Source organism: Malania oleifera, chromosome 8 (genome assembly GCF_029873635.1).
Source record: "Malania oleifera isolate guangnan ecotype guangnan chromosome 8, ASM2987363v1, whole genome shotgun sequence".
Classification (NCBI taxonomy): domain Eukaryota; kingdom Viridiplantae; phylum Streptophyta; class Magnoliopsida; order Santalales; family Ximeniaceae; genus Malania; species Malania oleifera.
Genome location: NC_080424.1, coordinates 70,811,579 through 70,883,667, shown reverse-complemented (window position 1 = coordinate 70,883,667; position 72,089 = coordinate 70,811,579).

The following is a 72,089-nucleotide window of genomic DNA, read 5'->3' as shown; positions in this document are numbered from 1 at the left end:
GATGCTAAAACATCGGTCACTTGTCCTTTTGCTAATTCTTTGTTCTTCAAAATTTGGTTTCAAAACTTAGCTTTGATTTTGGAAAAATGTATGAGAGACTTTATGAAAATATTTTCCATGACTCAAAAAACCGATCTCTAAGTAAATGATATTTTTTAAGAGCTTTAAGCATCAATATTGAAATTGTGAAGTAATTACATGAGACTTTTTATAAAATAAAACTTTCTAAGCACTAAGTCTTCATGCTTTAGCTTGCATTCCATATCCATCTTAAACTTTTTCTTCAATATGCTTTAACTTCATCATTACTCATGGCTTTAAACACAAGCTTCATTCATTCTCTTCAAACGCTTGAACTTGATCTCATAAGTATCTTTTGAAGCCCTGAAATGTACTTAAACAACCATGTTAAGTACCCTTGATTTGTTATCATCAAAACGAAATTAAACTTTGTTAGGCCAACAATATTAAAAATAGGAACCTTGTGATTTGATTTGCATTATATTAGTTTCTTTTTAAAATTGCTATTGCTTTCAAAATTGTTCTTGTAGACACCCAAAATAGTCTAGGCCTTATATAACTGAAAAAAAAAAAAAATTTATTTCTTTCATGAAAAAATACAAAAAAAAAAGGAAATAAAAAAACAAAAAAAAATATATAGGGAAATAAATTGTAAATAAAATAAAATAACATAAAATCAGAAGCATAAAAGGAAAAAATAAAAAGAGGTGGGTCAGCATCTTCAAGCTCCAAAATTCAAACCAACAAATCAAAAAATAAATATGTGAGAAATGTGGGAAATTTAGTTAAATAGTAGTTGATATATTTAGTGTTGATTGACTAATCAACATTAAGGTGATTGGTTCCTTAAGCCTATAAATAGAGGCTTTCTAAGGGTGAGAAGACACACAAAGACATATAATCGAGTCTCACACACAATCATAGAGAAACAAGGTATAAAGAGCAATTTGTGAGGAAAAATAGAGAATTCTGATTGCAATTTAGAGTGAATCCAAAGTTTGAGGAAATTGTTGGAAAATTGAAGAGCTACAGAATTTAGAAGTTTTGAAGTTTCAAAAGTTAGAATTTGAGATTTGAGGATTGCAGATAGAATCAAAGAGGAGCTGAAGAGCTGACATCGGACTTGAAGATTGAAGGAGTTGAAGACTATTCGAGGTTGGTTTCATTTACGTGTTTTGTGATTAATTTCATAAAACTAGTGATTTGAATTAATTGTGATATGAAATTAATATGGCATTTTGACCCGTTGACCCTGGCCTAGTGGATTGGATCTGACTCGTTAGCTCGACCCGTTGGATTGGGTCCGAGCCATTGACCCATAACCCAGGACCCATCATGCGGATTCAATCTGAAAGCCCATGACATAGGTCCAATTTAGAGTTGGGTCCACTGTTTAATTCCATTCAATCATACCCAAAGCCCAATTAGGATTGAGAGAGTTTAGCCCATCAGATCTAAGTCCATAGGTTCACTGCCACGTCAGCAATCTCTATCATTTGTCCCGAATCACTTAAGAGATACCATGTGGCAGGGTGAAATTAGCATGACATCACCCTATTGCAGAATTTAGAAAAAAAAGAAAAAAAGAAAAAAAGAAAGAAAGTCGGGTGATGCCGCGTGGTAGGGTGACATCACCCTGGTACAGCAAATTTTTTTAAAACTAAATAAACGGTGAATAAAAAGGCACCACATGTCACCACTGTGGGTGGACATGTGGCCCACTGAATTGAACTAGTTGACCCGATTTGCATTGGCTGAATCGAATTGCTTTCCTAAACCATTTTTTATATATTTATTATTTATTTTATTTATTTAAAATTTTAATTAGTTTTAAATTTTTAGAAATTTGAGGAAATAATTTTAAAAATCATAAAAAAATATGAAAAATTAGGGAAAATGTCAAATTAAAAAAATTGGAAAATAAAAATACCAAAAAAGTGAGGAAAAATAGTTAAAAATCCCATGAAATTTTGAAAAAAAAATGTTGAAAATTTTCAAAAAATTCTACAAAATTTTGTAAAAATCTGGGAATGTTTTAAAAGATTATATTGCTTAAAATTTGATGATTTTAATTGATTTTTGTATATGTGCATCCCAATGATTTTGTGATATAATATTGTTGGCTTGGATATGCGTCTAGAGGGGGGGTGAATAGACGTCTTTCACAGATATAGAACTTTTTCTACAATCAAAAAATAACTTGGCAAGATGCAAGAATATTATATCACAATTTATAATCAAGGCAAATAATAATAATCACACAATATGTAAGAGCAAGGGTAAGAGAAGCTTAACACGACGATATTAACGTGGTTTAGCACCAAGCCTACGTCCATGCCTTGAGACCCACTCAAGGATTCCCCAAATCCACTATGTAACCCTCCTTCGCCGGTAGAGAAGCCTTTACAATCCAACTGCTCACAAAGAGCTACAACAAGGTGCGAACCTAGAGTCACCTTACAAAAGTTCACAAAGAACCCTTCAATCCAATAAACTTGAAATAATAAGATACAATAACAAGAAGTCCCTTCAGAGCAGATACACAATCACCTCACATTATTCTCTCTTTGCAAATGATGTGTGAACAAGATTAAAGAGCAAGAGAGCTTAAGAGCACAAAATGAAACCCTAGAATGAATGCTCAAATAAATGTTCTCAATAGCCAAATTTCTTAACTACTTTGAAATAAATGCGTAAGACCCATTTTAAAGACCAAAGGAATGAGCTATGCGCTAGAGAGCCATTGGGCATTAATGGACATAAGACAATTTGAAAACTAGCTGTTGACCCTATAGGTCATACCCTGTTTTGATTATGACAAATACTCTAGTATTTAATGTTTGCCAAGTTTGTGTGTAGGACCATATTAGGAAGATCATATTGATGACACACAGTGGCTTGAAGTAAAAGAAGACCTATGAGATTCATTGTTGTAATTTTATAAGTTTAATATTGGTTCTGTAATAGTAATATAGGAATGGTCTACAATAATTAATGCATGACATGCATGTAGGATCTATAAGCTCAACAAGACCGAATGACCTTAGGAAACACCCTTCGATCGATTGACGCTGAATTTTTCCGATAGGATAGAAAGACCTTAGGTCCCTAAACAAATGCACAAATAGTCCCCATATCACTTACATAATTAGGGGAATTAATTGGTTTAAAATTGAACATAATAGGCATAAAATGAGAGAGGTCGGGTGACCAAACCCTCAGTGTTCAAAACACCTTGGGCACCCGAACCGCTGGGAAGTCAACAGTTTGACCTAACTTCGGGCGACCCAACAGAAAGTGAACCTACCGTCCACGGGTGACCGAACCCTTAGAAAGTGACTTTTCACCAACTCGGGCTACCGAACTTTTCAATTCAAAACAGGCCTCGGGCAACCGAATCCCTCAGTTTGGTTAACCGAATGTATTTTCGGGCACTCGAACCGTGCACATAATGTTTCTAACTTTTGTTCAGCCAACCAAGTTTGAATTGGGGCACCCAAACCATTTAAAATTTCTTTTTAAACTGAGTCTATTTGGGCGACCAAACCATTGTTTGGGCACTAGAATCTTTCAGGTTAAAATTGATTTTTAATGAAATTCAAAGGGGCAAACTGGGTTAATTTTTCTAAACTTGTTTTAAAATTTTCTAATTATCCCCATTGAGTCCCCAACGGCCAAAAATTTCCCCTTGCCTATATATACATGTTCATTTACTTAGATTAGCAAGGATTAATAAAAATAATTAAGGTGAAATTCTCTCAAAATCAAAAAATCCTGTTTTAGCCTATATTACTCCCAAACACTCCAGAACTTCATTTTCCATGATCTTTTAAGTGTTGTGAGTATATTTAAAGTGCTTGTGCTTAATCCTCATTTGCTCATACTCTTATTTGTTGTGCTTATTATTTGATTTTATTGTTGATAGTAAAGCTTAAAGTTCTCCCACTGATTTTATTTGATAAATCTTGTGTGGGAAGACTTTGAGGCCTGTGGTTCTTGCATAGATATTGCAAGGTACCTTAGCCTGTATTTTTGTGTGCAAAATATTTTACAAAGATTGATTTCAAACAACTCTAGTGCTTGATACAATTTGAGAAAATATTTTTTGAGTTCGTTTGAATATTATTGATAGCATCTTTGAAACACTAATATGATATTAAGATCTGATATACTTTGCTTTCAAATATTAGCTTGTTAGAACACTCTGCGCTTATCTGAGATTATACATCTTATTGAGTGTTGATTGCACACGTAGAGCACCGAGCTTATAGTTCATACATACTTGAGGTGCATTGATTATATAGTGCATAGTGGTACATATCTACTTATGCAAGAAGTGTTTGTTTGTACGTAAAATTTTACATTTTTTGTATTCTAGGTTTGGGCCTGAAGAGGGAGACTAGCCTTGTTGATTAGTCCCAGATTAGCTTAGACCCGGTTAGGAAAACTAGGTGCACCATCATTGCAATGTGTAGGTTGAGGTCAACCCTGCTAATTGACCTGGTTGTAAAGGTTGAAGTCAGCCTTGTGCTAATTGACCTGGTTGTAACCGGTGTCGCTCCACCCATTAAGTAAGCTTTAGTGTAATCCTCGGGCTTGTGAGCTAAAGGCAGGGATGTAAGCAGTATTAACCAAATCCCGATAACATATTGTACGTGTACTTTTGATTTTCGCAGTTTATATTCCGCCCTTTCATTTTCATCACATGTCTGTATCTTATTTAATTCATTATATGTTGTACATGTGTTAATTGGGTTTATGATTAAATAGAAAGACCCTAGGTTTGTATAATACTACTACTAGATTGGTTGACCTAGGCGATAATTTTTAAATACCCAATTCACCCCCCTCTTAGGAATACACCAAAGCCAACATTAGCCATTTATACACATTAAATGCAGTCTGCAGCCCGACATTCGTTGACGTGGTCACAACTTCATCAACGAGTCCCATGTGTACCTTCATCGACGATGCCATGTGTTCATTGACAAACCATTGATTTTGAATTCAGATGGGTCTCGGTATATTTTTTTTTATGATTTCCTTGTGTACGTTGACGAGACTAGCACATATATTCGTTGACAAAACCATGTGTTCGTCAACGAGACAACATTTGAGATTTAAGGTGCTCTCAATATTTTCTCATTGACGATTCCCCTGTATACGTTGACGAGTCTCTTGTATGTATTCATCGACGGGTCCTTGTACTCGTCGATGAGCTACCCTATTTGTATTTTTCAAAAGAGACCTAAATGAGATTCTAACAAGTCCAAGGGTGATCTCTGATTGAGTTAAGGTTCTGACTTGTTCATAAATAATTTTACCATTTTACAAAATGTCTTGTTTTGATGAAATATGTTTTGAAAACATTTAGACATCTTGTGTAGTCTAAGGTGACTCAGTATGCATGTGTGGTCTCAGTGTGCTCTAGCCTATCATGAACTAAATGCGTATGCAGTTTGCCCATCACTTACTGATTACTTTTGAACAATACCATACACAAAGGAACTACAATATCAACCTTCCTTACACACACACACACACACACACACACACAACCCAAAGCTTGTGCACGCAATGTAAGATCCATAAATGCTTTGGCTGAGTGGTTGAGTTCTGGATGTGTCATATGTTGGACTTTGTTGAAGATCATTTTCTCTTTGCCGATTTGATGTATGTTTAACCCTTATGCTTGCTTTGGAACTGTCCTATGTATCTGAACTAGACTCAATGAAAAAGCATTAGCATACTTAAGAACCACTAATGGGTTGTTGTCATCAAAACAAGATGGAAAGAGAACCTTTAGCCACTAAGGGTAACATTCTCCCCATTTTTTATGATGGCAACCTATTGGTGTTCTTTTCGACAATATAATTTCTTAAACAAAGATGCTCCCCCTTAAACTATGCATACATGTGTTAAGATGTGTTACCATCCTCCCCCTTAATATGTGTACTTTATGAACTTTTTATTTTTGGAAAATTTATTGAAATTCCGGTAGCATGCCGTCTGTAAATAGAACTTTTTTCCATATATTTGATCCTACATTAATGCAAAATCTCATCCAACAAAAGCAGTTTAGTATTTCCCATTATCACAAACAGTTCAGTATTTCTATTCATGACAATAGTCCATTCCATGTCAAGCAGTTCGACATTCAATCATAATTAATCCATATTGTCAGTACAAAAGTCAAGTAGCTAATAAGGGTAGGGTAATGTATATCAAAACACCAAAAAGTGATGCAAAGTGAACTAACAAAAAGGAACCATTACTACATCAACCTATGTCATCGTTCCTAACATTCATTCTATATATCATTGTAACATCATCTCCCCCTTTGCCATTATCAAAAAGTAGGGGGTGCGAGCCTAAATCTATTTCGGTGAACGATCTAATTTGGCGAGGAGAGTGGGGTGTTAAGTGTTGATGGAATCAAAGCGGAGACGGTTTTGGGCATGGTTGCGTTGATCGGATGGGATCAACCTGTGGTGCCTCTAGTGTCGCATCCTCATCCATAGCAGCTTCGATCTCATCGACTGGTGCCCTTACCGGTGCTCTGGAATTTACCCAAGTATTTGTTTTCTCGTGTTTTTCAAAATGCATGTGATGGAGAGTGGTCTCAGAGTAGACATCATCCCTAGTGGGGACCACAGAAGGTATGCTAGCACCAGCTATATCAAAATGCTCAAGAATTCTAGTAAGAAGTTTTTCGTATGGCAAGCATCCTCCTTGCCTTTTTACGCAATCCTCCATATTTTGTATAATGATAGACGACAAATAGATTCCACTTCCATTCCAAAAGCAGAACATAGAGAATATGTCACCCACGGTTACCCAGTCACGCCCGCCTGTTGTCGGTAAGAGGTTGTAAGTGATCATGTGGTGAATTATGCGAAACTCTGCCGTGAGATCCTTGCTTTTGGGTTTGGCCACTTCGGGAATCTAAGGATTTCCCGTTACCAGCTTCAAGGCCTCATGGGGAGTGAACCAAGCATACTAAGTGGGCCATATGGCTTTGGGAAGGCTTTGGACGGGATAAAAGTTACATGACAAGATATTTGAAAATAATTTATCAGTTAAACAGATAAGCTTTCCTCTTACAATGGAATATGCGGCGCAGCCCCGGGCTGATGGGACAAAATTGGCATAGAATTCATGAACTAGGTCAGGATAAACCGGCTCACTCAGGGAGAACAAAGCGTCCCACGCAACAACTTTAAGTTTTTGGAGCAAGGCAGGGAAGCTTGTCTCAAAAAAGTCGAGCGAAACTATCTTACTATGAATGATGGGTCTCTTTGATATGTTAGTGTGGTACTGGTAGGAAGCTTCATGTAATACCCCAACCCCGAAGGGTCTGGGATATTTACTTTTTACCATTGATTTACAACAGAAGTAAATAAACTCAATTATTATTAAATCAGAGCGCTAATTATCCATATTACAATCATTTATTTCAAAAGAAGAAAAATTACATAAACATAAATATGTGGCATCATACTACTATTTCTAATCAAGTTTTATTTTTCTATTCTATTCTCACCCGCATGCTTGCTATGCCTGATTTCCGATATGTCCTTCATAGTTATCTGAAATGTAAAAATTTGATTGGGGTGAGACAACGCTTAGTAAGTAAATAAGATTATTATTAGTGTGTGGCCAAAATGAGCTTTTTAAAAATTTCGTAAAACAATATTTAATACCATAACTTCAAAACTGCTTTTAAAATAAATGTAAATTTAAAAATTTTTGCATAAAACTTTTACCATCAACTATAATAGTAAAATTTAATAATCATATACTGTGACTATTAAATTAAACTTTTAACTTTAAAACTATAAAAATATTTAATGATATACATAGATATACTTTTCCTTATACGTTTTCTTTAGATTGTCATTTAAGCACAAGAATGACTTTTTTCATGTAAACTTATACTTTTCCTTCAAATTATCAATAACTTTGTACATGTAATTAAATATGTATAAACTTATATTGTAAAAACTATCCTTAGGCCTATTAGCCGTAAGTCATGTTTACCCCCATGATTGGGTTGTGCGATCCGAAGACTAGACTTAGCTGGCTGACCAACTAAACTAAATCAACATACGTAAATATTAAGTGAAATTTTCCTTATTAAGTCCTGATCCGGAACTAGGTGTGCACTTAGGAGAAATCCACTAACATAAATAACTACTCTATAAACAATGTGAGTGCACTTTGATCCATTTAAACTTTAAGTTGCGGTACCGAACATCTGTAACTTTGAACTTTCGTTGCCATAAGGAGTTTTAAAACCATCTTATTATAATTTATGCAATTTAAAATAATATCATGAAAATCCCATTTTTACTCATATTTTCATGAAACATGCAACGTAGAAATAAACTCATGTCACACAATTTTTGTGTTAAAAATATTTATTTATTTATTTTTGAATAGAAAGAAATGTTAAAAATTATGCGTAAAAATAAACTTAGGGGAATTTTATGAAACTAACTAACATAATCCAAATATACTTTACAGAAAAGAAAAATTCGGTTATAAATTTTAAATAAAAATCTAGTATAATCAAATTTACTTACAAAAAAACTCGAGTGTGAATTTTAATAAAAGTCTAACATAATCAAATTTACTTACCTCTTCTTTTACCTTGTGCTACGAAGACAATGACTATCTCTAAGAAATGAGATCGGAAAGAGTGAATGAGTGAGAACTTACTCAAAAATTCTCTCTCCACCACTAATTCTTTCGCTCACTAATCCTTCTCTTAATTTGAAAATTTTTGTGAAAAACGAAGGTTGAGAGTTTCTTATTTATAGGAAAATTTTAAGGAAAAAATGAAATTTGTAAAAGTGTGGGGAGATGGGTGAAATTATAATTTTTTAAAAATTAAAGAATGAGCATGGGATGGGCTAGGTATGAGTTGAGTATGAGATGAGGATGAGGATTATGTGGGGGAAATGGGAGTGCTTGCCGATACTCCCATTTAATTAATTTTTAATTAATTTTTAATTAATTTACTTAATTAATTAGAGAAAAAAAATTTAATTTTTTTAAATCATTGTTATTACTTTTAAGCTATATTTTAGTTTTTTTTTAAATAATTAAATTTGAATTTCGAAAACTCATGTGGGCCCACGTGGTCTTGTGGACCCCGTACAACTTTGACACCCAAGTGGGTCCTACGTAACTCCAATAGTTCTCATATGATTTTATGAGCCCTATACAACTTCGAGACTCATGTGAACCTCCACAAGACTTCGGGACTCATGTGGGCCCTACACAGTTTCATGGGCCCCGCATAGAATACCTATATTATTATTATTTTATCATATATTTCTACTAATTATGTCAGTCAAAACATTATTTTATGTACTTATTTACATATACAAACAGTGTCTACCCTGTTTTATCCTATGAAATTTCATTTTGATCAGGCCGACCTCTAGGGAGCAACTGAACCGCAATAGTGTCTGAACACTGGCTTAGACAAAGTCTTTCTTAGGCATCAAACATAAAATCAAGGATCCTAATAGAGAAACACTTTCGTTTTGATACTAACTAAATGACCATTATTATTATTCTACTTTAGTTTTTTTGGGTTATTACACTTCAGATGATATGAATCAGCGGTCTGCTTCGGCTGCAACCTTTCATGACTGCTCAATGGAAAGGTTGGAGGATCCTTCATCTTGCTTTGGTTGAGAAGAGATAAGATCTCTCTTTTTTTACCAGGGGCCATTTGAATGACATGTAGATATGATTTAAAGGGGAGAGAGGTGTGTGAGAAGGAGAGAGGAGGATTAAAAATAGGACAAAGCTTTGGAAGGCTAGGCGCGAAGGAAAGTAGTCGTGAGTGGAGGGGAGCAAAGGAGGGTTGTGTAGGCATAGAGGAAGAAGAAAATGGAGAAGGAGAGATTTGAGGGAGAATAAGGAAGGAGAGTGGAGAGCAGATGACGAAATAGGGACCAAAGTCGCGAGAGCTAGGGTTAGGGCTTGAAGGATGAACAGTTTGGAATTGATTTTCAAAGTGCCCTACCAACACTCGTCGATGAGTGTTGATTGGACGTTGATGAGTACATATTGATATATCATCTACGAGTGGAATTTGGTCATTGACGAGGTACTGTTCATATGTCGTTGGCGAGAGCCGCTGGCTCGTCGACAAGTTTAGAGAAAACTGCAGTTTTTAGAGTTTAGTACAGCCATGACTTTGAGTGAAATTTTCACTCATACTTTCAAAATAAAGAATAAAAGTATTTTCTTTTATACTTTAATTGACAAGGTCCTTGTTGGGGAGAGTTTCCTTTGAACAGGGGTTTTGTGAGGACCTTTGCAACTTGTCAATCTAAGGTCATGCCAAAAAAATATTAAGATAAGTCTATTGGAGTGCACATTCCTAATTCATGTCGAATTTTACTGAACCTATCTTCGTTTAGGGGTTTTGTTAAAATATCGGCCAGTTGATTTTCGATATTTACGTATACTAATTCAACGTCCCCTTTTTGAACATAATCTCGGATAAAATGGTGTCGTATCTTAATATATTTGGTCCTGAAGTGCAGGCACAAGTTTTTCGAGATATTGATGGTACTGGTATTATCACAATGGATTGGTCTACCTTTTATCAAAATTTTAAAGTCCTCTAGTTGTTGCTTCATATATAAGGCTTGTGCACAACAACTACAGGCTGTGATGTATTCAACCTCAGTGGTTGAAAGAGCAACCAAAGTTTGCTTCTTGCAAAACCATGAGACAAGTGAATGTCCTAGAAATTGACGTGTTCCACTAGTGCTCTTTCTATCGGTTCTACACCCTTTATAGTCAGCATCTGAGTAGCAGGTGAGATCAAAAGGAACATTCTTAGAGTAAAAGAGTCCTAAGTCATGAGTTCCTGCTAGGTATCTACATATTTGCTTAACAACATTGAGATGTGACTCTTTGTGACATGATTGGATTCTAACACACTAGCAAACACTAAACATAATATCTGGACTGCTAGAAGTGAGGTATAATAGACTAACAATCATCCCTCGGTAAAGATTTTGGTCAACATTCTTCCCTTTTTCATCATTGTCAAGTTTTGTTGTTATGCTCATAGGGGCTGCTTTAGATTTTCCCATTTCAAGACCAAATTTCTTAAGCATGTCCTTGACGTATTTTGCTCGATTAATAAAAATTCCATGTTTCATTTTTTTTATTTGCAATCGTAGGAAGAAGGTTAATTCACCCATCATACTCATCTCAAAAGTTTCCTGCATAGTTTGGGCAAATTCTTTACACATATTCTCATTTATAGCTCCAAAAATGAGGTCATCTACTTAAATTTATATAACCAACATATCATTTTCCTTATGTTTCAAGAATAAGGTAGTGTCAAATTTTCCTCTTGTGAAGCCATCTTCTAAGAGAAGTTTACTCAAACGTTCATACCAAGCTCTTGGTGCTTGTTTGAGTCCATATAGGGCTTTTGAGAGTTTGTGTAATGCCCCAAACTGGGTCAGCCAGGAAGCACTACGTCTCTCCTCCTCCACCTATACCAGACAACAGGGAAGTGGGCCTTATTAGACTAATGACTAGCCCCACAGACCAACACGTGTCCTTTTCAGTGTGTTTTGTCCTCACTCATACACTTCCTGAAAAAACTTCGCAGAAGGTCACCCATCTCAAGATTACTCCCAACCAAGCACCCTTAACCATGGAGTTCTTATGGGAAGGCTCCCGAAAAGAAAGGTGCACCTTGTTGATATGGGTAGTGACATCAAATATTTTCTAAGCCTTTCTTCCATAGGGTATCACATTCTCCCTCGCTTACAGGATGCAGCGTCCTCATTGTGAACCTACATTTCCAAACCTAGGCGATGTGAATCTCATCACACTTCTAGCTGGGTAATGGCTCTAATACAATTTTGTAACGACCCAAAAATTTCAGAATTTTGTTTATACATAATTTACTCTGATACCCCTATAATACCTACTACAACATCTCAGGATCTAGATGGCACAAAGGTATTCCTGTACATAAATTGACACACCTATGCAGCCGAAAACATAAAATCATACATCCATATTTACGATACCAGAATTCAGTGTTTCCAAACCATATATACATGTTTATACATCATCCCAGTTTCATTTACTCCAAATATACATTCCCCTAAACACACTTACCCTTTAAAATAGGGCAGTACAAAAGATCTCTCTATCTACGAGCCTGATTTGCTCATCTAGCTGGATCACCTGAAAAATGTTAAACCACTGGGATGAGACAATGCTCAGTAAGAGGAAATATGCTATTACTAGTGTGTGGCGACTGAGTTTCATAAATTATATTGACAATATCTGTAACTATAAAAACTAGTAAATCAAAATATAGTATAACTTGCATTTATCATAGTTTAAAGTATAACTGTAATTTCTAAGTTTTCTACTTTTTCATACTTCTAGTATCGTACTATATTTGTGGATATTCTGTAAATATATATACGTATACGTAACTGAGACGTTTACCCTGGAAAACTGCACGTCATTATTTAACCCCTTATCATAGGGTTGTGTGGCCCTTAGGCGGGACTTAATCTTGGTTGGCCTACCAAGTAATTCAACTTTACTCTACCAATCCTCTGTCTGGCCAAATTGCAACCTCTCCTAGGCTCGGAACTGGTAACTACCTCGTCAAATGGGCCTCTTGAACCCAGAATACTGAGGAGACTGCAATCTCCCCAGAGACACGGTTGACGGAATCCATATACTATTTGAGATATGTGGTCGCACTCTGATATGAAAATAGCAACGGTATCGTGCTCCACTAACTGAACATAACTTAATTCATCACGGTCTGATACTGTATATCTATTTCTATAAATATCCTACTGTTTTCATCATGATTCCAAAATAGCCATAACACTAAAAATTTGACCTTAAAATACTATAATATCTGACTAAAATAATTGTGATATCTGACTGTAATAACTGACTGTCATATGTGACTGAATAATCTGTAATTTCTAAGTGTTATGGTTTTGGAAAGTATGGCATCCTGTAAATACTGTAAAATACTTGTCTGTACAATATTTGTAAAATATATCTGTCTGGTAAATATCTATCTATAAAATATATCTATTTATATATATACACTGTAAATCGTGATATTCTGAAAAATAATATAAATTCTGTATCAAGTAAATATCTACTCATACCACACAATTAACACAACTCATGTTCTGAAATCTGTAAAATTTTAAAATTATACATTGTACCATAATAAAAAAATACTATAATTTACTAATAATATTTCTAAATTTCCTAGTGTTGAAGAGGGGCTGTGAATTGGGTATTTTAAAATTCTTTGAAACTATTTACCACTTAATCCCTATTTGAATATTTAACAAATCAATTGCAGGAATTTAAGACTGAATGAAATTTATTTTATCAATGAGTTCTTTTTACCCAATTAAGTGTGTGTAGAGTTATTCAACATACACATGCAATGCAAGTAATGAAATGTAGTGCAAAAAGTAAATAGATAAGGGAAGAGAGAATGCAAACTCGATTTTACGAGGTTCAGCCAACCCGACCTACGTCCTCGCCTTGAGCAACGCACTCAAGGATTCTACTATAATCCCTACTCCTTAAATTGGGATGAAACTTCACTTACAATCCGCTACTTACAAGAGGTACAACTTCCTCCTACTCCGCTGCTTACAAAAGATACAGCTATCTCCTCAAACTCGGTTCATAACCCAAACCGTAATTACAATCAAATCTATAAAACACTCCAAGTTGCTTCAAACAAACCTAGTGAGTAGAATTGAAATTCCTAATACATAATCATATGATGAAACTTGAAGATCAGAATGTATGAAAACGATACAATCGTTATATGCAAGAGTATGATTCACTAACTCTCCCCTTTTATCAAATGTCTCAAAAATATTTATATAAATCAATGTTTTAGAGAACTTAGGTTAAATCTTTGAATACATAAAAAGCTTTGAAGATTGCAAAGATTTGAAACACACTTTGTCAAAACAATATTTGTAACGACCCGAATAAAAATGGCCTTTAAATAATAAAAGAAAAGGGAAATGGAAGTTGGGAAAGAAGGGAAGCTGCCAAGCTTCATCGACGAATGCAAGGTTTCGTTGACGAAGGCTTAAGAGAATTCATCGACGAACATAAGGCTTCGTCGACGAGAACATAACGAGAGGGGTTTTGAGGCAGCCTGAATTTCGTCAACGAATACAGGGTCTCGTCGATAAAATTTGTGAAGGACTCGTCGACGAAGAACGGGCTCGTCGACGAAATCCCCTGTTCTATATATACAAAAATTCGGATTTTAAAGCTTCTTTAAGAAGCTAACACACACACACACACACACACACACACTCTCTCTCTCTCTCTCTCTCTCTCTCTCTCTCTCTCTCTCTTTTCGTTTTTGGGCTATTTTTACGCCGGATCAATAATCCAAAGTCACCACGATGCTCCTGGTGGAGTTCTCTCCGAATCTATTGGAGCGGATCGTTGGTGAAAGCAAGGAGGAAACCATCCCAAATCTAAGGTAAGGCTTTATACTCAATTTTTGGATTTGTGACAGTTGAGAGAAGTGTTGTACGCGTTAAAATATTAAAGTTTAATACTAGAAGTTTCTGTTTCCGGGGGTGTTGATTGGGAACGTTAGGAATCATCCCTGAGTTGAGGTAAGACTTTTAAGCCTAATTTGACTTAGTGATCGTTATAGAAAATGTTGTACGTACGAAAATACTGAACTTTAGTTCTGGTGAATTTCATTTTCAAGGTGTTGAGTTAGGAACCCTGCGAGGGCGGGGAAGACTTTCTTAGGGGCTGTTCAGGAACCAGGTAAGGGGATAAACTAAGTTAATTTCTATTTTTGAGAAAATGCTTATATATATATATATTTATCATTTGATTTATGGAAAACGTATAAGTTTATATAAATATGTTGTATATTTGCAAAATACTGTGAAAATGATCGTATGTTGAATATGTGGAAAATCTGTTGTGTGGCATGAGTAAAATGTTGGGAAATACTATTTTCTGGGAATGTGGATGATATGGATTTTTATGATGAAAAACTGGCGTACGGGCCGAGATTTTTATATGATTTGCTAGCGTATGGGCTGTACTATGGTTTGCCGACATACGGGCCGTGCTATGTGATGTGATTTGCCAGCGTACGGGCTGTGCTATGGTTTGCCGGCGTACAAGCCATGCTATGTGATGTGATTTGCCAGCATACGGGCTGTGCTATGTTTTCCAGCGTACAGGCCGTGCTATACGATGTGATTTGCCAGCGTACGGGCTGTGCTAAAATGTGTAATTTCGGCGTACGGGCCGATGATTTTCATGATACACGTATATATGCAAAATGATATGTATGATGTGAAAATGAATGATATGAGATATCTATTTATCGCAGTTTTAGTATATGCTATATGATATCAAAACCTGGTTGGCTTGGTCTAGGCTAGCACTTGCATGGTACCGTTGCTATGTGTCCATGGTCTTCATGATCATGATATCTGTGTTAACGCCGCTGTACGGAGTGGTGTGAGATTGGATGATCGATGTTGTTATTTTCAAGAAGTGTGTTGTTATCGCCCTTGGTGTACGGACCAGTCTGGGTAGACCCATCGGACCTGCAGACTAGACTATTGACTTGACAGTGGTCGGCCAACCATTGTCAGGTCCCGCTTTCGGGCCACACAACCCAGTCATGTGGGGGTAATACATGACAACAGCCAGCTAACCTATTATGATTGTTTTTATATTATTATTATTATGATATGAGATAAGATATGCTTATGAAATGTAGTATGTTCTGCCATGTTTTGATATACATATGTTTTCCCAGATTTTATAAACAGTATTGAATATGTTATGTATGGTATATGTAGAACATAGAATACTCATGTTGCCACACACTAGTATTAGTTTATTTCCCTTACGGAGAGGTGTCTCAGCCCTAAATCTTATACATTTTTCAGGAGTCCCTGATAGGAGAGTAGGAAAAGCCCCGTTGATCTAGAGCAGTGTTTGACCTCTTTGGAAGGGTCAGTTTTTGGTAGGGACAGTTAGGTTTTTATGAGAATGGTCCCTAGATTTTATTTTTGGGATGTATATACTGAGAGATAGTGATTGTAGTACTCTGGTATATTATAATGCATGTTATAATGAGATATATATGATTATATGTTTTCTGCTGCGTAGGCTTCTACTGTATGTTTAGTTTTATCCCTGGTACCCACGGGTCCAGGTGGATGGTGACCTGTTGAGCTGGAATGTGAGATGTGTGATGTTATTATAAAAAAAAAATATGTGGAAAAATGAGCAGGTTGTGACAGCTTGGTATCAGGGCCTAGGTTGCTAGGTTCTGTAGACTTTAGAGTGTAGCAGAAACAATACCAAAGTTTAGGAAGTGATTTGAGGTTTTGTTCTACATTCTAGAGGCAGGACTTCCATGGTAGTTTCTGTATTTTTCCTAGGGTGACGATTTCAGGAAAATCATAGTAAGCTATTGTCGGGTTGTATTCCTAGAATGTAGGACTGGGGATTAGAAATAAGTTGGAAATGTTGAGATAAGTGGTGAGGATAGGTAGGTAAATTATGAGAGTAGGATTTCTAAGTTGTGTTTATTGTTTCCAAGATGGATTCATGAGGAAATAGTGCCCATGCCAGTGGCAGTGATGGGACAGGGCCATCAGGTGCAGCTGGGACTGACTCTGACGTGGTATTACATAGCGTGGCTCAGCAGGTTATGGCTGAGATTGCTAGGAGCTCGGGGGAGCAGAGTGGTCCATCTGTAGGCCATGGGTGCACCTTAGAGAAGTTCACGACGATGAATCCTTTAGCATTCTTAGGCGCAGTTGATCCTGTAGCCGCTGAGAACTGGATGCAAGAGACTAAGAAAATCTTGACTGTGCTGCAGTGTACTGAGAAACAAAGGGTCCTCTTTGCCACCTATTGACTGATAGGAGAGGTTGCGAGGTGGTGGACTGCGGTGAGATCTGCATCTACCAGCTACCAGTAGGGTCATAGACCGAGTCAGTGGAGGAGAAGAAACCATGGCAGAGGACGAAGACAGGAGACAGGAGGACGCGAGGTGCAGGAAGGGCAGGGCCCTCTAGTCTGTCAGACTTGTGGTAGGAGGCACTGGGGAGAGTGTCGAGCTGGTGGTGTAGTGTGCTATCATTGCGTAGATCGGGGCATATGGTGCGAGATTGTCCTACCCTACCAGATACAGTTCTGTTGTGCTGTCGCTGCAGTAAACCAGGACATATGGTACGAGACTGCCCTTCCCCACCAGATGCAGTTCCAGCTCCTAGACCATATTGGGGAGGTTATTAGGTGCCACGTGGGAGCCAGAAGAGGAATACGGCACCATCTAGGGTGTTTACTCTGACACCAGGTGAGGTTGAGACGTCAGGTGACATGGTGACAAGTATGGTTATTATGTTTTCTTTTAAAATTATTCCATTGTTTGATTCAGGAGCTACACACTCGTTTGTGTCTTCGGGGTGTGTTAAACTATGTGGGGCTGAAATACAATCATTAGATGTTGAATTGTTGGTATCTACGCTGACTGGATTAGTAGTGATGTGTAGTAGGGTACTCCGTGACGGCCCAGTAGAGATTCAAGGGAAAATATTGTCTGCTGATTTGATAGTGTTAGACATGCACGAGTTTGACGTTATATTTGGCATGGATTGGCTAGCGGCCAATTATTCCAGCATAGATTGCCGAGCATGAGAGGTGATATTCAAATCTCCAGGGAAGGCAGAATTCAAGTTAGTAGGGTCGCGAGTGCAATCCTCGCCTCCTCTAGTTTTAGCTATTTAGGTCAGGAGACTACTACTGACTAGGTGTCAGGGGTTTGTGGCTATTGTGAAAGAGATGTCAGAAAGTGAATTGAAACTTGCTAGCATGCTAGTAGTAAGGGAGTTTACAGATGTTTTTCCAAATGAGTTACCAGGCTTGCCACCCGATCGGGAGATAGATTTCCCTATCGATTTACTTCTTGGTACAGCGCCGATTTCTTAAGTACCATACCAGATGGCGCCAGCAGAGTTGGCGGAATTGAAGAATCAGTTGCAAGATCTACTAGATAAAGGCTTCATACGACCCAGTGTATCTCCGTGGGGAGCTCCAAAATTATTTGTGAAGAAGAAAGACGGTACTATGAGGATGTGTACAGACTACATGGAAATTAATAAAGTAACGATCAAGAACAAGTATCCTCTACCCCGTATCGATGATTTGTTTGACCAGCTCTAGGGTACACAAGTGTATTCGAAGATTGACCTTAGGTCTGGCTACCATCAGGTAAAGGTGAAAGCAGAAGACGTCTTGTAGACGGCCTTCAGGATCCGATACGGGCATTACTAGTTTCTCGTTATGCCGTTTGGATTGACGAATGCTCTTGCGGTATTTATGGACTTGATGAACAGAGTCTTCCATTGATACCTAGACTAGTTTATTTTTGTTTTTATTGATGATGTACTGGTCTATTCGAGGAGCTATGAGGAGTATGAGACGCACTTGAGGCAAGTTTTGCAAATACTTTGTGAAAAGAAGTTGTACGCAAAGTTCAGTAAATGTGAATTTTGGCTTGAGAAGGTTGTGTTCATGGGGCATGTTATATCTGGAGACGGTATTTTTGTGGATCTTAGCAAAATTGAGGTGGTAGTGAATTGGGTTAGACCGAGAAATGTTCAGGAGATTAGGAGTTTCTTGGGACTAGCTGGATATTACCGTCGTTTCATTGAGGGATTCTCAACTTTGTCAGGACCCTTGACATGACTGACGATGAAGAATGTTAGATTTGAGTGGGATGATAGCTGTAAGTAAAGTTTTCAGGAGCTGAAGCAGAGATTAGTCACAGCACCAGTGTTAGTCATCCCATCTGGGGGTGAGGGATATGTTATTTACAGTGATGCGTCCTTGAAGGGACTTGGCTGTGTATTGATGCAACATGGCAGGGTAGAGGCATATGCATCCAGACAGTTGAAAGAATATAAGAAGAACTACACTACACATGATCTTGAATTGGCTAGAGTGGTACACGCGTTGAAAATTTGGAGGCATTACCTGTACGGTGAGTAGTGTGAGATCTTCTCCGACCACAAGAGCTTAAAGTATTTCTTCACGCAAAAGGGACTGAATATGAGGCAGAGAAGGTGGTTGGAGCTGATTAAGGATTTTGATTGTACCATCAGTTATCACCTGGGGAAAGCAAACGTGGTAGCTGATGCGTTGAGCAGGAAATCTAGGGAGCCAGTGTTGGCGGCTATGGGGATCCAGCATCCGATCATGATGGATCTAGAGAAACTCGACATAGAGTTGGTAGAGAGTGATCTCCCAGTATGTATTGCTAGCCTAGTGGTACAACCTACTTTGCAAGAAAGAATTAAAGCTGCCCAGAAGGAAGATCCAGAGCTAGAAGAGGTGATAGACAGAGTATAGAGTGGGCAGGGGGAGGAGTTCAGTATTGCAGATAACGGAGTTTTGCGGTTCCGTTCCAGATTATGCGTTCCTGCCGATACTGAGATCAGGAAGACCATTCTAGAGGAAGCTCACAGATCTTTGTATATAGTTCATCCTGGTAGTACGAAGATGTATAGAGATCTACAAGAGTCGTACTGGTGGAGTGGTATGAAAAGGGAGATTGCCGAGTATGTAGCCCAGTGTTTGACGTGCCAGCAGGTAAAGGCTGAGCGCAGAGGCTGGCAGGGTAGTTGCAGCTGTTATTTATCCCAGAGTGGAAGTGGGATCACATATTGATGGACTTCGTGTTAGGACTGCCGATGGCGTTGCATGGCCAGAATGCCATCTGGGTGATTGTTGATCGTTTGACGAAGAAAGCCCACTTTATTCCTATCAAGATTAGCTACTCCCTCAGCCGTTTAACGGAGATTTACATTCAGGAGATAGTTCGTTCTCATGGAGTGCCAGTATCGATTGTGTCAGATTGAGACTCGCGATTTACATCACGATTTTGGAGGAGTTTGCAGGAGGCTATGGGGTCTCAGTTATTGTTTAGTATGACATTCCATCCTCAGTCAGATAGGTAGACTGAGAGGACGATACAAATACCAGAAAAATATGCTCCGCGCATGCGTATTGGACTTTGGGGGTAGTTGGACTCAGTTCATACCACTGGTAGAGTTTGTGTATAATAACAGTTATTAGTCTAGCATTGGCATGGCACCGTTTGAGGCTCTATACGGTAGGAGATGTCGATCTCCTTTTTTTTGGGATGAAGTGGGTGAGCGGCAAGTAGTGGGGCCAGAGCTTGTGCAGCAAGCGTGTGATAAGGTTCGGCTTATCAAAGACAGGATCAGTGCAGCTCAGAACCGACAGAAGAGTTATGCCGACCATCGCCGCAGGAAATTAGAGTTTGACGTGGGGGACCATGTGTTTTTGAAGATTGCTCCTATGAAAGGGGTTATGCGATTTAAAAAGAAGGGTAAAGTTAGTCCTAGGTTTATCGATCCATTTGAGATTCTAGATAAAGTGGGGCCGGTAGCCTACAGGCTAGCTTTACCACCTGTGTTGTCCAGAATCCACGACATATTTCATGTTGTTATGTTGAGGAAATACATCCCAGATCCTTCTCATATCATCAGTTACGATGAGTTGGAGCTTAGTGATTCACTGGGTTATGAGGAGGTACTAGTTCATATTCTGGATAGGAAAGTGGAAGAGCTACGTAACAGGATGATTCCTCAGGTAAAAGTTTTGTGGAGGAATCATGCGGTAGAAGAGGCTTCTTGGGAATCTGAAGAGCAGATGAGACAAAGGTATCCGCATCTATTTCAAGAAAGTTAATGGGATAAAAAGCAAGTAGATAGGTATCTTCTTTTGCAGGTACATGTAATGATTAATTAGTGTGGTATTTTAGTTTTGGGAGAATGGTTTTCTTGTGTATATGTAATCTCCCAAGACTCAGAATGTAACCACGGTATTCCTCCACAACAAGTGAGGATAGGTAATAAAATAAGTAGACCATTTTGCCTTATAAGGGATGACGAGTTATGTGAACGGTAAATTTCGAGGATGAAATCTTTATAAGGAGGGTAGGATGTAACAATCTGAATAAAAATGGTCTTTAAACAATAAAAGAAAAGGGAAATGGAAGTTGGGAAAGAAGGGAAGCTGCCAAGCTTTGTCGACGAACACAGGGTTTCATCGACGAAGGCTTAAGAGAATTCGTCGATGAACACAGGGCTTCGTCGACAAGAAAATACCGAGAGGGGTTCTAAGGCAGCCTGAATTTTGTCAACGAATATAGGGTCTCGTCAACGAAATTTGTAAGGACTCGTCGACGAAGAACGGGCTCGTCGACGAAATCCCCTGTTCTATATATACGAAAATTCGGACTTTAAAGCTTCTTTAAGAAGCTAACACACACACACTCTCTCTCTCTCTCTCCCCTTTGGTTCTCTCTCTCTCTCTCTCTTCGTTTTTTAGCTATTTTTACGCTGGATCGACGATCCGAAGTCACCACGACGCTCCTAGCGGAGTTCTCTCTGAATCTGCTGGAGTGGATCATTGGTGAAAGCAAGGAGGAAACCATCCCAAATCTAAGGTAATGCTTTATACTCAATTTTTGGATTTGTGACAGTTGAGAGAAGTGTTGTACGCGTTAAAATATTAAAGTTTAATACTGGAAGTTTCCGTTTCCAAGGTTGTTGATTGGGAACGTTGGGAATTATCCCTGAGTTGAGGTAAGACTTTTAAGCCTAATTTGACTTAGTGATAGTTATAGAAAATGTTGTACGTACGAAAATACTGAACTTTAGTTCTGGTGAATTTTATTTTCAGGATGTTGAGTTAGGAACCCTGCGGGGGCGGGGAAGACTTTCTTAGGGGCTGTTCAAGAACCAGGTAAGGGGATAAACTAAGCTAGTTTTTATTTTTGAGAAAATGCTTTTATATATATATATATATATTTATCATTTGATTTATGGAAAACGTATAAGTTTATATATATATATGTTGTATATTTGCAAAATACTATGAAAATGATCGTATGTTGAATATGTGGAAAATCTGTTGTGTGGCATGAGTAAAATGTTGGGAAATACTGTTTTCTGGGAATGTGTATGATATGGATTTTTATGATGGAAAACCGGTGTACGGGGCTAGATTTTTATACGATTTGCCAGCGTACGAGTTGTGCTATGGTTTGCTTGCGTACGGGCCATGCTATGTGATGTGATTTGCCAGAGTACGGGTTGTGCTATGATTTGCCGGCGTACGGGCTGTGCTATATGATTTGATTTGCTAGCGTACGGGCTGTGCTATGTTTGTCGGTGTATGGGCCGTGCTATGTGATGTGATTTTTCGGCGTACAGGCTGTGCTAAAATGTGTAATTTCGGCGCACGGGCCGATGATTTTCATGATACACGTATATATGCAAAATGATATGTATGATGTGAAAATGAATTATATAAGATATCTATTTATCATAGTTTTAGTATATGTTATATGATATCAGAACCTGGTTGGCTTGGTCTAGGCTAGCACTTGCACGGTACCATTGCTATGTGCTCATTGTCTTCGTGATCATGATATCTGTGTTAACGCTGCTGTACGGAGTGGTGTGAGATTGGATGGTTGATGTGGTTATTTTCAAGAAGTGTGCTGTTATCGCCCCTGGTGTACGGACCAGTCTGGGTAGACCCATCGGAACTACAGACTAGACTATTGACTTGGCAGTGGTCGGCCAACCATTGTTAGGTCCCGCCTTCGGGCCGCACAACCCAGTCATGTGGGGGTAATACATGACAACAGCCAGCTAATCTACCAGAATTATTTTTATGTTATGATTATTATGATATGAGATGAGATATGCTTATGAAATGCAGTATGTTCTGCCATGTTTTGATATACATATGTTTTCCTAGATTTTATAAACAGTTTGAATATGTTATGTATGGTATATGTAGAATATAGAATACTTATGTTGCCACACACTAGTATTAGTTTATTTCTTTTACTGAGAGGTGTCTCACCCCTAAATCTTATACATTTTTCAGGAGCCCCTGATAGGAGAGCGGGAAAAGCCTTGCTGATCTAGAGCAGTGTTTGCCCTCTTTGGAAGGGTAAGTTTTTAGTAGGGATAGTTAGGTTTTTATGGAATAGTCCCTAGATTTTATTTTTGGGATGTATATACTGAGAGATAGTGATTGTAGTACTCTGGTATATTAGAATGCATGTTATGATGAGATGTATATGATTATATGCTTTCTGCTGTGTAGGCTTCTACTGTATGTTCTGTTTTATCCCTGGTACCCACGGTCTAGGTGGATGGTGACCTGCTGAGCTAGAATGTGAGATGTGTGATGTTGATTTTTGATTATAAAAAAATATATGTATGGGAAAATGAGCAGGTCGTGACAATATTTCTCTCAAGTGTATATAGATAACCTTTAGACTTTTCAATCAAGTGGATTTTGGAATATTAAAAATATCAAGTCTTTGAATGAAAAGCTCACTTGAATCAAAAATATCTAATCAATAATAAAAGCTTTTCTCAAGTGGTAATCTTATCAAAATGGTTTAATATATATGCACACTCAAGATCAACCTCTTATCAAATATTCAAAAATGGATTTTGCAATGCCAAGCTCTTTGAAAAATGAATATCAACAAGTAGATCAGTATATATATGAAGAACTCTATGAAACTAACTTTTAACAAGTTGTGTGATTTACCAAACCTCAATATCAAAAAGCTTGTACAATAATCACAAGAAAACCTTTTGAGGATGAAAGTAGCCTTAGCTTAGATGTGTAGTGTAAGATTTGAAATCCCAATCACAACCTCAGTAGTGTGATCTCCCAAGCTGTGCTAATATGCTCAATCATATTGCCAAACTTTGATTTTCTTCTTCTTGTAGTTGAGTCTTAGTGTTGTTCTTGTTCTTTTTTATCTTAGCTTTAGCATTAGGGTTTAGATGTTCAATATATAGGTGCCTTATCCTTAGAATCAATCCTAACCGTTGGATCAAAGAAATAGCTCGCGTGTTCTTTTATTAAAAAATAAATTTTTAAACTTTCCTGCAAGTTTAGATGACTGAGGTTAAAAGCCTAGATGACTAAAGTTCCTTAGAGTTTCAAAAAAATAACCTGGACATAGGGTCAGACGACTGAGGTTAAAGGCCTAGACGACTGAAGTGTTGGGTTCAGACAACTAAAGTCTAAGTTTAGTCTTCTGAGGTGCTTCTGCCAAGTTTTGTGTTTCACCATTTATTCTTCAGATGACTGAACTTAATCTTTGGTCTTCTAAAAAAATTCTTTAGACGACTGAGGTTATCTTCGATCTTCTGAAGTGGCAACTTCAGGCGACTGGCCGTTGAGTTCGTTCATCTGAAGTTCCTATTTCCCAAATTTTTTTCTTTATAGTTTGAAAAATTGTTTTGTTCTCTTTCTTGGCTTTTTTATAAAAATATTTTCCACGGTTTTAAAAATATTTCTAAGTCCATGAATGTCCCTTAATGATGTTCATGAAATACATGAATCCTAAGGTCATTCTAGGTTATGATTTGAACCTCAAATTAAATCATATGAAAATGTAAATACCTGAGTTCTAAGTACCCATTCCCATGACGCTCTTGAATTTGGTGCTTGCATCTTCATTCTTATACTTTTTGAGTTCCATGGATCTTGCCAAGATATGTATGCTTTCTTCTTTATGGCTTCCATGACTTGTTATCCTTCCGTGTATTCTTAATATAGTTTCTATTCACAATCTCAATGCACAGATCAAATACCAAGTGATTTGTCATTATCAAAACTGGATTGGACTCGTAGAGTCAATAATCTCCCCATTTTTTATGATGACAAATACATGAGCAAAAATATAGAATAAAATGGGCTACGCCTAACAAGGCTCCTCAAATAATGCATTAAATATTCAACAAATGAAATATGCTTATGTCAAATAAAATATGTTCATGTTCATACACATGTTGTTTAGCCCGATTTTTCTCCTATAGCCTGATTTTTCTCCCCCTTTACATAATTAGTGTTGCCAACAATTTTGCTATTCTTCTCACCCTCAATTTTTTTTTATTTTTGCCCTGATTCTTCTCCCACTTTTTACATCAACAAAAAGGTGTATAACAATAAAACATGAGTGGACATAGCCTTATATTCTTCTCCCATTTAAAATCTTAAAGTTTTAAACTTGTTCAACCATCAGATTTAAAAAATTTACTTCTTCCCCTTTTAACATCAACCATCCCCCTTGCTAATGCATAAATTTATGTTGTGGAATGTAAATTGCATTGTGAGCATACACAGTGTGGCAAATGTCATATGAGTGTATAAGCAGACACAGTCATTAAACTTCAATGATTTTGTGAGGATTAACATGTGGAAGTTAATATGCTCTCATCATTATGGGAGTGTAATACTAAATGTTGACTAATGTGATACCAAATGTTAATTTCAATGTTGATTGTGATACCACATGAGAACAAATGAGCCGAGATTGCAATTTTTAACCAATTATGAAAATTAAGTAACGTTGCTCCCCCTGAATTATGTTATCTAATGTAACTCTAGGCAACCATATTTATTTTAGCTCAAAAAAGCTCTCCCTTGTTTTATTTATTTAAATTCATACACATTGTAGATTATGCAATAAAAAATCTCTCCCACTTTAGTTCTCATCAAAGATTTACTCTAGTATATATCTCTCACCTTTTGGATCTTCAAACTAAATTGTGCTATAGATACTTGCTTTAAGTACATTTCAAAAAGAATTATAACCAGAAAGACTAACCATACAAATCCTAATTATATCAATTCATTTCAAAACAAGATCATATGGTTAACTCAAGGAATTTTCAGCAAAGCAATATATTTTTCATTTAGAGTATTCAATAGAATCATCATAATTGAGTGCATGCCACAGAAAGTTCACTGCACATCTAAGCACAAGATATATTGGTAAGCATAGTAAGATAGTAAATAATTTCGAGATGCTCCTCCTATGAATTCGAATACTTGCGTAGATGAGATGAAATGCTTATACTTATCAAAGATTAATTTCACTACTAGTTCAAAGCCATATAAGTGATCATTGCAAATTATTTTAGAAAAACTATAGTGATACTATGATGCCCTTGAGTTCTTTATGCTCTTTCTCTAGGAATGGAGTTTTGCTCCCCTAAATATTTTCAAGCATGCAACAAGTTTAGTTCAGTATAGTTTTAAAACAAAAATCATGTGATTAACATGTTGTATCAAATATGCACACAAGAAACATACCATTCATGATTTGATGCCAGATGTAAATACAGAATATGACACTAAATGTGATTATGCTTATGTTTTAAAGCCATATTAGTTTTCAAGTTAATTTGCTCCCCTTGAGTTATGCACTTATCATATTCTTGTGTCTTTTCCTTGTAATCATTCTTCACTAGTTTAGCCAAGTGTTCTAAGATCTTGAATGGATATGCTTGACTTTACCTGCTTTAGCTTAGAGAACCAAAAAGTCATAAACACTTTTACTTTAGGGTCACAAGCCTATATTGCTTCTTTTCTTATGGATCTCAATGCATAGGTTTCCTAGTCATTTGTAATATCATATAGATTGAAACCTATTGCATATAACTTAGCCATTTTGTATATTCAAAATCTTCTAATAGATTTGACTTGAAGTTTGAACGCTTGTGAAGTAAGATTTTGCAAGTACTCTTAACAATTTAATTATCTTTAAGTTCAGTAGAATATTCATTATGAGTGAACTATATTCAGAATAGTTCATGGAAGCGAATATATCCAACTACATAAGCCAAAGAGCAATTTTTGGAGAATATTAATTTTTGAATACTGCTCTTTAGGTATTTTTGATTTTTCAATTATTGGACAGTACCTTATAAGTATGTTTTCAATTTTAAGTAAGGGTATGAGCCTATAATAGATGAATCTTTACCGGATGTGATCATGGTATGGTAAAATTTTCTTGTGGAGGATACTACTTAATCACAAATCAAAATTAGGGATTTCTACGTTTTAAGCACAACGAGAATATTTATTAAAAATGTATTGGTAAACAACTTGATTTCCTTAAAAAATGCCCCTGATTTGATTATAACAGGATGTATTTTAATAAGCACTTGATGGATACGAAATTTATGATTATTAGTTCTTGTGGCTAGAATGATGACTGATTTAATCTTTTAAGGCTTCAAGAATGAGTTTAGGATTAGATGAATTTTAATATATGATTTATTCCTAAGACTCAGTCTTATGCAATGAACATAATCAGTTTAACTTAGGATTTTAATATTTAAGCATGTGTTAAGCACTACGAATTATTCATTAAACAACAATGCTTTAATCCATTTAAAAGTGAATTTGTTCTTCAATGTTTTACTTATGTTACTCATTGCAAGGATATTAGGTTCTTGATATTTTAACAGTTAATCTCTCAACCTTCACTTTGAATGCATCAAGATTTGCATGCTATTCAATATTTCAACATTTTACCCAATCATTATGATATAAAAGCATTAGGTAGTTAGATTGGATATATTGCCTAAAGGAATTAAATTAACTTAGCTTTCTTATAAAAATCTTAGTATAATACTAGTGTAGTAAATACACATACTAAGATTTTACATTTTAAGCATATACTATTCCCAAGCCTATTAGTTATCGCGACCCCCTTTTGTTTATGTGGCTGACTTCACTAAATTCTTAATCCTAAGTCTAAAGAGAAGTTTTTGGGGTTTGTTTGGTACTCATTTTTCTTTGACTCGCCAAACTTGTTTAAGCTTCACACCTTTCCTTTTAAATGGACAATCAAATTTAATGTGTCCTTTATTTTAACATAATACGCAAGTGGTGTGAGCATACAGATCGAAGGAGGTACAAGCATAGAACTTTGACTCTTTAACAAAATGCCCCATGTATAGGTTCCTTCTTCTCCTATTTTCAATTCCATTGTAACCTATACCTTCTTTGTCTGATGTAATCTTTTGGGAACCTAAGAGTTTGTCAAAATTTTCTTTTCCCTTAGTAAATGTGTGGATGATCTTAGCTTGATCCTCTATCTTTCTTTCTAGATCTTGAAATTTTAAATTCTTTAAGCCTTTGCAAACAACTTGTAATTTTACCAATTTATCGGTCATTTTGTTTGCTTTACATTCAAGTTCAGAAATTTTAAGATCTTTTGCATTATCACTCAAAAACTTGGATCTTAACTCTTTCAACTCTTTTTTCATCATATCATTCTTGTTTTCTAATTTTATGATTTTCAAATCCTTTTCTTTTTCAACACTAATTTTTTATTCTAAATCTTTCAGTGATGCCTCATTTTTTATTACTAATCTCTTAATTTCTAATTCCTTTTCAATTTTTCTTTTTCCCAAGAAGTATGAGACTCTAGAAACTTTTCTAGCTATTTTGCTAAGTCTTTATTTTCACTTTCCAACATTAATTTCCTTTTGGACATCTTTGTTAAACTTTTATAAGCCTTAGCAAATCCCTTTTGTAATTCCTTATAAGATGGCATATTATCATTATCAGATTCATCATAATATTCACTACCAGAATTATCACAAGATGTATCACAGTAATTGCATGAATCATTCTGAGAGGTTGAATGAGAAGTAGAATGAGTAGAGTGTACCTCTTCATCAACTAATGCAACTAGGCCATAGTTTTCTACTAAATGATCATTTGAGTATGGATCTTTCCAAGTAGAGGACTTCTTTCCTTTGGTCTCTTCAAATATCCTATCGAGTTCTTCCCATATCTCTTTAGCACTTTTGACATGACTTGATTTCATGAAAAACATTAGTATCTAAACCAAGCAATAGAATGTTCATAGCACCGAAATTTATATGCATTAATTTCATGTCATTCTCATTCAGCTCATATTTAGATTTAGGAATTTTAACATTATCAATAATTTTCATAGGAACTAAGTTTCCTTGAGCAATTACTCTCCAAGTCCTCCAATCCATTAATTTGATAAAAATACTCATTCTCATTTTCCACTCGGTGAAATTTTTACCATAAAACATTAGAGGTCTTGTAGGGATTTGTCCTACACCAAATGGGGATACACCACAATAATCCATGTGATCTTTTTACAAATTAACAATTACATCTATGTACACCTGCTCTGATACCAAATGTTGATTTAGGTGTAATCCTAAGAGGATGGGTGAATTGAGTATTTTAAAATTCTTTGAAACTATTTACCACTTAATCCTTATTTGAATATTTAACAAATCAATTGCAAGAATTTAAGACTGAATTAAATTTATTTTATCAATGAGTTCTTTTTACTCAATTAAGTGTGTGTAGAGTTATTCAACATACACATGCAATGCAAGTAATGAAATGTAGTGCAAAAAGTAAAGAGATAAGGGAAGAGAGAATGCAAACGCGATTTTATGATGTTCAGCCAACCCGGCCTACGTCCTCACCTTGAGCAACCCACTCAAGGATTCCATTATAATCCCTACTCCTTAAATTGGGACGGAGCTTCCCTTACAATCTGCTGCTTACACGAGGTACAACTTCCTCCTACTTTGCTGCTTACAAAAGATACAGCTCTCTCCTCAAACTCGATTCACAACCCGAACGTGATTACAATCAAATATATAAAACACTCAAAGTTGCTTCTAATAAAGCTAGTGAGTACAATTGAAATTCCTAATACATAATCATATGATGAAACTTGAAGCTCAGAATGTATGGAACCGATACAATCATTATATGCAAGAGTATGATTCACTAACTCTCCCTTTTATCAAATCTCCCAAAAATATTTATATAAATCAATGCTTTGGAGAACTTAGGTTAAATCTTTGAATACATAAAAAGCTTTGAAGATTGCAAAGATTTGAAACACACTTTGTCAAAACAATATTTATCTCAAGTGTATATAGATAACCTTTAGACTTTTCAATCAAGTGGATTTTGGAATATTAAAAATATCAAGTCTTTGAATGAAAAGCTAACTTGAATCAAAAATATCTAATCAATAATAAAAGCTTTTCTTAAGTGGTAATCTTATCAAAATGATTTAATATACATGCACACTCAAGATCAGCCTCTTATCAAATATTCAAAAATGGATTTTGCAATGCCAAACTCTATGAAAAATGAATATTAACAAGTAGATCAGTATATATATATATGAAGAACTCTATGAGACTAACTCTTAACAAGTAGTGTGATTTACCAAACCTCAATATCAAAAAGCTTGTACAATAATCACAAGAAAACCTTTTGAGGATGAAAGTAGCCTTAGCTTAGATGTGTGGTGTAAGATTTGAAATCCTAATCATAACCTCAGTATTGTGATCTCCCAAGTTATGCTAATATGCTCAATCGTATTGCCAAGCTTTGATTTTCTTCTTCTTGTAGTTGAGTCTTATAGTTGTTCTTGTTCATGTTGATCTTAGCTTTAGCACTAGGGTTTAGATATTCAATATATAGGTGCCTTACCCTTAGAATCAATCCTAACTGTTGGATCAAAGAAATAGCTTGCGTGTTCTTTTATTAAAAAATAAAATTTTAAACTTTCCCACAAGTTTAGAAGACTAAGGTTAAAAGCCCAGATGACTGAAGTTCCTTAGAGTTTCAAAAAAATAACCTAGACACAGGGTCAGGCAACTGAGGTTAAAGGCCTTGGTGACTGAAGCTTCGAGTTTAGACGACTGAAGTCTGAGTTCAGTCTTCTGAGGTGCTTCTGCCAGGTTTTGTGTTTCACCATTAATTCTTCAAACGAATGAACTTAATCTTTGGTCTTCTGAAGAAATTCTTTAGACAACTGAGGTTATCTTCGGTCTTCTAAAGTGGCAACTTCAGGTGACTGACTGTTGAGTTCGATCCTCTGAAGTTCCTATTTTCTAAATTTTTTTCTTTATAGTTTGAAAAACTACTTTGCTCTGTTTCTTGGCTCTTTTATAAAAATATTTTCCGGAATTTTAAAAATATTTCTAAGTTCATGAATGTCCCCTAATGATGTTCATGAAATGCATAAGTCCTAAGATCATTCTAGGTTATGATTTGAGCCTTAAATTAAATCATATGAAAATGTAAATACATGAGTTCTAAGTACCCATTCCCATGACGCTCTTGAACTTGGTGCTTGCATCTTCATTCTTGTACTCTTTGAGTTCTATGGATCTTGCCAAAATATGTATGCTTTATTCTTTATGACCTTCATGTCTTATTATCCTTTTGTGCATGCCTAATATAGCTCTTGTTCACAATCTCAATACACAGATCAAATACCAATTGATTTGTCCTTATTAAAACCGGATTGGACTCGTAGAGTTGCCTAGCATAGCATATTTCTTTTACCTAACTGGCTAGGAGGCTCGCCTCTAACTTTATCCTTACGCTCATGGCGTACTATCCCCAAAATCCTAAAATAATACATACATATATAATATAATATATATATATATATATATATATATATATATTTCCAATAAACCAATTATATTTCCCTGAACCTACATACTCATAAATTTTCTGAATTGTAATTTACCTGGGCTCCTAAAAATATTCATTGGGTCCTCAACCCATGCCTGCAGGGTCCCAAGAACACCCTAGTCCTGAAATTATAACATCTTAATTTTATTTCACAAAACCCCAGTATATTCCCATATAACTTACAATCTAAACTCAAATAAATTTGATACAACTGAAAATACCCAAATATTCAACTTACCTAAATTTTGGGATGGTGCCCAAGTTGACCAAAGCAACAATTCACTCCAGCAGACTTGTAAAGAATCTCCCCAAGATCAATGTGGCGACTTTGGATCGTCAAAACGGGGAGAGACGGAGCGAGAAACGTAAAGAGAAGTGAGAGGAACCGAGTAGGAGAGAGAGAGAAATGAGGAAAAGAAATTTTCTCTCACTGAATGCCGATTTTCTGCTATTTATATACCTTTTGCCACGTGGCCTCGTTGACGAGCCACGTAACCTCGTCGACGAGTTCAAGAAGGAAGTTCATCGACAAGCACCTAATCCTTGTCGACGAGTTTCAGGCCCCAAAAATAACCCCTCGGCAAATTCTCATCAATGTGGAGACGAGACACGCGTCCACGTCGACGAGCTAAAGAAGACTGTTCATAGACAAATGCTCTGCGTTCGTCGACGAGGCCCTATTGCGTCCCCCCTTTAAAATTCTTTTTCCCTTTCTTTTATTTATTATTTAATTCTCATAATTATCTAGGTTACTACATTCTCCCCTCCTTATATAGTTTCTTCTTCAAAATTTACTATCTGTATTGAACATCATCTATTAAGGAAAATAGACTACTTATTTTATTACTTACCCTCACTTATGGCGGAGGAATATCATGGTTACATTCAGGGTTTTGGAAGATTATAAATATAATTATAAAAGAAAATTCTCCCAAAACCATAACACTACCTACCCTATAATCTAAAATACAACTATACATTCATCATTCTCTACTAATTAAAATAAAATTGTTGTTATTTTGAACAATATTGACTATTACTGTATCCCACTAAATAGGTGTGGGTATTTTTATCTAATTTCCTCTTCAAGCTCCCACGAAACTTCTTCTATGGCATGATTTTTCCACAGGACTTTCACTAATTGAATTTTCTTAGTACGCAATTCATGTTCCTTTTTATCTAAGATCTGCTTTGGTGCTTCCTCATATGCTTATGAATCTTCGAGCTCAACCCCTGCATAGCTAATCACGTGGGAAGGGTCTGAGACGTATTTCCTCAACATTGAAACCTGAAATACGTCGTGAATTCTAAATAGGGCCGGTGGTAGAGTTAGCCTATAAGCAACTGACCCCACTCTCTCAAGTATTTCTAATGGGCCAATGTACCTAGGGCTCAGCTTACCCTTCTTTCCAAATCCCATAACTCCTTTCAGTGGTGTTATTTTCAAAAATACGTGATCACCCACTTCAAATTCCAATTCCCGATAGTGATTATCTGCATAGCTTTTCCACCAACTCTGAGCTGTACTAATCCTATCTCGAATAAGTAGGACTTTATTGTACGCCTGCTGCACCATTTCTGGCCCCAAAACTCACCTCTCAACTAACTCATCCTAGTATAAAGAAGAACAACACCTCCTACCATAAAGTGTCTCGTAAGGTGTCATGTCGATGCTGGTCTGATAGCTGTTATTGTAGATAAATTCAACCAACAACAAATACTGGGTCCAGCTACCCCCAAAGTCCAATACACGCACTCACAACATATCGTCATGTAACTGAATCGTTCTCTCTATTTGACCATCTGTCTAAGGATGAAAAGCTATGCTGAATGCTAACTGAGACCCCAAAGCCTCCTACAAGCTTTTCCAAAATCGTGATGTAAGGCATGGATCACGGTCTGAGACTATAAACACTGGCACTCCATGGGGTCGAACAATCTCCTAAATGTAAATCTCTGCCAATCTGTTCATAGGGCATCTAACTTTAATAGGTAGGAAATGAGTTGTCTTCATTAGCCGATCAACAACTACCCAAATGGCATTTATACCATGCGGTGCTAGCGGTAGCCCAGTGATGAAATCCATGGATATGTGGTCCCACTTCCACTCAGGGATGAAAAATGGCTGTAACTGCCCTGCCAGTCTCTAGTGCTCAGTCTTAACCTACTGGCACGTCAAGCATTGCTGCACAAATTTAGCAATCTCCCTCTTTATTCCACTCCACTAGAAATACTCTCGCAGATCCCTATACATTTTAGTACTGCTAGGATAAACCATGTATAGATATCTGTGAGCCTCCTCTAGAATTATTTTTTTAATATCATCATCTTCAAGCATACACAATCTGGTGCAAAACCTCAGAGCTCCGTCATCAGAGATACTAAACTCGTTTCCCTGATTATCCTGAATTTTGACTATTACCTCTGCTAATTCTGCGTCATCTCCTTAATCAACTTTAATCTTCTCATATAGTGTAGGCTGCACAACCAAACTAACAATAAATTCCTAAGGATTACTCTCTACCAACTCTACACCAAGTCTCTCTAGATCCATCAGGATCTGATGCTGAACCTCCATAGCTACTAGTGCTGGTCCCATTGATTTCCTGCTCAGAGCATTTGTTACCACATTCACTTTCTCTGGGTGGTAACTAATAGTACAATCATAATCTTTAATGAGTTCCAACCACCTTCTTTGCCTCATATTCAGCTCTTTCTAGGTAAAGAAATACTTTAAGTTTTTGTGGTCCGTGAAGATTGTGCATTTCCCACCATATAGATAATGCCTCCAGATTTTTAAAGCATAAACCACTGCAGCTAATTCTAAATCATGCATAGGATAGTTCTTCTCATATTCTTTAAGCTATCTAGATGCGTAGGCAATAACTCTTCCATGCTGCATTAACACACATCCAAGACCCTTCAAAGATGCATCACTATATATCACAAATCCATCTTCCCCTAATGGGATAGCCAGTACCGATGCTGAAACCAACCCCCGCTTTAACTCCTCAAAGCTCTCCTCACTATCATCGGTCTAATCAAACTTCACATTTTTCCTCATGAGTTGTGTTAGTGGACCTGATAATTTGGAGAAACCATCTACGAAGCTTCAGTACTAGCCTACCAAACCTAGAAAACTCTTAATCTCCTGAACATTTTCTGACCTTACCCAACTCACCACTGCCTTTATCTTACTCGGATTAACTGATATACTGTCCTCGGAGATCACATGCCCAAGGAAAGTAACCCGCCTTAACAAGAATTCACATTTCTTGAACTTTGCATACAACTTTCTTTCTCTTAATATCTACAACACCAGCCTCAAATGATGCTCGTGTTCCTTAAAACTTCTCAAGTAGACCAGTATATCATCAATGAAAACCACAATAAACTAGTCTAGGTAATGATGGAACACCCGATTCATTAAATCCATAAATACTACTAGTGCATTTGTCAACCCAAACGGCATCACCAAAAATTCATAATGCCCATATCTAGTTCAAAATTCTATTTTCGAAATATCCTCTACTCTAACTTTTACCTGATGGTAACCCGACCACAAGTCAATTTTAGAGTAGACATAGGTCCCTTGGAGCTAATCAAATAAGTCGTCAATCTTGAGAAAAGGATATCTATTATTGATTATCAATATGTTTATCTCCCTATAATCTGTGTACAACCTCATGGTCCCATCTTTCTTTTTCACAAATAGGAGTGGGGCCCCCCACGGCAACACACTGGGTCTGATAAATCCTTTATCTAGCAACTCCTACAACTAATCTTTCAATTCCTTCAATTTAATTGGAGACTTACGATATGGGGCTTTAGATACTGGTGCTGACCCCAGTAGTAGATCCACGGTAAATTCAATCTCTCGGTTTGGTGGTAAGCCAGACAATTCTTCTGGAAAAACATCTAGAAATTCTCTAACTACTAAAATATCAACCTGTTTTAGTTCTTCTTTTGGAAATTCCTTTTTGTAGGCAACATACCCCTGGCAACCACCTTGTAGCGGTCTCCTCATCTAAATAGCTGACACTAGCTATGGCAAGGAACGCACACATGAACCCACAAATCTGTATTTTTACTCACCCAGGGGGTCTAAAAATCACTTGTTTTTTATGACAATCTATGCTGGCATGATTAGCTGTCAGCCAATCCATACCCAATATTACATCAAACCCCAGCATATCTAGTACCACGAGATCAGCTGGTGGTACTTTCTCCTAAATGCTTACTAGAAAGTTCCAAAGTACCTTCCTACACCTCACCATAGATCTCGTCGCCTTGACTACAAATAGCTCAACATCTAATAACTGTGCCTCTACCCTAGTTACTTTAACATACCCTGCTGATATAAAGGAATGGGTGGCACCTATGTCAAACAAAACAATAACTTTATATGATAATATAGTAAATGTACCTGTGACAACGTCTCCAGCAGTTTTGGCGTTAATGCATAGACCCCTGCCAGTGCCGTATTCCTCTGCTGGCTTCCACGGGGCGCCTGATGACCACCCCAGTTTGGTTTGATAGCTAGTGCATAAATCAACGGTCCCTAACATGATCGAGCCATATGGCTAGGTCTCCCACAATGATAGCAGACATTCTTCTCCAATCGGCACTCGCCTGAATGTCTAAGTCCACATCTGGCACAGGTGGGATAAAATTGATCACCCTGAAATCCACTATGCTCTGTCGTCTACCTCTGACCCCCACCGAATGTACCTCCTCTCCAAGGGCCTCAACTGGAACCCGCCGAAAAACTCGAAGGTGCGGCCCTCTTTTTCTGGCTTTTTGTCTTAGTCCCTCTCGGCACACCCTCCTATGCTATTATGGCTCTGTCAACCAGCTTTGAGAAATCATGTATCTTCAGTACTGCCACCTATCTATAAATATCCCGCTTCAAATTCCTCTTGAACATCCTGACCTTCTTAGCTTCATCTGGAACAATATAAGGGCAGAAACGCGACAACTCGATAAATTTCACCTTCTACTTCTGGACTGTCATTGATCCCTGGGACAAGCTCAAAAACTCCTATACTCTAGCCTCTCTGACCAAGGCAGGATAGTATCTATCAAAGAACATGTCCCTGAATCGGGCCTAGGTCATCGGCATTGGAATTGATTTCCACTCCTCCAGTAATCTAGTGGTTGTCCACCATTTCTAGGCCTCCCCTGTCAGCTTATATGTGGCAAAGAGGACCCTCTACTCATTGATGTAGTGAAGCACCATCAAAACCTTCTCTATCTCCTGCATCTAGTTCTCCACAACTACAGGATCAGCTGCTCCTGAAAATGCTGGTGGGTTTATCTTTATAAATTTTTCTATCGCGCACCCCTAAGTTGTAGATGGACCTCCTTACTCCATGGAGCTCCAGTTAATCTCAGCCATGACCTGCTAAGCCACACTACGTAGCATTATCTGAATCCTCACCTCCTACACCAGAAGGTCCTACTCCGTCGTTGCCACTAGCATGAGCACTACTACCTTTTGGGTCCATCCTGCAATATTATTAAATTATTCTGAGAATCCAAACCTTACAATACTATACTAACTAAAATAACTCTTACCTCTTATCACTAATTCAAGGTCTGGTCTTACCATATGAAAATAGAAATTGTTGATAGTTTACTATGGTTTTTTCTGAAATCGTCACCTTAAGAAAAACACAAAAACCACCCCGAAACTCTACCTCCAAACCGCAGAACAGAACCTTGAATTCTCATCCTAATTCCCTAACATTAACTAACTCTCATCCTGTTCCACTCTGCTTAAGATTCCATTCCTATATTCTGGTTTTATTTTTCTTTGTACTCTAGAGTCTACAGAACCTAGCAACCTAGGCTCTGATACCAATTTGTAATGCCTCGACCTGGGTCTGCCAGGGAGCACTGCGTCTCTCCTCCTCAACTTAGACCAGACAACAGGGAAGCGGGCCTTATCGGACTAATGACTAGCTCCACAAACCAACACGTATCCTTTTTAGTGTGTTTTGTCCTCACTCACAGACTTCCTCAAAAAACTTTCCAGAAGGTCACCCATCCTAAGATTACTCTAAGCCAAGCATGCTTAATCATGGAGTTTTTATGGGAAGGCTCTCGAAAAAAAAGATGCACTTTGTTGATATGGGTAGCGACATCAAATATTTTTTAAGCCTTTCTTCCACGGGGTATCACACTCTCCCCCACTTACAGAATGCAACGTCCTTATTGCAAACCTACATTTCCAAACCCAGGCGATGTGAATCTCATCACACTTCCGGCTGGGTAATGGCTCTGATACCATTTTGTAACGACCCAAAAATTTCACCATTCTTTTATATATAATTTACTATGATACCCCTGTAATACCTATTATAACATCTCAGGACCAGATGGTACTAAGGTATCCCTATACATAAATCAACACACCTATGCAACGGGAAACATAAAGTCATAGATCCATATTTACGATACCAGAATTTAGTGTTTCCAAACCGTACATACATGTTTATACATCATCCCAGTTTCATCTACTTCAAAAGTACATTCCCCTGAACACACTTACCCTTTAAAATAGGGCAGTACAAAAAATCTCTCTATCTGTGAGCCTAATCTACTCACCTAGCTGGATCACCTGAAAAATGTTAAACCACTGGGATGAGACAACGCTCAGTAAGAGGAAATATGCTATTACTAGTGTGTGGCGACTGAGTTTCATAAGTTATATTGACAATATCTGTAATTGTAAAAACTGGTAAATCAAAATACAGTATAACTTGCATTAATCATAGTTTAAAGTATAACTGTAATATCTGAGTTTTCTACTTTTTAATATTTCTAGTATCGTACTATATTTGTTGATATTCTGTAAATCTGTATACATATAAATTGAGATGTTTACCCTGGAAAACTGTACGTCATGATTTAATCCCTCATGATAGGTTTGTGCGGCCCGTAGATGGGACTTAATCCTGGTTGGCCTACCACGTAAGTAACCTATACTCTACCAATCCTCAGTCCGGCCAAACTGTAACCTCTCTTAGGCTTGGAACTGGTAACTACCTTGTCAAACCGGTCTCCTCAACCCAAAATACTAGGGAGACTGCAATCTCTCCATAGAAACGGTTGACAAAATTCACATACTATTTGAGATATGTGGTTGCACTCTGATCTAAAAATAGAAACAGTACCACGCTCTACTAATTGAACATAACTTGATTCATCAGGGTTTGATACTGTATATACTATTTCTATAAATATCCTACTATTTTCATCATGATTCCAAAGTAGTCATAACACTATAAATCTTATCTAAAAATACTATAATATCTTACTAAAATAACTGTGATATCTGACTGTAATAACTGACTGTCATATCTGATTGAATAATCTGTAATGTCTGAGTGTTATGGTTTTGGAAAGCATGGCATTCTATAAATACTGTAAAATACTTGTTTGTACAATATTTGTAAAAATATATATGTCTGGTAAATATCTATCTATAAAATATATTTGTCTATATATATGCACTGTAAATCATGATATTCTGAAAAACTATATAAATTTTGTATCAAGCAAATATCTACTCAGGTCACACAATTAACACAACTCATGTTCTGAAATCTATAAAACTGTATAATTATACAATGTACCATAATAAACAAATACTATAATTTACTGATAATATTTCTGAATTTCCTAGCATAGCATATTTCTCTTACCTAATTGGTTGGGAGGCTTGCCTCCAACTTTATTCTTACGCTCACGGCGTACTATCCCCAAAATCCTAAAATAATACATATATACATTTTTCCAATAAACCAACTATATTTCCCCGAGCCTACATACTCGTAAATTTTCTGAATTATAATTTACCTGGGCTCCTGAAAATACTCATTGGGTCCTCAACCCATGCCTGTAGAGTCCCATAAACACCCTAGTCCTAAAATCATAACATCCTAATTTTATTCCACAAAACCCCAGTATATTCCCATATAACTTAAAATCTAAACTCAAATAAGCCTAATACAACTAAAAATACCCAAATATTCAACTTACCCAAATTTTGGGATAGTGCCCAAGTTGGCTAAAGTAACAATTTACTCCAGTAGACTTGTAAAGAATCTCCCCAAGATCAACGTAGCGACTTCAAATCATCGAAATGGGGAGATACGGAGTGAGAAATGTAGAGAGAAGTGAGAGGAACCAAGCAAAAGAGAGAGGGAGAAATGAGGAAAAGAAATTTTCTCTTGCTGAATCCTGATTTTCTGTTATTTATAGACCTTTTGCCACATAGCCTCGTCGATGAGCCACGTCACCTCGTTGATGAGTTCAAAAAGGAAGTTCGTCAACGAGCACCTAACCCTCATCGACGAGACACATGTCCATGTTGACGAGCCAAAGAAGATTGTTTGTCGACAAGGCCTTACTGCGTCTCTCCTTTAAAAAAAATTTTCCCTCTCTTTTCTTTGTTATTTAATTCTTATAATTATCCAGGTTACTACAGTTTGTATACTTATTCAGGATGTGTATGACTTTCAAATCCTGGCAGTTGCTTGACATAGACTTCCTCATTTATATATCCATTTAGAAAGGCACTTTTTACGTCCATTTGAAATAGTATGAAGTCTTTGTAGCAAGCAAAGGCTAGTAACATCCTAATGAATTCTAGTCTTGCTACAGGGGCATAGGTCTCATCATAGTCAATACCCTCTTGTTGGTTATAACCTTGTGTGACCAATCTAGCTTTGTTTCTTACGATGTTGCCATCTTCGTCTTTCTTGTTCCTAAACACCCATTTTGTGCCTGTTATTGTAGTGTTTTTGGGTTTAGGAACTAAATCTCATACTTTGTTTCTTTCGAATTGGTCTAGTTCCTCTTGCATGGCATTTATCTATTGTTCATCATTTTTAGCCTCCTAAAAGTTCTTAGGCTCTAAATGGGACACGAAGGCTATATGATTACATCCAATTCTCAAGTGAGATCTAGTGTTAACTCCTTGGGATGGATCACCTATGATGAGATCAGTTGGGTGATTCTTAATAAATTTCCAAACTCTAGGGAGTTCATCATTTTCTTCTTTCGGTTTCCTAGACTCTTCTTGAGGTGATGATTCTTGATGATCATTTTTTATGTCTTGGGAACCTTTATCTTATTCATTATTTATATTAAGTTGCTCAAGTTCCTTTGTAATTCTAATAGAGGTGGCTTGATCATCTTCTTCCATGTCAACAGTTGCTTTGGGTGTATATGGGTTAGTTCTATAAAAAACAACGCGTGTTGGTTCTTGAACAGTTTGGGTTCTTTTATTAAATACTCTATAAGCTTTGTTGTTCATTGCATACCCTAGAAAGATTCCTTCATCAGATTTTGAATCAAATTTTGTTAGGTGATCTCTATCATTTAATATGAAACATTTGCATCCAAAGACCTTAAAGTGTGAGATGTTTGGTTTCCTACCCTTCCATATCTCATATGTTGTTTTCCCTATTTTGGATCTGATGATGACACAATTACTAACATAGCAGGCTGTATTGACGGCTTTGGCCCAAAAGTATTTTGGAAGATTATGTTCATTAAGCATTGTCCTAGCCCTTTCTTGAAGTGTTTGGTTTTTTCTCTCAACTACTCCGTTTTGTTGTGGAGTTTTTGGTGCGGAGAAATTGTGTGAATAACCATTTTCATTACAAAAGTCTTCTATTTCTTTGTTTCTAAATTCTCTTCCCCTATCAATCCTAATGTGAACAATTGGCATTCCTTTTTAATTTTGAATCTTTCCACAAAAATGAATGAAGGCATTGCAAGTATCACTTTTGTTTGCGAGAAAGATCACCCACAAAAACCTAGAGAAATCATCAACAATCACCAAAGCATATAGTTTTCCACTAATACTTGCAATATCATTTGGTCCAAACAAATCAAGATGAATCAATTCTAATGGTCTTGTTGTGGATATCATTTTCTTGGTTTTGAAAGATGATTTAACTTGTTTTCCATATTGACATGCATCACGTACTTTGTTTTTTACATAATTGTCTTTTGGTAAGCCATTCTCTAGTTCCTTAGATAATAACCTATGCTATAAATCCATGCTAACATGACTTAGCCTCCTATGCCATAACCAACAATTTTCATTTGTTGCAGCCAAACATCTAACATCACAAGTTTTAATGTCATCAAACTCAATTGTGTAGATGTTATATTCACGTTTGCCTACTAGTATGGTATTTCCATTCAAATCATTTATTAAGCATTGGGTGGATTGAAATATAATATTTAATCCCTTATCACACAACTGACTAATACTTAATAGGTTATGTTTAAGTGTATCTACAAGGGCAGCATTTTCAATAGCCAAGGATGAATTACCTATTTTACCTTTGCCGATGATTCTTCCTTTAGCATTGTCTCCAAACGTTACCAATCCTTCCTTCTTGTAAGTGAGTGAGATGAATTTGCTTGCATCTCCCGTCATGTGTCTTGAGCAGCCGCCATCAAGGAACCATTTGTTTCTTGTAGTAGAGTTTGTCTTCATGCATACCTACACACAACACTAAGTGATTTGTTTTGGTACCCATATTGTCTTGGGTCTTATAGGGTTAGTGTTCTTAATCACCCATTCACATTTCTTCCCTCTTCCTCTGTTTCCTCTGAAAGGGCAAGTAAAGCATACATGACCCTTTCTTTCGCAATATAAGCAAACTTTATTAGCATGTAAGAGGTTTGGTTTGGGTGCAAGGACTTTCTTTGACAAAGAGCTTCACTTAACACAAAGGTTTTCAAAACCGATTGATTCAAATGACGACAAGCCATACCCTAATCTTTCCTTGAAAATTCCAAATCTTTTGATTCCAAGTAATTTATCAAAATTTTCTTTTCTATTTGTAAATTTGTAGATTATGTTATCTTGATCTTTAACTTTCTTTTTCAAATTTGAGTTTTCTTGAAGAATTTTCACAATTTGGTTTTTCAAATTTCCAACGTCTTTTTGAAAAGACTCCTTGTCATTTTTACACTTTTTGATAACTATTTCCTTTTCAAAACTTAGATATGCATTTTCCTATTTTAAAGTATCACATGAGCATATTTTATTTTGCTTATATCTTGCATGAGTTTCTTCTAAAAGTTTGTTTCTCTTTTTAGCAGCAATCAACTCAATATAAAGTTTCCTACAGTTTTCTCCTATTTCTTCATATGATGGAAAGTATTCTTCATCAGAATTTACCTCATTGTATTCATCTGCCATAAAGCAGAAGTTTGCAACTTCTTCTTCATTTTCTTTATCGGTTAAGGTCCCATCCAGCTCATCCCATCCGGTTGCATTCATGGCTATAAACTTATTTTTGTCTCTTTAGTGGTTGTTGCCTTTATTTTTGAAGAGTGGGCAGTCAGCCATACGGTGCTTGGCCTTTTTACAGTTATAGCACCTTATGCTTGATTCTCCTTTCTCCTTTTGTTTGCTGGCTCATTTGTTCAACAAGAAATTTTTGAATCTTCTTGTGAGGAGAGCAACTTCATCATCATCGTCATTTTCTTCTTCCTCCACAAGCTCCTTTTGTTTTTCAGCTTTTAGGGCAATTTTGGTCGCCTTTTTCGGTGCCTCAACTTCTGCAACAACGTTTTCATTTTTTATCTCATAGGTCATGAGTGACCCAATGAGCTCATCAAGAGTAACCTTTGATAGGTCCTTTGCCTCCTCAATTGCTATGGACTTTGCATGCCAGGATTTCGGTAAAGAGTGAAGGACTTTCTGCACATTATATTCCATAAAATATTGCCTACCAAGGGCTTTCAATCCATTCGTTATAAGTGTAAAGAGAGTAAACATATCAGTAATTGACTCACCCTCTTCCATTTCAAACATTTCATATTCTTTAACTAACATATAGATTTTTGATTTTTTCACCTGTGATGTACCTTCGTATGTTACCTGAAGCTTCACCCACATTTCCTTGGCCATGTTGCATCCGCAAATCTGGTTGTATTCTTCGTCACTCATAGCACAATAAAAAAAGTTTTTCATCTTAAAGTTTAGTTGTGCCAGCATTGCATTAGCTTGTGGAAGCTTCCCAATCGGGATAATCTCATAATTGTCATTATTGAATATGTAATCTCCTTTGGTGATTACATTCCACATTCTATAGTCATAAGCTTGGATGAAGATGGACATACGGTCCTTCCATTCCGAATAGTTGACATCGCAGAACTTGGGTGGACGGTTAACGGATTGTCCTTGGGTAAACATGTCCGCCATTTGATCTTTTCGCTTTAGATGTTACTTCAAAGGTCTAGCACTTTGCTCTGATACCACTTGTTGGCTTGGATATGCATCTGGAGTGGGATGAACAGATGTCTTTCATAGATATAGAACTTTTTTTACAATCACAAAATAACTTGGGAAGATGCAAGAATATTATATCACAATTTATAATCAAGGAAAATAATAACAACCACGCAATATGTAAGAGCAAGGGTAAGAGAAGCTTAACACGATGATATTAATGAGGTTCGGCACCAAGCCTACGTCCATGCCTTGAGACCAACTCAAGGATTCCCCAATTCCACTATGTAACCCTCCTTCGCCGACGGAAAAGCCTCTACAATCCAGCTCCTCACAAAGAGCTGCAACAAGGTGCTCACCTAGAGTCACCTTACAAAGAACCCTTCAATCCAATAAACTTGAAATAATGAGATACAATAACAAGAAGTCCCTTTCAGAGTAGATACACAATCACCTCAAACTATTCTCTCTTTGCAAATGATGTGTGAACAAGAGTAAAGAGCAAAAGAGCTTGAGAGCACAAAATGAAACCCTAGAATGAATGCTCAAATAAATATTCTCAACAACCAAATTGCTCAAATACTTTAAAATAAATGCATAAGACCCATTTTAAAGGCCAAAAGAATGAGCTATGAGTTGGAGAGCCATTGGGCATTAATGGACATAAGAAAATTTGAAAACTAGCTATTTATGCGCATTAAATGTAGTCTGCAACCCGAAATTCATCGACGAGGTAACGCCTTTGCCGACGAGTCCCATGTGTACCTTTGTTGACGATGCCCTGTGTTTGTCAATGAACCATCGGTTCTGAATTCGTATGGGTCTTGGTATATTTTTGTTGAAGATTTCCCTGTGTACGTTAACGAGACTAGCACATATATTCATCGACGAAACCATGTGTTCATCGACGAGACAACATTTGAGATTTAAGGTGCTCTCAATATTTTCTCATTTACGATTCCCCTGTATACGTTGACGAGTCTCTTGTATGTATTCATCGACGGGTCCTTGTACTCGTCGATGAGCTACCCTATTTGTATTTTTCAAAAGAGACCTAAATGGGATTCTAACAAGTCCAAGGGTGATCTCTGATTAAGTTAAGGTTCAAACTTGTTCATAAATAATTTTACCATTTTACAAGATGTCTTGTTTTGATGAAATATGTTTTGAAAACATTTAGACATCTTGTGCAATCTAAGGTGACTCGGTATGCATGTGTGGTCTCAGTGTGTTCTAGCCTATCATGAACTAAATGTGTATGCAGTTTGCCCATCTCTTGCTGATTACTTTTCAACGATACCATACACAAGGAGCTACAATATCAACCTTCCTTACACACACACACACAACCCAAATCTTGTGCACGCAATGTAAAATCCATAAATGCTTTGGCTGAGTGGTTGAGTTCTGAATGTGTTATATGTTGGACTTTGTTGATGGTCATTTGCTCTTTGCCGGTTTGATGCATGTTTAACTGTTATGCTTGCTTTGGAATGGTCCTGTGTATTTGAAATGGACTCGATGAAAAGACGTTAGCATACTTAAAAACCACTAATGGGTTGTTGTCATCAAAACAAGGTGGAAAGAGAACCCTAAGCCACTAGATCTATCAGAGGTATATCAAACCTCACCTGTATTAGCTCTGAATGGGGTTTATCTAATAAGATCCCCTTGTTTAAAGGTCTTATTAATTAGACATTCTTAATCACACTTTGATTTTTATTTTTCTTTTAAATATTCTTTATTTTTCTATTTCTTTTATTTATTTTTTTGCTTATTTATTTAATTTTTTATTTCAAAAGGGGTTAATTAAAGACCATTAGCTTCAATTTAGGGATAATTCACGACTAATTAGGTAACGTTCGTAGAACGGGTGTGTAGGGGGTGTTGATACCTTCTCCTTGCATAACTATATTCCTAATCCCAACTTTGGTAAATGCAAATTAAGACTATTGGTTCGTTGACTAAGGATTAGTCTAGAGGCCAATCAATGATTAGTAATTAGGTGTGTTAGCCCCGACAGCTACACTATCTTGGTTTACATGTTTTGATGATATTAACCTATTTGTTGTTCCTAGTATTTTCCATCCTTGTATATCTTATCTAGTATAGGTACAAAGTGTCGGATATACGGAGGTACCAAATCAGAAGCAAAGATCGGACCGAGTAGACATCAAATAGGAAAGATCGAAAGGATGCTGACTTGAAAGGACCAAAGCATATTCTGAACTTTTTATTGTGCATAAATTAATTGTAATAAGGGTGTGAGTGCGTATTGTAACTCTTACGGTGTGTGCCTTGCATTATTTTGGAGTAAGAGTTGAGCCATTGCATAAGCATACTAGGACACATAAGCATATAGGATTGCACTAAAGACAAACACAAACTCACCTTTCATGGCTTTCAACGTTAAACTTAAAGAGTTTGTTAAATGAATCCTAAACTCAAATATGTTTTTTAAAGAGACAAGTTTTCAAACATATTAGTATTTGGAACATCTTCATACTTAGTCCTGGTTTTATCAAAATGAGTCTTGTGTCCTAAAGGTTCAAAGAAAGTCAAGTATATTTATAAAAGGACATACTAAGCATATAGGATATCAAAATGGGTTTTCAAACGTGTTTTATTAATCAAGATATCTTATATTCAAAAGAAAACTCATTTTGATAAGTTTTAATCTTCATTGGACTTAATACATTTCATATACTTTTGTCCAAGAATGTTTTGAGTCATTAAAATGCCTTTTGATAAGGAAAAATAAAGCAATTGTCACTACCGTAGTGCAGCCTTGAGTCCTGAACACCTTTTGGTATTTTGGGCATAACTTTTGCTAGAAAAATCTATCTTGGTGTCCCTGGAAAGCTAAGATAAAATTCCACAACTTTCATGTTAACGACTTTTTATGATTCAAGGACCTCATTTACGAACACAGGGGATTAGTCTACGAGTGCAGAGGCCTAGTCGACGAGTCCAACGGGCAGAAAACGGCTAGTTTACCAAATAAAATATCTTTTCTTCCCCCCCAATGGCTAATTAACCGCTCCTAAGGCTCTTGGGCTATAAATACAAGCTATTAGACTTGTATTAACATGGTTTTGAAGGTCTTTGATCATTGTTAGTAAAAAACATCATTTTATACAAAACCTAGCACATTGCATATTCTTCATTACATGTGCTCATTCTCTCTTGCTCACTTATTGTGTTTGATTCAATTCTTGAAAGAATAGTGTGAGGTTTGAGTTTTAAATCATATTTGCTCATTGTAAGGAGCATTCTTTGTAATCTTCCATCTTCTTGTGAAAGGTTCTTTGTGAACCAAGTTGTAAGGTTCTTTGTGAACCGAATCAGTAAAGGCTCTTTGTGAGCGGTAGGGATTTGTTCCCGAGTTTTTAAGGCTTGCTCCACTGCGGAAGGAGATATTATAATGGATTGTGGAATCCTTGGCTTTGTGCTAAGGCGTGGACGTAGGCTTGGTGCCAAACCACGTAAAATACCTGTGTCATTCTTTCTCTCCCTTACACTCTTTATTTTATATCTTGTGCATGATTTATATTTATATTGTGATATAATTTCTTGTATCTTTCCAAGAGTTTTTATTTTGTACAAAAATACGTATTCCGCGAAAAGAGTCTATTCACCCCCCTCTAGACTATATACTCCGAGCTGGGACAACCAACAAGTGGTATCAAAGCAAGGCGCTTGTATTTTTGGAGTAAAATCCAGAGCGTAAAAGATCGAATGGACATTCGGTGAGCACCTCTTCATATGGACGATCTATTTAACAACCATTGATGTTCAACGGTTCAAACTACCAAGCGTAGAAAAATCAAATGTCTGTATTCATTCAAGCATACGACTTGGATTTGTGGGAGATCATCTCTAAAGGAGACTTCTCAATCACAACTAAAAATGAGGATATTCCAAATACTTTATTGGAACAATCACCAAGTGAAAAAAGGTTAGTTGAACTAAATTTTAAATGATGATATACATTGTCTTATTTGCGAATGTCAAACCGCAAAAGAAATGTGGGATGTACTTGAAAACATCTATGGAAACACATCACAAAATGAACAATCAAAAATACGCATGCTAGTTAGAGAATATGATATATTTAAATTAAATGACGATGAAGAAATTTCTTCCATGCTCATTCGGTTCACACACCTCATAAACAACTTGAAAGCATTTGGTAGAATTTATTCATTAGAAGATTATATTCAAAAAATTCTCCAATCTTTACCTAAGTCATCTATGACCATTGAAGAAGCAAGAAATCTAGAAAAACCTAAGATAAAAAGTGCTTTTGTCGTAGAATCATCTTGTACTAATCAACAAGAAATAATTGAAGATAATGATATTGCATTCTTCACAAGAGAAGTTAAGAAACTTTTAAGTAAAAGAATGCATCAAAAATAAAAAGAAGAGTCGTGCATTGAATGTTGCGATTGTACTAACTCTAGGCATGACATGATAAATTGCTCACTAAATCAAAATGAAGAAAATTTTCTAAATGGGGATCATAATGCCATAAATGATGCTACTTGGGATCAAATTGATGGATTAGCCACCAATGATGAAAATGAGAAAGAAGCACATCCTTGCTTCATGGCTAACGAACAAGAAGATGAAGTAAGTTCGGATGAGTAGGATTATGCACCTTCATATGATGAAATTGTGAATAGTTGTGTTAAATTTTTTGATGAATTACTTTTAGTAAAAAGGAAGCATAAAAATGTTGAGAAAAAACTTGCTTTTTCAAAAAAAATAGAATTTTCTTTGAAAAAAGAAAATGAATCCCTTAAAAGGAAAAATGAAGAGTTTGTTTTAAATTCTAAAAAAGAGCATGAAACTTTAAAAGAAAAGATAGAATATTTGGAAAGAAAATTGTCAAAATTTAAAGGCAAGGAGGCTTGTCTTTGTTCTATCTTGAAAGAAGAAAATTACTCCTTAAAAGGGGAAAATAAGGAGCTTATAGAAAAGACTCAAAAAGACCATGGATCTTTTCAAGTAGAGGTCATAATTTTTAAAAATAAAATTGAAAATGTTTTAAAGGAAAATACTATCTTGAAAAAGAAAAATGAAGATCATGGCAAAGTAATAAGAGGAAAAGAAAACTCCAAGAAATCTTTGGGAGTTAAGAAAAATAATGTTTCCAAAAATAATTCAAAATCCTCTCATAAATCACAAGGTTTTGCCTCAAAAAGTAAAAATAATGCAAATAAGTCAAGACCATCACATGAAAACAAGATTTGTTTATATTGTGAAAGAAATGGTCATATTAGATATTTTTGCCCTTATAGAGGGGAAAGAGGCAAAGAGAGGAAGATGGAACGAGTTGTTAAGAAAAGAAACCCATTGAGACCCAAAGGAGAGTGGGTACCCAAAGTTACTTAGTCCAGTTAAACACCGCTTCCTTAGAACCTAGGATTAGGAATTAGAATTTAGGTTAACCTAGGTAAAAAGTTAAAAGGGATATAATGACTAAGTTTGTTCTTAAAATCTTAAAATCCTAGCCTATGCATTTTAAACTATTTAAATTACTTTATTGGGAACTTTTGATATCCATGCCAATATTGATCTTCAAATTTGAAAACCAATATAATGCTTTAATTACATATATCCTCAGTTGTTTGGTTTATTTCATTTTGAAATATTGGCTATTGCTTATGGGATGAAATAGCATGCAAAACTTGTTATTTAGAAATAAATTTTTTTTGTGATAAATGAAAAAAAAAAAAAACCTTGTTCTTCTCATGTGAATTACTAAGGTTTTAAATATAAAATTTCTAAAGCTCGCATGTTAGATAAGTCCATCTCTTATGAAGAAGAGATATTTTCTTAGTCACATAACTTGTTTTGATGATATATGATTGCTCGGATGTACAATTAGAATATTTAGATCATAGCATTCATGAAATTAATTTTTAGTAAAAATCATCATAACAACAAGTGGTATTCAAATGAAGTACTAACATGTAATATCTTTATAACATATGTTTTGAATACCTTCCCTTTAGTGGCAATTTAGGAGAACATGTCTCCTAGAGCATTATTAAGTTAAGTCTAGTATACCCCTAATGTTCTTTGCCAAGTAGTAAGGACATACTTGCTATGCTTAAAGTACAAGTCATCTTGGACTTAGGACTATTTACCTCTACCCGGGACAAAGTAGCATGCACACCCTCACAATCTCTATAGTTAGGCTTGTCCTATAGGATTCGTAAGGAATGAAACAATATTTGCTATTGTGAAACATTTGACATCATTCCTCCAAAATGCAAGGCAAAGGGACTAAAAAAGCCTATTTTGGGGAAAAAGGTAGAAACCTTTAATTTCTGATATGAAAAACTTAGGTTTTGAATAAATGTTCACGAGCATGCTATAGTAGGTAGATCGATCTCTTATGGACAAGAGATATTCCTTAGTTACATAATCTATTTTTTTAATGATACATGATTAAAATTTAGAAACATAGTAAGTACATCTAGACTATAAGCATATTTTATCCCTCCATAAGAAGTTGAGTGTTAGGAAATTAATTATAACAACATGGACACTATGGACCATCCAATCCTAAATTCATCTTTGAATATGAGTCATCACTGAGAAATCAAATTAGTAAAAAGTTTCTAGAAACAATCTCTAGTGCTTACCAAAAGATATCCCATCGTGATCATTTAGAAATATCTACCTAGGGATTCTTAGTTATATTGAATCGAAGATAGAGTATTCCCTCTATGGTTGATTTAAGGGAAACTTCTTAACCTTTATTAATGCAAAAGCATTCCCTTCCCCAAAAAAATGCTACCATAGAAAAATACTCCAGGACCAAATGACACACTTACCATGCTTAAATCTCAAGCATGAATTCTTCATAAGAAAAATGTCAATTTTGATTGCTTTGGAACAATTTACCACATTGGCAAAATAGCTCTCGAGTTATACTCAAATCTGATAAGCATCCCCTACCAAGGGATGTATGACTCATTATTTGGATGCAAATAAAACCAAAGTAATTCAAGAAGAGGTTTTCTTGACATTGGAATTATCTACGTCTTATCTTAGATTTACTTTGTTGAGATATTTGCTCAACAAAAGCTTCAAGCGCTCAACAAAATTCTTAGGAAAATTCAATATCATATATTAGAGTTGCTAAACTACCACATAATTCAATGTCTCTTACCTTTAAGAGGAAAATTTGTCCTCTACAGTGGCAATAATGGAAGCTTCTGATTGACAAGTGATGAACTGACTAGATCTTATCCTTAACTCACTTGAATTAGATCAAGCATCACTTTGAGATTCAAAACTACATATATATATATATATATATATATATATATATATATATATACTGGGATGAAAAGAAATATTCTAAATAAACTGGGAATTCATCTTATCATTACCTCAAAGCAATAATGGGTTCTCAAAATGAACATTCATTCTTATCTAGGAAACCCACACCCAACCATGAGCATCAATGTGTTTGTGATATGCAATTTGGTTTCAAGCATTCACAAATTTTTTTTGGTTGACAGAAAAAGAAGAAAGTTTCTTCTTATACTCTTATTCATCCATTGTTGAATTATCCTTTAATATAAGAGTATTCTACCATATTTTAGTATCAGCTCTCAATCTTTAACAAATGGTAATAAACCTGAGAGATCATCATTCGTGAGTAAGTAAGAAGGTCAATCTAGGCACTTCAACTAATATAATTTAGCACCAATAATTTGGTTTTTATATACTTAGCACATACTCACCTCACCACCATGGAAACTAGTCTTAATAGGCTCTTAGAATATTTTTAAGATAAATGATTAGCACCTCTCTTTTTGATGATGATCAAAGGGGGAGAAGATATTTGAAGTTATCCATGTAGATAAGATTTATGGTGTTATATATGCGAGGGAAAACATGATGTATGTGTGGGGGAAAATATGCATGTAATGTTATAAAATTTCTATTTTATGGAATGCATGTTAAAAGCTCAAATGAACATGAATTGTTTTTATGCCTCATATGCATATAGCAAGGGGGAGAAAATTATAAATATCATTTAACAATATGTATAAATTAAGGGGGAGAGCATAAATTAAGGGGGAGCTTTAAAACATACCTCATATAGAACACCAATGGTTTGCCATCATCAAAAAGGGGGAGAATGTTAGCCTTAGAGGCTACGTAAGCTTAATTGTCTTGTTTTGATGATAACAACCCATTAGTAGTTCTAAGTAAGATTATCTTTGAACAATAAGCCTTAGTAAGAACAAACACAAATGCAAAGATTAAGTAGATTCTTAATAGGTTCAACATCATCAAAAAGGGGGAGCATGTTAGCCCTGACAGTTACACTATCTTGGTTTATATGTTTTGATGATATTAACCTATTTGTTGTTCCTAGTATTTTCCATCCTTACATATCTTATCTAGTACAGGTACAAAGTGTCGGATACATGGAGGTGCCAAATCAGAAGCAAAGATCAGACTGAGTAGACATCAAATAGGAAAGATCGGAAGGACGCTGACTTGAAAGCACCAAAGCACAGTTTGAAGTTTTTATTGTGTATAAATTAATTGTAATAAGGGTTGTGTGAGTGCGTATTGTAACTCTTACGGTGTGTGTCTTGCATGATTTCAGAGTAAGAGTTGAGCCATTGCATAAGCATACTAGGACACATAAGCATATAGGATTGCACTAAAGACATAAATACAAACTCACCTTTCATGGCTTTCAACGTTAAACTTAAAGAGTTTGTTAAATGAATCCTAAACTCAAATATGTTTTTTAAAGAGACAAGTTTTCAAACATCTTAGTATTTGGAACATCTTCATACTTAGTCCCGGTTTTATCAAAATGAGTATTGTGTCCTAAAGGTTAAAGAAAGTCAAGTATATTTATAAAAGGACATACTAAGCATATAAGATATCAAAATGGGTTTTCAAACGTGCTTTATTAATCAAGATATCTTATATTCAAAAGAAAACTCATTTGGATAAGTTTTAATCTTCATTGGACTTAATAAATTTCATATTCTTCTGTTCAAGAATGTTTTGAGTCATTAAAACGCCTTTTGATAAGGAAAAACAAAGCAATCGTCACTACCATAGTGCAGCCTTGAGTCCTGAACACCTTTTGGAATTTTGAGCATAACTTTTGCTAGAAAAGTCCAAATTGGAGTATCTTGGTGTCCCTGGAAAGCTAAGACAAAATTCCACAACTTTCATGTTGACAACTTTTTCTGATTCAAGGACCTTATTTACGAACACAGGGGATTAGTCGATGAGGTGCAGTATATGATTAGTCGACGAGTGCAGAGGCCTAGTCGAAAAGTCCAACGGGCAGAATGGCGCTAACGGGCGGAAAACAGCTAGTTTACCAAATAAAATATCTTCCCCCCCCCCCCCAATGGCTAGTTAACGGCTCCTTAGGCTCTTGGGCTATAAATACAACCTATTAGACTTGTATTAACATGGTTTTGAAGGTCTTTGATAATTGTTAGTAAAAAACATCATTTTATACAAAACCTAGCACATTGCATATTAGTTCGTCATTACATGTGCTCATTTTCTCTTGCTCACTTATTGTGTTTGATTCAATTCTTGAGAGAACAGTGTGAGGTTTGAGTTGTAAATCATATTTGCTCATTGTAAGGAGCATTCTTTGTAATCTTCCATCTTCTTGTGAAAGGTTCTTTGTGAACCAAGTTGTAAGATTCTTTATGAACCGAATCAGTAAAGTCTCTTTGTGAGCGGTAGGGATTTGTTCCCGAATTTATAAGACTTGCTTCGTTGCGGAAGGAGCGATTATAGTGGATTGTGGAATCCTTGGCTTGGTGTTAAGGCATGGACGTAGGCTTGGTGTTGAACCACGTAAAAATACCAGTGTCGTTCTTTCTCTCCCTTACACTCTTTATTTTATATCTTGTGCATGATTTATATTTATATTGTGATATAATTTCTTGTATCTTTCCAAGAGTTTTTATTTTGTGGAAAAATACATATTCCGCGAAAAAGTCTATTCACCCCCCTCTAGACTATATACTCCGGGCTGGGACTCCCAACATGGTGATTTAACTGCACTTAAGTGAATAACAAGTTAGTGGTGACTCCAGCAAATTTTCAATATTATTATTCTTCACTATTCCGAACCTTTCTCCAGTATAGTCAACAGCTTGGCGACTCCACTAGGTACCTAGAGAGTCGAGTCATTAGCTAGTTATGAATTATCCCAAATATGAACTTAATGGTATTTTGATTGCTCCATGATGTTTTTTCTATAATAAATATGAATTGTAGTGTACCTATGAATATTTTGCTTGTATATATAATTCTTTTTTATTTAACTCTTGTATATTTGGAATAGATGGATGATCATGTGCAAGGTTTAATAATATGTGGGGGGTTAAAGGGATAGGCTTTTAAAATTAAATGAGCACACATATTTTCATGAGCCTCCTAGTCGGGTTTACCTTTTAGGAGTTGATAGCGGTGTAGTACCGTTAACTCTCATGAGACAAGGTCTTTGGGGGCAAGTGAACCACTCCGCTCAATTTGAACTTTGTCCAAGCCCATTGGGTAATGATAGGGGGCATGCTGGGAACCTATTGTTGATAAGGAATAAAGTTTGAACCATACATATTTTGACTCTAATTTTGTAAGAACCCGATTTGTGATAAATGGATTAAATTAATTAAGAGAGGAGTAAAAAGGTAATTGTGCAGACTTTGTCGACGAGGCCATCATTCGTCGACGAAGGCTAGTGGCTCCTCATTGGCGAAATTCAGAGGCTCGTCAACGAGGGAATGCTGAGAGGTTCGAAAAAATTAGAAATATTCGGCTCGTCAACGAAATCGCCGTCTCGTCCACAAGAAACCCGGTGAACTCGTCGACGAAGACGTCATCTCGTCGATGAATCCACTAGAGTCAAAGGGCTATAAATATCTAAATGGGTTGCTTCCAAGCTAAGTTAGCTTAAAAATCTCTCCCTCTCTCTTTAGAACTCGAAGATCTCTTTCTCTCTCTTGATTTCTTTGTTGGTTTCCGCCTGATTCATAAATCCAATGTTACTACAAGGATCAGGGAAGGATTCTGTACGTTTCTAATAGATCGGAATCTCATTTCGAGCAGTTTCGGGTTTCGGTCCAAAATTGAGGTAAGGCTCGGTTTTCCTTTCTGATTCAAAATATGTGTAGTAGTATGAGTTGTAAGTATGTATTGTACGATGGTTTGTAGGTTTTGGAGTCTCGGTTCATAGTTTTGGGGACCGTAGAGTTCGTAGTTGGAATTCGGGTTAAGGTAAGGGAATTCAATTTATATCAGTTACTTTTTGAAATCGAGATAGGTAAGCTTGTAGGCTACAGTCGTATGTATGTTTTGGTAACTTATTTGGGGAAATGTATCGGGTAAAATATGGGATTTTCGGGTTACAGTTTTCTGGAAAATTTGGGGATTTCGGGTATCATCTCTGCTTTGTTTGGAAAATCATTTATTTTATTTAAAATGTATTATTGAGATGACTATTATCCATATTTGTATAAAATTGAATACTTGAATTGGAAAACGATATGATTTTCCATAAACTAAATAAGTGTGGTGTGGTATGTATGGTTATATGTAATTGTTCCAGGTATTTTGTAAAATAGTTATGTGGTGGCTAATTACTGTAAGCTGATGAGTATAGAAACATGAGTTTCAAAATGATTCCAGGTTTTGTGAAATCGACTAGGGGTGGCTAATTACCATACGACCAAACAGCTACGTGGCGGCTAATTACCATACGCTGCGCCATGTATCGGTGTCAAAATCGTGGGCGAGAGTGTCCAGTTCTACATCCAAGGGTGTGAAATATCACTTGTATCCCGGCTGGTCACCGATGGGTGTGAGCTACACTGTATTGGCAATGTAATCACTGTGAAGCTTTGAGTTTCATGGAGTAGTTGCGTATTAGTGTGAGCTACATCGTATTGGCAACATAATAGCTATGAAGTTTCGAGTTTCATAGAGTAATTGTGTATTAGTGTGACGACACTGACCGTATGTTTGGGTATCGTATGTACTGGAATGGATTTTTGAAAATATTGGAACTGTATGGAAATGTTTTTGAATTGTATTGTATTGTATGGTATTATGTTTTACATAAAATAACACTGGTATGCCACACACTGATATAACCTGCTTTCTTCCTTATTGAGAGGTGTCTCACCCCGAATGTACGTACAAATGTTTTCAGGTCCTTCAGGTAGCCGTAACTAGCATCCTAGCAGTTGGAAGAGAGAGTGTCGTTAGCTGCTGTTAGTGCCTATTTAGGTACGAGTTTTGTAATCGGATTGTCGTGATGGTTTTTGTAGACACTCGAGTTATGTTTTGTAATTATGGGTTTGTATATCCTAGTGTTGTGTAGACTTTGGTATGATATGTTATATGGATAGATGAAACATTTTTCGCTACGTATTGGATGGGTATAGATGTATATGTGTATGTGTATAGGGCATCTGTATACCCCACGGGGTCGAACCTTCTTATTATATTGTATCATGTATGTTTTAATTGATATAGAGATAGGTTAGGTTACTATTCTCACACCCAGGACCCATCTGCAATTTCAGGGTGTGACAGCTTGGTAGTGGAGCTAACCAGGTTGCTAGGTCTTGTTGACTTGGTTAGGTGTATTGATGTGTACATACCAGAGTATAGGATGTAGGAAATGGGTAATGTAGGTCGAGAATTGTGTTGTTGCTAGATAGGGACTCATTGGCGGTGTTCTGTGTCCTTCCTGGAATGACGATTTCAGAAAGATCGCGGCAAACCATTGATGGATTCGTGTCAGTGTGATGGGACAGGCCTAGACCCTTGGCATTGGTAGTTAACATGATTAGGTGTTTGATAGTGTTAACTGTGTACGATATAGGAATTCTAACCAATTCCTATTATTTTCATAATGGAGCCCAAGGATAATAACTTGGAGAGTGGCTCCGAGGAGACGGCAAGCGATGAGTCTCCTTTTGTGTCTTGTGGTTTGGCAAGACAGGTGATCCGAGAGATCAAGCGGAGTGTTAGGAGACGTGAAGGCTTTCCTACTGATGTGGGGTGTACCATCGAGAGGTTCACACACATGCACCCTCCGACATTTATGGGAGGACCTGATCTGATTGTGGCAGAGGACTGGGTCGAGAAGATTGAGAGGATTTTGGAAGTCCTCCACTGCACTAAGGGGAACAAGGTTTTGTACGCTACCTTCCAACTGACTGGGGAGGCAGGGTGTTGGTGGACTGCGGTGAGTTTGCTTGAGAGGCAGAGAGTTGGTCCATCTAGTATGACGTGGGGCCGCTTCAAGGAGGTATTTTTCGAGAGATACTTCCCAGTCTCCACTCGGGATGCGAAGGCCGATGAGTTCTTGGGCCTGATGCAGGGAACTCTGACAGTGCAGAGGTATGCTGCCAGATTTATCGAGTTATCTTGGTTTGCACCATACTTGGTTCCGAATGAGTATAAGAAGGCTCGGAGGTTCGAGAGGGGTCTAAGGAAAGACATCCGCCATTTCGTAGGGATGCCGCAGATCCGTGAGTTCTCTATTTTGGTGGATAAAGCCACCATAGTTGAGACTGACCTTCGAGGAGATAAGGTGGTGTAAGATCAGGGGAAGAGGTCGGTATCTTCTAGTTCTCAGACTGGTCCTCGGTAGGGACAGTGGAAGATGAAGAAGAACTACAATTCAATGTATTGGCAAAACACCGAGTGGCAGAATTATCAGGGGGATCCATCCTTTGCACTGTGCGTCAAGTGTTGTAAAAGGTACGATGGTGAATGTCAGTCGTTCTAGGGTAACTGCTACAACTATGGCAAGCCGGGCCACATGTCATGGAGCTGTTAGGAACCAAGGAGAGATACACCTGCATAGATCCAGAACCGTGGGCGTAATCAGATGCCTCGGGGGAACTACCAAGCAACCACGGCTCCGGCAAAGGTATATTCACTAACTCCAATAGATGTAGAACACGCTGGGAAGGTGGTGACAGGTACCATGTCTTTGCTTTTGAGTTCAGCTACTATTTTATTTGATTCGGGGGCAACTTATTCATTCATATCTGCTAGTTTTGTGAATTTGTGTCAGGCTGAAACCCATGTGATGGATGAGAAGTTGTCTGTGGCTATGCCGACTAGGAGTGTAATGATCTGTGGTAAGATGTTAAGAAACTGCCCAGTTGTAGTTCTAGAGAGACTACTACCATCGAATCTTGTAGTATACGACATGTATGGTTTTGACATCATACTAGGCATGGATTGGCTATTCTCTAGTTTTGCGGTGATTGATTGTTATAGGAAGGTGGTAGTATTCAGACCTTTTGGGGAGTAAGAGTACGAGTTCATAGGATCGTGTGTGCATTTGACGCCACAGGTTCTATTAGCATTACAGGCGAGGAGGCTACTCTTGGACGGGTGTTAGGGGTACCTAGCTTGTGTGAAGGAACCACCACGGGATGAGTTGAGTCTCGAGGATATTCAGGTAGTCAATAAGTTTCCAAATGTGTTTCCTGATGATTTACCTCGTTTACCTCTGGATTGTGAGGTGGAGTTTGTTAGAATTGCTGTATTCCCAAGAAGGGGGGTGAATTGGAGTTTTAAACTTTTTCTCCTAGGTTAATCTATCCAACAACAGTATATGCACAACCTAGGGCCTGTCTATGCAATTTCCAAATGCATAGATAAATATAATGTGGAAATTAAGTCATACGCATCATTCACATAGTAACATACATGTGCGGTAAATATAAAGTGCGGAAATATAAACAAACACACGATATGTTATCGAGGTTCGACCAACTATGCCTATGTCCCCGCCTCTAGCTCGCAAGCTAAAGGATTCCACTAGTAGCTCACTTAAGGGTGGAGCGACACCATTTACAATCAGGTCAAATTAACACAGGATTGACCTCAACCTTAACCAGGTCAATTAGAGGGCTAACCTCAATCTACACGCCTTAACAGGACGACACACCTAGCTTTCCTAACCGGGTCTAAGCCAATCCGGGACTATTCCAGGGCTAGCCTCCCTCTTCAAACCCGTGCCTGGAAATACAACAGTATTTAAAATACAATCAAATGGTACAATGAATAGGCTTTCAAGTAAAGCAGATGTATACCCAGATACGTGCAATCACAAACACCACAGTGTGATTCAATATGTAAGCTCAATGTGGTCTAAATGGTTTAACTCTCAAAGGTATTTTCTATCAGTGTAATGCATATGTGAGAGTGACAAACTAACAGTCTTTGTATCACTAGATATGTTCAATAAATAAGCTCACACAAAGATGTCTAGTCTCAAGTATTTCAATCAGCAGGATAGTTCAAGCATGTGAGTATTAAATGAAGTATAAGCTTGGTTTGCAAAAGATGCGTAATCTTTATATTTAGCAAATAATATATAAGTGAAAGAATATTGCAACAAAGACCACTATCTCATAAACAAATATCTCTTCAAATGTATTTATCAATATAAAGCACACTAGATATTTGAAGATGATTTTGAAAAGCTTTCGCAAACAAAATACTATACGATCTTCTCAGGATATTGCAATGAAGGTGCAAGCTTAGAAGATCTGACAAGGTCTTCTTAGGATAGACTTATCAACAAAGTCCCCTAAGAATCCTTAGGTTTTGCTCTCTAATAAAATTGTACCAAGCAAATAGAACAAGGAGAGCAAACCTATTCAAACACACTCAATCCACTTACAAATGATGTAGGCAATGATAGAAGGCAAGTATGAGTGATTTGAGTAAGAAAATGAGTAGTATAGGGTTTTTATTTTTCAGAGAATTCTTCCCTAATCAAGGTGGCTAATCACTTGCTAATTTTCTCAAATGATCTCATATATATAGGCATGGGAGAAAATATGACCGTTGGGGACCTATTAGGTATTCTTAGGAAAGTTTAATGACATTTAGAACATTTTAACCCTGTTTAAAATTATTAACTGTGGTAAAAAAATCAGGGCAACCTGAGAGGTCCGGTCGACCAAAATAGGTTTGGTTGACCAAGTTTCAAATGGTTCGGTCGACCAGGGAAATATTGAACTAAGGTTTTGGTCGACTAGGAGAGGGCGATTTCCCAATTTTTTGAGTTTTGGTCGACCAGGGCATTTTGAACTGCCTGGTTCGGTCTACCAGACTGCTGGCAATTCTCCTGAGGACCCTTCGGTCGACCAAGTAGTCGGAGAACAAATGTTCTCGGTCGACTAAATGGTCAACTGTTGACCCAGGAGGATTTCGATCGACCAGGGTCTTTTGAACTACCTGTTTCGGTCGACTAGTTGGTCAAACTTTTGACCCCAGGGAGTTTCGGTCGATTAGGGCCTTTTGAACTACCTTTGCTGGTCAACCGGGTGGTCAAACTTTGACCCAAGGGAGTTTCGGTCAACCAAGCCAAAATGAAATGGCTTGGCTGGTCGACCGAAAGTGCATCGTGTGTGCATTTCGGTCTCGTATTGAAGCAAACAAGCCCTATTCAAGTGCCTAACAAATATATATGAAAGTGTGAGTGTCCTAGGGGTACTTGGGGTCCAATTTGAAGACACCGAAAAAGTCTAGTGTCGGGAAGGGAAAACCCTAAGGTCTTTCTATGATCATTTTCTCATTCATGGTTTGTTTGAGCTTACGTAGTAAATCATACATGTGATGTGTGTGAGCTTATTACAAACCAAATACCTACTTACGATTACAGACCAATATAAATATATTACAATGCTGAATTATAAATTGGTCTTCAAGCTTTTCTTGCTTTGTGCACATCTTGATCTTATCACCCTTAGTTCCTGCACAAAACCTCAAACACTCATTAGATACAATGAGTATTTGTCATAATCAAAACCAAGTGTGACGAGTGAGGTCAACAATCTCCCCCTTTTTGATGATGACAAATATGACAAGCAAAAATATAGGGTTAAGCCTAAGAAGGCTCCCCCTCACAATATGCATTTAATGTATTAAAATAAACCGATCATTTTTGCCCTCTTTCCATCTCCCCTTTTGGCAACAGCAAAAAAGGCCATTTGAATTTAAAATCCTAGGCAATGGGTGATTACTATACTTATGCATGATGAATTTTGGAAAGATTTTTTTAAAAAAAAATTTCGGCAGAGTGCCGTTTGTAAATCGGACTTTCCAAAAGATATCCTGTATAAGCATAACCTGTTTGAGTTTTATCCACAACTACTCAAACAGTTCAATATGGTCCAATTACAGCAAATAAAATATCAATTATGAACATGAATTGGACAAGTTGTGCAATAGAGGTATAAAGTGTGCACACAATCAATATAACTGGTTATCACGAGGTTCAGATGACATAGCAAACATGATTAGACCAGAAATATACACACACCATTTGACGGTGAAACATATCATAAGACCCGTGGAAGATTTGAGTTAAAGACACACGGCATATGATACCAGAAGAAGGTTTGAACATAAATGTAGTCTAACTAGTTCACATGCATTTTCACATATTATCAATGAACCAGTTATGTAATGCAACACCCTTAAGATATTTCATGACATAAAATTTAATTCAGAGAAAGCACAAGTCATGAAGGCATGTAAGCACACTAGCAAGACATACAATATATGCTATATGAGTTTAGTTCTTGCTTTCATAAATAGATATATACATAAGTATATAGATATAGATATACATATGTATATAATAAATATATATATATATATATATATATTCACCTTTGATATGTGCAAAAAAGTACTGGGGGAGTTGCTTGAAGAAAAGGAGAACTTTAATTTTAAGACAATCAAGCAACATTTTTCTGGGTTGTCAATTTTGCACATACTAAATTATATCCAGAAAAATCAAAACCACAATGATCCCAAAAAGGATTTAAGATTCACATGCAAGATCAGATGGCAAATCAAGTAATTGTGGCAATAAGAGCATAACTCAATTTTATGTTTAAAACGTTTCATTTAAGCACAAGCCACACTTGGTTTAATAGTAGATCTAATTCAAGCATATTTTGTGAGCAAAACAAAATAGACATATATTTTAGATGCTCCCCCTAAATGTATGCAAATTATGAAACAATTACGTCACATGTATATATACATTTGGCACACACAAGTAATGTATCAATTATTTGGGCAAATGTCTACAGAAAATTCGGCAGCATGCCGGTTGTAAACAAGACATTTCCCAATTTTTACCTACACAAAAACCGTTCTCAAATAGATAGAATCATAGAAGTAAGGCATGCGAGAACCTATCATCTACTAGCAGGCAATTCTCAACAACTGCATCCGCCATGCAGTAGGCATTCTATACTACTCATGCATTTTAATTTAATACACAATTAACCATTAGAACATGCAAGTCAAGAAACTGCAGATGCATATATATATATATATATATATATATCATAAATAACCGGGGTAGTATGTCAATAATATCATGAGAGTACAAAATAAAATGAAAGAGCTGTTTTTATTTAGTACAAACCAAATGATATAAGATAAAATAAAAAGAATCAAGGCCACGCTATCTGATCTGCGAACAACTCAGGAGTCTAGATCTCCCCTCCATCCTCTCCTCCCTCACCGCCGTCGGTGACATCGAAATCGAAGTCCATCGTCATCCTATCTCTCTCATCCTGAATCTCCTAAATACAATCACTCAGCTCACTGAAGCCAGCTGTCATGGACCGCTACATGTCTGTAAGACGACTGGCTGTGGAGATGGAGTGCTGCTGGAACTCCTCCCTAAGTGCAGTGGATGACGATGCCACATCCTGTAGGCCTGACTGGACTGATCCTCGAAACTATATGAACATGTCAGACAAGCTAGAGATAGTTGCCATGAGATCCACATTCGATGGCTGTGGAGGCTATGGTGGCTCCCGTGGGGCCTCAACCCGTGTTGCTGCTCCTCTAGAGGGCGCCCAAATGTTCCCTACGAGCTCGTACCCCATCAGTTTAAGGGTCACGCCAGAGAAAGTGTCTGCCGGTCGTCTCCTCTTTAGTGAAGCCACATTCATCCTCGTGACTCCTATATTCCTGAACAACTTGTTCAGGAATCCCCCATATGGCATGATCACTCAGTGGCCAATCGTCTTGGCCATCATCCAACGGATAATCAAACTAGGCAGGTCCAACTTCTTCCGAGCAAAGAGGCACCACATAACAAAGCAGTCTAAAAATGAGACGTGCACTCTAGATCCCACCTTGGGCAGGACATTACATGTGATTAGATGGTGCACGACCTTAGCCTCTAAATTGAACTATCTGTACTGGGGAGGATGGTTCTGGCTAGCAGTGCTAGGGTGAAACATGGTCAGGTTGGCGAATGTGGCTATAGTAAATTCCTGCTCAAAGATCCAGCAGTTACCCACATTGGGGCACTCAAAGTCGCCACGGCCAATGTCAAGGATGTCATAGATATATTATGCGTCAAAGCGCACATCTGTCCTCAGAACACGGGAGAAGTACCCGTTCTCATCATTACTCAGGTTCGCATAAAACATCCTAACAAAGGTTGGGTAATGTCCCCCAGGCTGGTAGGAGATAAAGAATCTCCACCCTTAATACTCAAATATATCCAAAATATTCTGAAAATATTGCCCCATAAAAACTAAGTCGAGTATCTTACCTAGTATAGATTCCTTGGGGCGGAACTCCCGTATATACCGCATCTTGCACCTATCTGAGAGAAAATACTCATCTTCCACATGAGCAAGGTCATGGGCATCAATGTGAGCCATGGCAATAATGGTGTGAGGCTAGGATAGTAGGAAGTGCAGTGAAGGAAACAGAATTCTCTCAAGATTTCTCGCGCAAATGAGCTGAAAATGAAGAAAACATATATATTGCAGCTCGGTCGACCAGAACTTGATACGGTCAATCGACGCTTGAGATTTCCCAGGCACTGACACATTTCGATCGACCGAGGCGAAAATGAACTAGGATGGCCGGTCAACCGTAAGGGTGTATTGTGCCATGTTTCAGTTGATTAGGGAGAAACCGAAAGGTTGGGTCGACTGGGGAGAATGTACTCACTAGGGTTCGATCGACCGAGGGGTCAAAGTCAACCTGTTCTGGTCGACCGAAGCACTTTATAACAGCATTGCTCGCAAAAACCGAGCATAGTGGATTTTCCCGGTTTTTCCTGATTTTTGATCCAAAGTTCTCCCTAATGTCCAGATTTGATGTGTAACAGTATAACCATGATTCTTAGGGATTCTCGGTGAAAGATATTGCTCAAATGAATTGTGTACGAAGAATAGACTTATTGACCTATTTTGGGCACCGGGCACAAAGGAGTATGAGGCTATTCTTAACCTGTGCTCTTTGGTGATTGGAGAATATCCTATAGAAATGATGATATAGAGGAGCAAGGATACGAACCAAGAAACGAGTGACAACTCACTGAGTATGATCGTGGTTTTGGTGAGGACTTCCTATTAAGCGTCAATCAGTCCCTAATTCTACAGTCATTACTGCCTCCTAAACCTAGGAATTAGGGAAGGATAATCAAGAAAGCATTTTCAATTTTAATTCATTTTTCCCAAGTTCTATGGGGTTTGCTTCACTGATTATCCATCTCATTTCTTTTCCTAGTCCTCTCACACTTCTCAGTAAGCAATTAAACCACATATGCCACACAGATTTGCAAAATAAGTAGGTACAGAATATACGTGAGGGATTGTGCTTATTTATACCATCTCTCTTCAGTGAGACTAGACTATTGGTTCAATGTAAGCAACCCGAACCCTTTTCAAAATGAGTTTTCTTTTTAGATTCGAAGGGTTTATTGTGATTATCCTTATCATCTTTAATCTTAAGAGCAATTTTCGAATAATCATCTGTTTCTTCATCCAAGCATGCAATATTCAATATCATCTCAGTTTTTTTTTTTTTTTAAGAATAGCATGAAAATTTTCCAACTTCTCAAATTGTTTTTCTATTCTTTTGTCTTCACTTTTCAAAAGTATTTTATGCTTGGAAATTCTGACTAGAAACTTGTGCATTTTCAATAAGGTCTTTTCTAGTTTTTTATGCGACAACATGCTTTTAATATTCAACTCAGCATATGATTCATCAAGAGAATTAACACAATAGTTTTCATACGAACCATTGCATGCATGTTCAATAGGACTATCATAAAGTGCAAGGGATGATTCATTCCATAATATACTGCAACATTCAATATATGAATCATCACATATAGCATTATCGGAATTATTATGATATTCAACAGATGGTCCAGCATTTGATACATCATATGAGCAAACGGATGATTCGTCACAAGATTTTTCATAGTAAACATCGTATGAATTATTTACAGCATTATCAACAGATGATTCAGTATATGACCCAACACAACATTCATCACATAAACCATCAAATGGGCTAGAGTGAGAGTCATATACCTTGTTGTTGATTTCTAGCTCATAAATTACCTCCTCTTGATCCTTTAAGCTTGGAGCATCTGGAGGAGTTACCATCTCCGTTTCTTGGGATTTTCCATATTTTTTTTCTAGTACATCCAGATTTTCTGTGCAGTCTGATACGCTATAAACTCAACAAAGATTTCAGAATCTAATGCAAGATATAACATGTCCATGGCATTAGAACTAATCATATTAAAATCATTTTCATTAATTTGTGCACATCTTCCTTTGGCAGTCACAAGCCAGACCCTCCAGTCCACAAATTTCAAGAATATGGTCATTCTAACTTTCCACATGGTGTAGTCGACACCACAAAATACTAGAGGACTGGAAAGTGATTGTCCCTCACTGAATGAGGATACACCAATGTGAGACATTGCGATCTTTTCCAAAAACGTTTAAGTTAAGTGCAACGAGGCTCTGATATTAATTGTTAGAATTGGTGTATTCCCAAGAGGGGGGTGAATTGGAGTTTTAAACTTTTTCTCCTAGGTTAATCTATCCAACAACAGTATATGCACAACCTAGGGCCTGTCTATGCAATTTCCAAATGCATAGATAAATATAATGTGGAAATTAAGTCATACGCATCATTCACATAGTAACATACACGTGCGGTAAATATAAAGTACGAAAATATAAACAAACACACGATATGTTATCGGGGTTCGGCCAACTGTGCCTACGTCCCCGCCTCTAGCTCATAAGGTAAAGGATTCCACTAGTAGCTCACTTAAGGGTGGAGCGGCACCATTTACAATCAGGTCAAATTAGCACAGGGCTGACCTCAACCTTAACCAGGTCAATTAGCGGGGCTAACCTCAACCTACACACCTTAATAGGACGACGCACCTAGCTTTCCTAACCGGGTCTAAGCCAATCCGAGACTATTCTAGGGCTAGTCTCCCTCTTCAGGCCCGTGCCTGGAAATACAATAGTATTTAAAATACAATCAAATGGTACAATGAATAAGCTTTCAAGTAAAGCAGATGTATACCCAGATACGCGCAATCACAAACACCACAGTGTGATTCAATATGTAAGCTCAATGTGGTCTAAATGGTTTAACTCTCAAAGGTATTTTTCATCAGTGTAATGCGTACGTGAGAGTGACAAACTAACAGTCTTTGTATTACTAGATATGTTCAACAAATAAGCTCACACAAGATGTCTAGTCTCAAGTATTTCAATCAGCAGGATAGTTCAAGCATGTGAGTATTAAATGAAGTATAAGCTCGGTTTGCAAAAGATGCGTAATCTTTGTATTCAGCAAATAATATATGAGTAAAAGAATATTGCAACAAAGATCACTATCTCATAAAAAAATATCTCTTCAAATGTAATTATCAATATAAAGCACACTAAATATTTGAAGATGATTTTGAAAAGCTTTCGCAAACAAAATACTATACGATCTTCTCAGGATATTGCAATGAAGGTGCAAGCTTAGAAGATCTAACAAGGTCTTCTTAGGATAGACTTATCAACAAAGTCCCCTAAGAATCCTTAGGTTTTGCTCTCTAATAAAACTGTGCCAAGCAAATAGAACAAGGAGAGCAAACCTATTCAAACACACTCAATCCACTTACAAATGATGTAGGCAATGATAGAAGGCAAGTATGAGTGATTTGAGTAAGAAAATGAGTAGTATAGGGTTTTTATTTTTTAGAGAATTCTTCCCTAATTAAGGTGGCTAATCACTTGCTAATTTTCTCAAATGATCTCATATATATAGGCATGGGAGAAAATATGACCGTTGGGGACCTATTGGGTATTCTTAAGAAAGTTTAATAACATTTAGAACATTTTAACCCTATTTAAAATTATTAACTGTGGTAAAAAAATCAAGGTAACTCGAGTGTTTCACCCTGGGGAGCTCTAGTTTTTTTTTATAAAGAAGAAGGACGAGTCGATGCGTATGTGCATTGATTACCATGAGATTAACAAGGTGACAGTGAAGAACCATTATCCATTGCGTCGTATTGATGATCTCTTCGACCAACTGCAGGGAACGCAGGTCTTTTCAAAGATCGACCTACGATCAGGGTATCATCAGGTGAGGCTTAGATCTGCGGATGTAGCGAAGATTGCTTTGTGAACTAGATACAGCCACTATGAGTTCTTGGATATGCTATTCGGATTGACCAATGCTCTGGCAGTCTTCATGGATCTGATGAACAGGGTTTTCCATGAGTACCTAGACTAGTTCGTGGTGGTGTTTATCAATGACATTTTGGCATACTCAAGGAGTTCGGAAGAGCATGGAAACAAATTGAGGTTGGTACTACAGATTTTGCGAGAGAGGAAGCTATATGCTAAGCTGAAGAAGTGTGAGTTATGGTTGAATCAGGTCACGTTGGGCGGTATCTCAGTTGATCCTAGCAAGATTGAAGTTGTGGTCGACTGGATGAGACTAAAGAGTGTGCAGGAGGTCCGCAGTTTTCTAGGACTGGCGGGTTACTATCGTCGGTTCGTAGAGGGATTCTCTAAATTTTCTAGACCTCTGACACGTTGACCTGGAAGGGGGTGAAGTTTGACTACACTAGTGATTGTGAGCAGTGCTTTCTTGAGTTGAAGCATCGGCTGGTTACTACTCCAGTATTAACCATTCCTTCGGGGGATGTCGGTTTTGTGATCTATAGCAACGCGTCCATAAAGGGTTTGAGATGTGTGCTTATGCAACAGGGTAAGGTAGTAGCTTATGCTTCTCGACAGCTTAAGGAGTATGAGAATAATTACCCTACGCATGATCTGGAATTGGTCGTTGTAGTTTATGCACTGAAGATCTGGCGACACTACCTGTACGGTGTTTAGTGTGAGATTTTCACTGACCACAAAAGCCTTAGGTACTTTTTCATGTAGAAGGAGCTGAATATGAGGCAAAGGTGATGGCTAGAGTTGATTAAGAACTACGATTGCACGATCAGTTATCACTTGGGAAAAGCTAATATGGTAGCTGACGCATTGAGTCGGAAGTCAGAGCATGCAGTAATATCTGCATTTGTAGCTCAGCATTATATCAGACAGGATCTAGAAAGCCTTGGTGTGGAGTTGGTGTCTTGTGATCATCAGGCTTTCATTGCTAGCTTGGTGATCCAGCCGACCTTGTTTGAGCGTATTAAAATCGCGTAGGCTAGTGATGTGGAGTAAGCTGAGATTGTAGAGAAGCTACAGCAAGGATTGACTGCAGATTTTAACATCTTTTACAGAGGTTTGTTGAGGTTTAGGACCAGGCTATGTGTTCCAAACAATGACGAGGTCAGAATGACGATTCTAGAGGTAGGTCATCATTCTTTGTATATGGTATATCCAGGTAGTACGAAGATGTATCAGGATTTGCGCGAGTCCTTTTGGTGGAGTGGTATGAAGAGGGATATTTCCCGGTTCATTGAGCAGTGTCTGACGTGTCAGCAAGCGAAAGTTGAACATCAGAGGCAAGCAGGGCTGTTGCAGCCTTTACCTATTCCGGTATGGAAATGGGAGCACATTTCCATGGACTTTGTTACCAGATTTCCGCCAGCGCTTCACATGCAGAATGCTATTTGGGTAATTATGGACAGGTTGACGAAATCTGCTCACTTTGTACCGACAAAGGTTAGCTACCCTTTAAGTAAGCTAGCGGACATGTATGTGCATGAGATAATGAGGATGTATGGAGTACCGGTGTCCATTGTTTCATATCGAGATCTGAGGTTTACTTCTCGATTCTAGAAGAGCTTGCAGGAAGCACTGGGGACAAAACTTACTTTTTAGTACGGCGTTCCACCCCCAAACCGATGAACAGTCGGAGAGGATGATATAGATCTTGGAGGATATGTTACCGGCTTGTGTATTATACTTCAGTGGTAGTTGGATCCAGTTTCTACCATTGGTAAAGTTTGCCTATAACAATAGCTTCTAGGCTAGTAGCGGGATGGCACCGTTCGAGGCTCTATATGGTCAGAGGTGTCGATCTCCTTTGTATTGGGATGAGGTTGGTGCACGTCAGGTTTTAGGACCTGAACTCGTGCAGTAGGCATCTGAGAAGGTGGGTTTGATCCGGAAGAGGATTAGATCGACTCAGAGTCGGCAGAACAGTTACGCGGATGTTTGCTGCTGGGAGTTGGACTTCGAGGTGGGGGTGTAAGGTATTCCTCAGAATCGCTCCGATGAAGGGAGTGATGAGATTCAGGAAGAAGGGCAAGTTAAGCCCGAGGTATATTGGACCGTTTGATATTCTTGAACGAGTGAGTCTAGTGGCTTACTAGATTGCAATACCCCCTGCGCTGTCAAGGATACATGATGTATTTTTTGTATCCATGTTGAGGAGGTACGTGTCGGATCCGTCGCATGTTATTAGTTACGAATCTTTGAAACTTAGAGATGCTTTGGCATATGAGGAAGTACCAGTTCATATTTTGGACCGAAAAATTCAAAAGTTGCGTACCAAGGAAATACCATTAGTAAAGGCATTGTGGCGGAATCATGCGGTTGAGGAAGTTTCTTGGGAACTGGAGGCAAAAATATGCCAGAAGTGTTCGTAGTTGTTCTGAGTAGTAGTCTTGATAACAAAGTCGGTATGGGTATGTATGTATATATGTAATACTCTATTACCATATTAGTATTATGTGGTTAGTCTCTGGGAGAGTCCTGTTGTATTATGAGCTCCCAAGGCTATGTATGTATGTAACCACGGTATTCCTCCGCCATAAGTGAGAGAATGTATGTATGTATGTATGTATCGTGACGGTGCTGCATATAAATGGTTGTCGGTTCTTCTAAGTGTATGTATATATCGTAATGGGGCTGCGTATAAAAGGCCGCTGGTTCATCTTAGAGTGTGTATGTATTTGGTAGTATGAATGTGTTCGTAATGAGAGATTGCAAATTTCGAGGACAAAATTTTTGTAATTAGGGGAGGTTGTAAGAACCTGATTCATGATAAATGGATTAAATTGATTAAGAGAGGGGTAAAAAGGTAATTATGCAGACTTCATTGACCAGGCCATCATTCGTCGACGAAGGCTAGTGGCTCCTTATTGGCGAAATTCAAAGGCTCGTCGACAAAGGAATGTCGAGAGGTTTGAAAAAATTGAAAATATTCGGCTTGTCGACAAAACCGCCATCTTGTCGACGAGAAACTGGGTGAACTCGTCGACGAATCCACCTAAGTCAAAGGTCTATAAATATCCAAATGTGTTGCTTCCAAGTTAAGTTAGCTTAAAAATCTCTCCCTCTCTCTCTAGAACTCGAAGCTCTCTCTCTCTCTCTCTCTCTCTCTCTCTCTCTCTTGATTTCTTCCCCGGATGTCGCCTGATTCATAAATCCAACATTATTGTGAGGATCAGGGAAGGGTTCTCTACATTTCTAGCGGATTGGAATTTTGTTTCGAGCAGTTTCGGGTTTCAGGAAAAAATCAAGGTAAGGCTCAGTTTTCCTTTCTGATTCGAAATATGTGTAGTATTATGAGTTGTACCCATGTATTGTACTGTGGTTTGTAGGTTTTGGAGTCTCAGTTCATAGTTTTGGGGACCATAGAGTTCGTAGTTGGAATTCAGGTTAAGGTGAGAGGATTCAGTTTATATCAGTTACTTTTTGAAATCGGGATCAGTAAGCTTGTAGGCTACGATCGTATGTATGTTTTGGTAATTTATTTGGGGAAATCTATCAGGTAAAATATGGGATTTTTGGGGTACAGTTTTTTGGGAAAATTTGGGGATTTTGGGTGTCATCTCTGCTTTGTTAGGAAAACCGTTTATTTTATTTAAACTGTATTATTGAGATGACTGTTATCCTTATTTTTATAAAACTGTATACTTGAATTGGAAAATAATATGATTTGCTGCAAATCAAATAAGTGTGGTATGTATGATTGTATGTAATTGTTCTCTATATTTTGTAAAACAGCTATGTGGTGGCTAATTACCGTACGCTGATGAGTATAGAAACATGATTTTCAAAATGATTCCAGGTTTAATAGGCTAGGGGCGACTAATTACCATACGCTGAAACAGCTATGTGGCGGCTAATTACCATACACTGCGCCATGTACCAGTGTCAAAACCGTGGGCGAGAGTGTCCGACTCTATATCTGAGGGTGTGAAATATCACTTGTATCCTAGCTGGTCACCAAGGGGTGTGAGCTACACTGTATTGGCAATGTAATCGCTGTGAAGCTTCGAGTTTCATGGAGTAGTTGCGTATTAGTGTGAGCTACATCGTATTGGCAACGTAATCGCTATGAAGTTTCGGGTTTTATAGAGTAGTTGCGTATTAGTGTGATGACACTAACCATATGTTTGGGTATCGTATGTACTGGAATGGATTTGTGAAAATACTGGAACTTTATGGAAATGTTTTTGAACTATATCGTATTGTATGGTGTTATGTTTTACATAAAATAACATTGGTATGCCACACATTGATATAATCAGCTTTCTTCCTTACTGAGAGGTGTCTCACCCCGAATGTACGTACAAATGTTTTCAGGTCATTCAAGTAGCTATAACTAGCATCCTAGTAGTTGGAAGCGAGGGTGTCGTTAGCTACTGTCAGTGCCTATTTAGGTACGAGTTTTGTAACCAAGTTGTTGTGATGGTTTTTGTAGACACCCGGGGTATGTTTTGTAATTATAGGTTTGTATATCCTAGTGTTGTGTAGACTCTGGTATGGTATGTTATATGGATAGATAAAACATTTTTCACTGCGTATCGAATGAGTATGGATGTATATGTGTATGTGTATAGGGCATCCGTATACCCCACAGGGTCAAACCCTCTTATTGTATTGTGTCGTGTATGTTTTAATTGATACAGAGACAGGTTAGGTTACTATTCTCACACCCGGGACCCATCTATGGGTTC